Source organism: Chamaea fasciata, unplaced genomic scaffold (genome assembly GCF_029207755.1).
Source record: "Chamaea fasciata isolate MVZ Bird 193981 ecotype frontalis unplaced genomic scaffold, bChaFas1.0.hap1 SCAF_7, whole genome shotgun sequence".
In the NCBI taxonomy this organism is placed as follows: Eukaryota; Metazoa; Chordata; class Aves; order Passeriformes; family Sylviidae; genus Chamaea; species Chamaea fasciata.
In genome coordinates, this window is record NW_027094092.1 from 22145891 (window position 1) to 22216563 (window position 70673).

General features: G+C 49.0%; 1 protein-coding gene and 1 long non-coding RNA gene across 3 annotated transcripts; both read right to left on the minus strand.

The window, feature by feature from the left end:
* Positions 1–1302: 1302 nt before the first annotated feature.
* Positions 1303–46626, minus strand: ALX4 (ALX homeobox 4). Of its 2 annotated transcripts, XM_066187891.1 has the most exons (5): positions 46609–46626; positions 45091–45492; positions 16484–16794; positions 8873–9001; positions 1303–6803 (listed from the first exon to the last, which is right to left on the minus strand). In XM_066187891.1, exons 2-5 carry the CDS (start codon positions 45488–45490, stop codon positions 6480–6482), a joined length of 1164 nt encoding a protein of 387 aa, XP_066043988.1. In that variant the 5' UTR covers positions 45491–45492; positions 46609–46626; the 3' UTR covers positions 1303–6479. The 2 variants fall into 2 exon arrangements, with proteins under 2 accessions (XP_066043988.1, XP_066043989.1); XM_066187892.1 differs by lacking the exons at positions 45091–45492; positions 46609–46626 and adding an exon at positions 40086–40151.
* Positions 42099–43888, minus strand: LOC136292334 (uncharacterized). Its single transcript, XR_010721888.1, has 2 exons — positions 43673–43888; positions 42099–43303 (listed from the first exon to the last, which is right to left on the minus strand). It is a non-coding gene; the product is annotated as an uncharacterized lncRNA (long non-coding RNA).
* Positions 46627–70673: the final 24047 nt, after the last annotated feature.

Here is a 70673-nt window from a genome sequence, read left to right on the forward strand (position 1 = left end):
GAATTCTGCCAACATCTGGAGAATCTGGCTTTGAGTGCTTGAGGAGGGAAGGAATTTTTCTCCTACAAGTGAGAGGAATGGATAAGCTTGCAACAGCACCTGCATTATCCATTTCTTTGTTAGATAGAAAACAGCCATGCACCATCTGAAGAAAGCTGATGCTCCCAGACAACTGATGGAAAGGCCAGAGGGGCTCTGTCGGTCTTGGTGGGTTGCTGGCAGCTGCTGGGCACGTTCTCAGCTTTGCCTGAACAAGAAAAGCCTTTTCCAGTCCACCCAGCATCTGGGTACAGGGACTTGAGCTCTTACTGGTCCCAGTGCCTGTGGGTCCGTGCAGTCCGAAGGAAACAGGTTTGCAGCTGAGTTTATTGATGGAGTGCAAGCAACAGAAAGGGCCCTCGCAAAACCCAGATTTCCCCGCAGTGGGACAAAGAGCTGTGGCCCTGTGAACTGGTGGGACCCAGACAAACCCTTTCCTTTGTGTGGGGACAAGTGAAACTCAGAGGGGCTCAGTCTGCCCCACAGCCCACTGAGCAGCTTCTGGCAGGCACCGGCAGGCACCTCTGGGAAACCCTGCAGAGCCACAGAGGAGGAGAGGGTGGGTGAGTCCTGGATGGCTCTGCTGGAGTGGAGCTCGGAAAGGTGGGAGTGTGATGGCCTGTGGGAATACGGGAAACACTGGCAGCCCCAGGTGTCTTTTCCTAGGGCTCCTTGTGCTTGGTGCGCCGAGCACGACTGTGCTGTGTAAAAGGGGTGGTGCCACAGCACGGGGAGCTGGGGGTCCCCAGTTCCGTGGCCTCTTGTTGCCTAGTCAGCTTCTCCCCGTGTCAGCTATGATTACCGGCTGCCTCATTAAGGACTGCTTGAGAAGGGCTGGGAGACCCGCAGGAGCCCTGTAAGCTGTGCTGGCAGCAGCAACCCCGGAGCAGTAAGCAGAGGAGACCGTCGTGCTCTCTGCGCTGTGGCCGGGTGCCCGCTGTGCCGGCCGGCGCGGACGCCGAGCGGTGCCGAACGCGCTCCCGGAGGAGCGGGGCCTCGCCGCCCGGGAGGCGGCCGGCAGGGCGCTCCTGTGCCCGGCTGCTGGCCCGCATCTCTTTGTACGGGGAGAGGCAGCAGCCCGTGAGCTGCCACCTGTTGTTAATCTACCCCCGGCTAATCCGTTCTGGACTGCGTCAGCAGTTCAAAAGGGCGCTGTTAGTATTTTTTGCCAGCTTCAATTAACGTGAGATTTTGGAGGCCCCTCTGATCACATTTCATCTGTCGTGAGTCAGGAACAAACCAGCCGGATTGCAGTTGAGAGGAGAGAAGAGAAGGAGTTTATTGCAAACCAAAACAACAACAGTGTTTGTGCCCCCTTGGCCAGGGTGGCTGGGAAGCAGAGACCTTCCCAGTGATGCCACTCCTTTCAAAACCTGGAAAAAAAAAATTGGTGACTGGAAATTCCAGCCCTTCACCTCAAAAAAAAAAAAAAAAAAAAAAAAAAAAAAAAAAAAAAAAAAAAAAAAAAGCTGCAAGTGCAATAACTTACTTCAAAAATTTAAAAAGAATCAAGCTGCAAGACTGTTTGTTCTTTTTTAATATTCCACTGTAATGAACTGGTAATACATGGTTGCATAGGCAATAACATTTCATGGCACAAACCTCATGTGGCAATATTTTAAATGATTTTTTTATTCCTTTTTTTCCTGAACCTTTTTAAAACTTTTAAATTTTTTTATATGTTCTACCCCAGGCCCTTAAGCTAAAGAGAAAAGAAAAAAAGGTAGCATTTATACAAGGTTACAATATTTTACAACAAAAAACCAATAATATTGATTGAGGTTTGTTTTCTTTCTTTCTCCCAGTCTCTCTTTCAAGCACTGCACACCTAAACTGATATATTATTATACATTGAAAACTGTCCTTCAAAATCAGTAGTATAAAAGTCCTAGCTCTACCTACCTACCTAGCTATGTGGGGGGAGTGAGAACCATGTTACCAGCAAAGAGTTAAGAGGGTGTAAGGCTGCTCCCTCGCCTCCTCCCAGCTCCCTTTGGGAAACTGCAGAGGGCTGAATGACTTTCCATCCGATTCTAGCCCCTTCCCATTTGGGTTTAATTTCTCCCTCAGTCTGTTTGCTTTTTGCTGTGTCAGTCAGAGCAGCAAAATAAACACGGGGCTCTGCCTCTGCTTGATTATTTTTCAATCCTCTTCCAAGAAACTACCTTTTTGCCTCAGTTTGTTTAGAGAGTGTTTTACAATGTGCTGCCCGGTCTGAGTGTACTCTGAGAACCAGGGGAATGCGCCTCCCCACCCCAAAACACCTCCACTGCAGGAGGAAGCCAGCAGGCAGCCCTGCTCGGCAGCACACGGCGTACTCCTGGCCCGGGCTGGTGATGCGTCCCCTCGGCTGATGGGGCAGGTGAAGCCGTGTGTGCTGCAGCTCTGTCACCTCACATGTGACACATTGGCACTGTGTGTGGCCTTTCCCTAACACCCTGCCCATGATGATGGCTCAGGCCAAGCGTGGTCCAGCAAGGACGTGTCACCTGACAGGGATGTGCATTCCAGCAGGGATGGACACTCGCTCACACTCTGCCAAAGGCTTTACAGGAGAGGGAGGACGGTTCTCTTTTTATTTTGCTCTCTTGGTCTTCCTCCCTGTAGGCTCTACCCAGGCAGGTGCTGGGGCAGTGGGACCTGAACTGGGTAGCATATCCTGGAGGAGGCGGCCGGGGCCTGGCTGGAGAGCCTGATGGGAGTGCAGGTGGGTGGCACTGTTGGCAGTAGGTGATGTGCCAGGGTGCTGACCTGGCCCGTCTCCAGGAGCTCGTTGAGGCACAGCAGCCCTTAAAGTCTGGACCCCATAGGGCCCAGCAAACCCAAGCCTAGTTCCCCAGTGGTTTGCAAGGGCTACCAAAGCACTAACTACTGCTTGGAGGCAAGAAGTGCCCCCGAGTACTTGGCAGCGAGTGGTACCCAACCACTTTTAAGCCAGTGCCAGGACCCCATGCTGCTCTTGCTGTTTGCGTCCTCCTGGTCTCAAAGATCTAGAACATCTCTGGGGTTCCAAACCATGGGCAAAATAAGGCAGCCACCTTGTAAGATATCTGCTGCATAGCCAGGGCCAGGATTGCTTAGGAGAAGCATTTTGCTACCTCCATGAGGCTGGAGGGAGCATCTGGGTGAGCCCAGTTAGCTTGGATGCACCCACAGAAGATGCCACCATGGGCATGGCAGGTGTTGGGATGGCTGACACTTCTAAGACATTTTGGTGGTGGATGGGGACAAAGCTCGCAGCTTTGAAGGCAAGTCAAAGCCAGGGAACTGTAATTCAATGAATAGACAGGAGTAAAATACTAAATAAGAAATAAATAGAGAAGAAAGTCATAAATAGAGTTGAAAGGTATTAAAATAACAACAATAACAATAATTAAAAAAGGTATTATCATGGTAACGTGAGATTGCAAGAACAACACTGACCCTGTGACCCTTAAGAAATGCAGTAGCTGCAGGCTCGCTAGGTTAAGATACATATATATATATATATGTGTGTGTATATATATATATTTATACAGTTTTTCATGTTAATTTAACAGCTAGTTTTAAAAACCCTTTTAAATTAATTTTAAAAATGTGTGTAAGTACAGATGCATGTAGCTTAAAACTGCCAGAACAACTGCTTTTGAAGATTTAGGAGGGACGCCCCTTCCAGCATTACCCAGAAGTGTGGGTGCAAGGGACTGTGCTGGAATGGCAGCAGCACGTGGAGAGGTGAGGCAGAGCCCAGTGAGCAGTGGGGCTGTGTGCAGCTGGAGGTGGGAGGGGAGCCTTGCAGAAGGGGGTCCAGGGAACAACATTCCCCTTGCCTCATGGTGTTTTCAGGCAGGCTGAGGGCTGGGCATGCGCAGTGGTGTTTAAATTAGACTGAGTCCAACATGTGCTTTCCACATGAATTTTAAGGTGAGAGAAAGTGGAGGCCAAGCTTCTCTAAATGCCAAGTCTGCTGCCAGGAGACTCTCCTCTCTCTCTAACAAGACAGGGATACAGCACCTCATCCTCTGGGCTGTTAAATAGCTCAGATGAAATACTGGCCCTGTGGAAGTCTGTGAGGAAAAGCTACCCTTTAACTTCAGTAGGGAATGCAGCTAAGCTCTTGAATAGATACAGCCCTCCACTGGAGCTGCCTTCAGATCTTGCAGGCTGAGTAAGACCTGTCCCCATCTGCCTGCCTTCTCCTTAGCTCTGCTTGTTGCTAATTTGCTTTGTCAGCAGTGGTACTGGACTGTTCAGGCAGCAGCCCCCCCACTGATTGCCTGCTGACAGTGGGAAGCATCAAGATCCCCAGTATACCTGGGAAAAGGCTCTCAACGCTCGGCTCAGCTGCCTGCACAAATCTGATGGACAAATTGCCTCCTGCCACCGGTTCCTGGGTGGTTGGGAAGCTCAGTAGCTTCTAGGCTAGCCAGTGGGGATGTATATACTTCCAACAGGTCAGCATGATCCTGCCTGGTTCAGTGATCAGCATCACTTTCAGCATCTAAGCCACCATGCCTGAGGCCTCAGCTAAATGTTTAGGCTGGGATGTAAACCCTGGCTGCTTGTGATGGGAGAGGCCCTGGTTATGCAGATGGTGTGGTGAAATGCGTGCTGGCTCCCTGTGTGTAGCAGGGAAGGCATCTCTTAGCATTTCTGAGTAGAAAAAGCAACAGTACTACTGGTGTTTTTCTTATTCCAGTAAATGTATTACTTTTGACCTAGCAATAGTCTATCATTAAAGTAGTGTATTGACAGTCTAGGCACTATGGAAATACTGGTATGGCTCATTAACCTGAAGCCTGACATTTGGTTGTAGCTTATTTGTAACTTTTTCCAAGACCACTAGATATTCCTGGACCTTAAACTACAAGATACCCTAACACTGAGCATGAGGAAAGAGGGCAGGGTGACAAACCAGTTTTTATGGGAGTAGTATCCTATAATTCCCTTGTGAATCTCGGGGACGGCTACCCCAGCTCAAGCCCAGCTTGGAGAGTCACACTGTGTGTGTAGTAGTGCTCAGCTGACTTTCAGCTTCTCCTTGGTGGTATTTCAGTGGGGTAAAAGGAGGTTCCAAAATTATTCCATGCACTATGATCACTGAAAAACTTGTAAAGTGTTTAGTCTTGCAAAGGAGATCTTAGTTTACAGCTTTCTGCAGGTAAAAGCCCTGGGAGGGAAAAGCAGAGAGGCATGTTGGTTCACACAAACCAGAGAAGTTCTGGTCTCTTCTACTTCCTCTGCAAAGTGAAGAGGATCTGAGGTGGCTGGAGATAGGGCAACATTACCTTGTCCTCCCTTGAGCCCCTTCCCAGCCTGTTCCCTTTGCTGTCCCTGGTGCAGAGATGCCCACAGCTATTGTGTGCAACAGGGCACTGGGGTGGAAGACTGAGGTAGGGCCTGTCATGGCACATGTCTGACCCTAGGATGAGGTGTATGAGGAATTTGGTGGCCTTGTGCCACTGTGGCTGTGTGCTAGTGCTTGAGCTCTTTCTTAGAGCAGTCTTTTTGGGCACTTGCAGATTTACATAGCAATCATGCTTCCCTGCCAGAGCTGCTGTCTCTAAATTGAAGTTAATAATTCCTGACCCAGTGAAAGACAGAGGAAATCTTTTCCTGTATCACCAGGCTTGTGAGCCACAACATAGACCACAACCAGGGAGAGCAAAGCCCAGGCACTCCCTGGGGCACTGAGCCATGCTGGGAAGCTTTTGTTTGCTGGGGTGTATCTCCATCTGGGTCACCAGAGGGCTGGCAAAGACTCTCAGCATGATAACACCATACCCTGGTGGGTAGAGAGGCATCGCCTTCACAGGCCTCTACAACTCTGTTCTTCATCTCAGAGTACAAGATGGAGAGGGAGCAGCGTAGAAGGAGGTGGGCTAATGTTGCCCTTTTTCTAGCTTTGGTTATCTTCCTAGCCCTGTTCCCCAGTCAGCTGTGGGAAGTCGTAGCTCCTGCTAAAACGATGTTGGCAGTATGAGAGAGCCTCTTTGCTGGTGCCAGAGTCCCCATCTAGTCCCCTGCCCAGGGCAGAGTATGTGTGTGGGTGTGTGCGTGGGTGGGTAGTGGGATGGGAGAACCTGCTGAAAGGCCAGTGGGCTCTTGCTCTCTGGAAAGGCAGATCTGGTGTCAGAAAAAAGAGCGGGTAGAAAAAATGCCCAGGTTATTGGGGAGGTGGCAGTGAGAAGGGCTGCATCCCATCCCAGATCTTGATGGAAGAGGCGCTGCTCCACAGCCTCCCTCTCCCTGCCTGATCCCAGGAAGCCGGGAGCTGCCACGTTCATGCTGGAAACACTCCACTTACATTAACATATGTACTTTATATGCCTAGGGTAGCTAAAAGTGCTGCATTCAGATCCCCGAGGAGGCAACTGCTGTCTGGAGTCCGAGCGGATGGATTTACTGGGCTGTGTCCGTGTGCTCTCTCCGTGTCCCGCGGGCGCTGGGCTGCAGCCCTGTCATGTCGCCCAGGAGATCGCGGCGCTGTGCTCCTTTGCTTTCATCCTCAGGGCAGCGATGCTGGAGGTCTTGCGGTCCGGCTCGCTGTTCAGCTCGTAGCCATTGAGGCTGGGGCTCATGCCGGCTGCGCCGAAGAGGCCGCCCATGTGAGTCTGTCCCACGTGGCTGCCGGGCCCGGAGACTCCAAGGAACTCGGAGACACCGCCGGCCGTGTGAGGGTGGGCATGGGGAGACATGCAGGAGGGCACCGTCTCGCAGGGGACGACGCAGGCAGGCACAGGAGAGGCGGCTCCATTGTTGCCAATCCAGGACGGGTTCTGGATCTGGGGGTGGGAAAAGAAGCGTCAGGGCTGCCCCGTGCAGGATACGTTGGGCAGCTGGTCTGGGGGAGTGGAGTGTGTCCAGCCCTGGCGTGGCAGGGCAGCCTAGTGGAGGGGCAGCCAGTGAGATGGGCATGCAGTCTGCTGGCCCTTGCGGCACCCTCAGCCCTGCTGTGGCCAGCAAATCCGCTCCAAAACCTGTATGCCAGCCTGGACAGGGGCAGGGAGTGCAGCAGGATTAGTCACCGGGAGCAGGATCATGCTCCTTCTCTGCCACAGCATCTGTTTATTTATTCCTCTCCCAGACACTTCTCTTAGTTTTTTTGTACCATAAGCGCTTTTCTCAACACAGGAAACTGTGTTGTCCATGGTGTTTCTGTGGTTCTACTCATTACAGAGGGATCAGGCAGAAAGCAGTGCTGTGAGGCTGCTCATCCACCTTCCTTCTCCAGCTCAGGGCAGCTTTGCCTAGGGAAGGGCTGTTTTGTACCATACAGACATGCCTGTAGGAGCTGAGCTGCCCACAGCCCCCAGCACAGGCAGCTTCATTGGCCCTCTCCCCCAGCAGTGCCCATCGAAGCAGCATCACCCACCCTGCTGCGGAGCAGAGCCCTGCAGGGCCACCTTGAGAGACCATCTGGGATCCTGCAGTGTCACTCATAAAATGACATTGCAGAAGAAGAGAGAAGTGCTCAGTATTTGGCAGTGGGCATAGGTGTGCTGCAGCAGGGGGTATGTGGGCATTCAGGATGAAAGCAGGGAGGAGGTGAGCAGCTGGCTGGAACAAGAGAGCAAAAGGCCCTTCATCCCACTGCCCCTTCCCACTGCTTGCCCTTAGGCCCTCTCTGATCTCTTACCTCCTTCAAATCGCTTTTCAAATTTTTGATCTCTTGTGCTGGGAGAAGAGGGCATTATGGAGGGAGAGAGCAGTGTAAGTTACAAAGGCAAGAGAAGGACATGCTAAAAAGGCTGCTGAGAGTGTTCTCTGCTTGAAAAGCTGCTTTGGTATCTCAGCTGTTTCAAAAGACCTTCTTGTTCAGTTTATGGGAGATGCCAAGCAGGAGAGAGGTCAAACACTCCCAGCTTGGCTGCAGGGTAGCAGTGGTGCAGCACTGGCTGGGAAGGCAGCTGACAGACAGGGTGTCAGGGAGGGAGGACTTCCAGCAGATCTGTGAGGACAGTCAGGTTCAGAGCATCATGCATACAGAATTGCGCCCTTGAGCAAGTTCTGGGTGGTGGGAAGAGGAGTGGAGGATGGAGGGAGTGCCTTCTGGGACACAGCCTAGCCCTGGAGCTAGCAAACCCCAGTCTGCTTGGCATCATCTGAAGTGTTGTGAAACTGGGGCTGGCTCAATGTTTAGGAGGCTATTGTGCTGACAGGCTTTCCAAGACAGGAAGCTAAGGAGGGGAGGCAGCCCTGTGACTTGCTTCCAGGATCGGGGCAGGAATGGTTTCAATAGGACTCAAAAGCAGCCCCAGGTACCCTAACAAGGCTGCTCCCTCCTTTCCCTTGGAGCATAAATCTACAACTCCCTTGGGAAGCATCCCTAGATGTCACCAAGTGTGCTGTGTGTACCACAGCCCATCACTGGGAGACGGCTGTGGGAATTTGCCAGGGGAAAAATGCTTTTATCCAACCACTATGTCTAAGGGGCATGGAAACCAGACATGGTAACAGGAAGCCTCCCTGGGATCTGCTATTCTTTAGGCACGGATTAGCCTTTTGGATCTTTTTCAAACCAATGGAAAGTTAGTGGGCAGCAGCACATTTGATAGGATGTGCTGAGCAGGGTGACCTGTGCCCAAGGGTGCTGCTCTATGTCCTACAGTGCTGGGCTTGGTACCTGCTTTAAAGATGGCTGCTCTGGGCCAGGGCATGAGGCATCCAAGCCAGACACCTGACGAAAAAAACTGCCAGCCCTTCAGTGCTCAACAGCATAGACCCGGCGTCCTTGCAGCCTTGCCTAAGGGCGGGTGGATGTACCTGAGAAGTGAAGCATTTCTTGGGGAGGACTGGGACCAGAGGCAGCGTGTCCAGCAAGCACTGTGCCCACGTGGGGGAATGCACTCACCTGGGCGTAGTTCTCAGCACGGGTGAGCAGAGGCAGCTCGTAGGCAGTGGAGAAGTGGGTCCGGACCTGCTGCATCTGGCCGAACCGCTCCCGCTTGCGCCACTTTGCTCGTCGGTTCTGGAACCACACCTGGGGAGAGGCGACAGCAGGAGTGTGAACAAGGGGAGTCCGGCAGTGGCTGGGAGCCCGGCAGCCCTGAAGAGCCCACCAGAGGGCAGGGCCTCACCAGGCGGGTGGCTTTGTGTGGCACAGAGATGGGCACTGCTCCACACACAAGTTCTGCAGGGGAGAGACAGTCCTCCCCTGCTTCTCTTGAGGGTCTGGGGCCAGCCTGTACTTCTAGAAAGGGAGCACTCCAAGAAAAAAGGATGCCTGTCTTCTGGTGCACAGCCTCTCTGGGGACATTCTCAGTTCTTGCCTCCCGCAGCCTGATTTGCGCTGGGATAGCCCATCTTCATCTCACCCCTGAATCTGTGTTACTCGGGCTCTGCCTGCAGCTCTCCTGCTGTCAGGCAGCCTCAGATGAGAAGTGTGAATACATCCATGTGTGCTGCTGCCAGGCTGAAAACAGCAGTGTCGGGGCTTTCCCCAAGACTAATCCTGGCTATGATGATGCCATTGACTGCAGCTTGCATTTCTCACCAACTCTCTCTCTTAACCACAACAAGAAATACAAAGCTGAACACCCCTTCCCTCCTTAGCTGCAGGAAAGGACAGGTGCCCTTCTATAGCATCCTTTGTTTTACCCTGAGTTCTTTTCAGTGTTTGCTACTCTTCGCTTCACAGTGCTGCTCAGATCCCTTCAAGGCAAAGACCAAAACTCTGTTTCTGCTCTTATTTTTACTGGCTTGACATCAGTGTGGATTATTGCACTGTTGTCAGCACCATTGCTCCTGATTTGCATCAGCCTAAGAGAGATCAGAGCCTGGCCCAGTGTCTTCAAAGCCTCTTGAAGCTCGTGAGTCAGGGAAACACATCAATCAAGAGCTGCTTTGAAGGCACTGAGAGATGAGGGCGATCACCAGGGGCTGGGTTGTGCAGGTCACACCAGTGCATGAAAGGAGCACTCCTAGAGCCTCTCAGCTCTGCTTCAAGTTTTACACGGTGACTCGCTGGGGGGGGGAGGGGGGGGGCAGAGGGGGTTTTGCTGACAAGCAGCTTGGCCCTTCCCATGCCTGGCCGTGGGGCAGCTTCGCTGCTTGCCAGGCACCTGGGGAAAGCAGACACCAGGTAGGAAGCTCATGTCTTTGGAGGATAGCAGGACAAGCCAGGTGCTTGGCACAGGGTGGGCTGGCAGGACAATTTTTGCAGGGGCAGGAGAGCCGTGGCACCTGAAGCCTGAATCAGTGCATCCAGAAGCTGCTACGGGGAGGGATAAGGGGTTTGGGTTTCTGGTCTGAGCTGACCTTCCTGCCTGTGCAGGAAGAGTTGTTTCAGGCTCTCCTGCTTCAGTTTCTGCCCTCCACTGCATGGGTAGCATTGTGCTGGTCTCTCACAGCCAGGCCTGTGGTATGAGTAGGCAGCTGAGGGTCTGGCCATGCACTGTGGTCTTCTTGGGCAGGGAGCCGATAAGGCAGTTGCCAGGCATGTGCTCTGCATGTGAGATGTGAATAGCATAGGGTTTAGTGCCTGGCCCTATGGCCATGGCAGTGCCACTGGCATGGGCCATCCCCAAGCTGGCCAAAGCAGCAACCTGCTCTCAACCCCCTACCCCAAATCAAAACCCCTGTGTTTTCAGTAGGTGCAAAAAGCATCAGCTGAAACGCCCTAATGTTATCCCAGCTGAGCACACGCTGCACATGCAGAGCGTCCTACTGGAGCAGGTTTGATGCCTCAGGCATCTGTCTGTTTTTCTTCTACCTCTTCTTGGCACAGCCACTCCAGCCCAGCTGCAGGCCAGTCCCAGGGCTGGCCTGGATCATGCTGCTTTGATCTGCAGATTCAAAGTTAGCGGTGGTGACCCGGTTCCTCCTGAGGCAGAGGAGGCCCCGCTGTGCACAGAGGGGTGGAGAACAGGTAGGGAGTAGAGTGCTAGCTGTGCATGGGGCCAGGATGAACATATGCCAGGCATACGTGGCCATTCCCTGTGTGGTGAAGGCACCGGCTGCCTTGCACTCCTGAGCATCCCACCTGGGAGCAGGGCAGCTGAGCTCAGGCCCCCTCAGCAGCGTGAGGCTCTGCAGTATGACCTTGGAAGCTGTCAGTGCAGGGTCTGTGCTCTCTTCTTCCCAGGACAGCACAACAGCTGCCTTGACAGAGCAGAGTGAGGTCTTGGCCTCTGCTCTAACACATTTATGCATTGGATTGAACAGAGCAAAGCGATTTAAACTGGCAGTTCCCAAATTGCCGCGTGGCTGGTGGGCTGGGAGGATGTGGCAAGTCATTGCATTAGGCTGAAGAAGAACAGTGTCTTCAGTCCAAATGTTGGTGTCACAGGCACCAGAGACACTCTGAGAGCTGACAGTGAGCTCTGAAGCACTTGTGGCAAGGTTTGGACCACTTTTTAAAGTTCTCCTTTCTCCTCTGGTCGAAATCCTTATAGGCTTCTTGGTATCTTGCAGCTGGGTTTCACCAGTCCTCCACAGTGCTCCAGCAAGAGCAAGACAGGCATGGCAATGTATAATGTGAAAATGTCAGCAAAAACCCCCCGACTAATCCTCATTATTTCCACAGTCTTAGAAGACACCTGCTTTTAAAAAGCAAATCTAAACACAAACAGGAGTTCATTTTCCTTTCATTGCCTGTCACTCCTTGTCAAGAGCGGCTGTTGTGGGATGGGAATGTGACAGCGGAGGTTGCAGTGGCTGGTGCAGCATGTTCTCTGGGGTGAGGATGGACTACTTCATGCAGGGGCCAGCACTCGCTGTGGGCTGAATTTCAGTGTTAACAATTACAGTAGGAGTGTACAGTAATGTCATGTATCTGACTCCTGCAGACAAGGCTTTGATAAGCCCTGGTGTACCAATCAGCCTTGTAAAAATCTACAGAACAGAGAATGTTTCATGTCTCCATAAACATTCAGCCATATGCTGGTACCTAAATCCATATGCATACACAGCTGATGTGCCGTTGGGAGTGGAGAGGCCAGAAGTGGCCTGACACAAAGCAAGGAGGCTCCTGCTCACTCTTGCTGCCTCTACCCTCACAACCAGTGGGCACTCTCAATATGCCCCTGCCATCAAGCCCCATGTGCGCTGCACAGGGCACAGGTGAATGAGGCCACTGACCATGTCTGCAAACTGGGGGCTGCATTGCTGATTTGTCCTTCCTCCAAGTTAAAGAAAAATGTGTTTTCCCCTCTTTCCTACCCCCACCATGGCAGTGGTGGGTGAGGCTGGCCTCTGTACATGCGGCGGTGGGCTGGTGGCTGTGGTGGGGTTGTGCTCATGCCCTGTGCTCAACACCCCTCACTGCATCACTGCTCTGATGCAAGTAAGAGCTGTCCACCAAGTTCAAATCTCTTGTGCTTTTGCTTTCTTCTGGCAGCCTCACAGCATCCATTCTCCCCATTCCTGTTCTCTCACCCTGATACCCTCCTCTCTCTGCTCAGCCTCCATCTGTCTGTGTTCAGGACCCCATCCCTCTGTGAAAGGCCAGGCCATCTCCCCTCTTGCCAGAGATGGCCACCAGCCCTTTGCTTTTCAGACTGCAAGAACAGAGCCAGAATTCATCCCTGAGTGCTGAAACTGGACACCATTTTATCAGTGGCCTGGAATGGGAAATTGGAGCCTGGGATGAGAGAATTGAATAACTCGAGCTTGTTTTCATTTCATGTTTAATTTCCTGCAGGCTTAGCTCAGTCTTTCCGCTCCTTCCACCAGCCTCCCAGGGTTTTATGGGGGAAAAGGGATCAAGATATATTACTTCTTGCTTTGCTTTGCTTTTTTACTTTTCTTTTTTTTCCAAGGCGGTGATTTTGCTACAGCAGAGTTTGACATTTCCCTCTCACTTTCAAGCCCCCGCCGCATCACAGGGTCACCGCCAAAAACATTGCATTAATGGTCCTAGCGATCATAAAGCTGGCTCTGAGGGGGGCTGGCTGATGGGTAATATTCCCTGGCTGCAAAGCCTTCTCCCAGTCCCATCTCATTCTCCTCTCCCAGAGAGCAGTCCAGGAGGCAGATACTGATAACCTAGGAGAGATAAGGTGCCAGGGCCAGGCTAGCATGGGCTTGGGATGTGCCTGTGTGTGCTTCTATGCCAGGGGGAGGAGTACTGTGTGAATACACGTGTCTACCTTGTTTTTCTAGTGCCACTGCCTCAGACATCTGCTGCAGACCTGGATGGGCTGGAAGAGCCTCAAGCAGAAGCTACTTCTGGGGCTCTGCAGCCCCAGACATGGAAGAGAAGAAGAAAGAAATGGGATATATATGTTGTGTAGGACCTACATGAACACAGCACCCTGTGTGCACCTTTGCAGGTTTGTGTCTGAGCTGTAGCAACCTCTTCCTGGCTGTGCCTCTGCACAGGGCATATGCATGGCTCCCACTTTGGAAAACAGGGATGTGCAGTATCTTAATAGCACATGGAAACAAGTGGCACGGTTGTGAGGAGTAGACAGGAAAATGTTGCATTGCATTACAAGGGGAATTAGCCTTGACATTGTCAGACACCAGTACAGATGGGTGGAAACTGAGGCAGGCAGGGAAATGGAGCAGGAGAGGGGCCAGGCCATGGAGTGTCACTGCTTCACAGACAGCATGGTCCACTTCATGTATGATGCTGGCATGGGCTCTTCTCCAGCCACCAAGAACTCCAGCAGCTGCTTCTCAAATGAAGCATGAACTTGGGAAGGTGATGGAAAAATCAGAGCTGCAGAGCCTGTCTGGGCTCCACGTCTGCTCCTGCCTGCACTGAAGCTAGTTATGCGCCCCAGGAAGCCGAACCTGGCCAGAGGGGATGACCTCCAGCCAAAAGCTGTGGGAGGGAGCATCACACCTTAAACCTGTGCCTCACATTTCTGCCACTTTGCTTTGCCTAGTTCAGCTTTGTAGGCAGCTGAAGCTGACTTCCAAAACATCATGCCAGGGCAGGATTATCCCTTAGATGACCATATCTTCCTTTGGAGAGGGACTACTGTGCTTCCCTCAAACCCCATAGGGCTGCAGTAGGTGTGTGCCCAAACACCCCACAGCAGCCAGAGCCTCTCCCAGCATTGTGGAGAGCATCTGAGTACATAGCAGCACTTTGGCTTGCAGGAGAAAAGTAGTGATGGGCTTGTGGCTAATTTGTGATTTCCACCCTCTAGCCCTTGGTTCTTGGTCCTTGCAGTAGGCATTTGCTTCACCATCAGCCTCCTGAGCTGCAGCCCCAGGCTTGTACCCACTCTTGGGCTGTGAGCCCATTGATGCCACACTGCTGGTGTTGGAAGACCCCACAGACCAGAACTGCCCAGGGGGTGGGAGACCAAAGTCGGGCCTAAACAAGATACAGCACAACCCAGAAGTGGAGACAGGCACTAGGGTGAGTCACTAAGCCTTTGTCTCCAAAAACCTCCCTCACAGGAGGAGCAGCCCTGTGCCATCAGCGGAAGAGTCCTGTGCCACCTCAGACTGCACCTCCATGCCTCCTGGGGGCTGCCACTGCCATGCCAAGGCCAAGCAGCTCACTAGCCAGCAGCCTCAGCCCTGGGAACACATTTGAGATACCAGCACCTGGGCTGCCTCTGGGCCTGCCCAGCCAGCGCTGCACTGGGCACAAGCCTGCTGGTTCTCACTCTCCAGTGACAGGAGTCTGCACTGCTACTGACAGCACGGCTGTCCTTCATCACGAGGTGATGGCCTGGTGCCAGCCCATGGCCCAAGTAACCAGGTCCTTCCTGGCAGAGCTGGGGAATGACTGAAATGCAAGTGCTTACCCCTTTCACCATGGGGTAAGTGCTCGAGCAGCCAGGCCACTTAGACAAGCCCTTCAGCAGCTCTGTCACACAAGCCCTGTCATCGCCATCCCAAGTGAGAGGTGTGCACTGGCACTTGCAAGGGCAGGGAGGCTGTTCTTTGCTGCCTGTGGCAACAGGCTACTGGCACGCTTATCTCAGAGCAACTCCTCTTTGCCGAAAATACTCCTGGCGACCTAGGGAGCTCTTCTGCCCTCAGCTGAAGTGTGATCCAGTGGCAAAGTGGGGAAAAACCCCAAGATGAAGGGTCATATGTAAGGAACTTGTAGATTACATCTGCCTCACCTGCCCTGGCTCTGATGGCCAGCTCTTCACACTGCCTGGGATGACACAGTAGCTGCAAAGCCTGGCTCAGAAGCAAACAGAAGCAGGGGGAGCTTGCCACCCTCTAGCACCTCATTCTCATTCCTGAGCTAAAGGAATTTCATGCACTGTGCAGCCAGTAACCCGATGCTATGCCTGGCCTCCCAAGAGACCCCATTAGCACTTGTGGTGTGTTCTTGGGAAATCAAGAGCTACATCCAGTGGCACCAGTAAAGAGCTGATGTTTGTAGCGCTGCCTTGCTCTGCCCATCCTGTAGTGCTCAGCGTGCTACACCCAGGACCAGTGGGAATTGCACTGCTGCCTACTGCAACACAGCCATGTCCAGCCTGAAGAGAAACAGCTGTGGGGAAGAAGAGCACACCAACCCTGCAAACCGATTTAGGGAAGCAGACAAAAAAAAAAATCCTTCTTCTGGTTGAATCCAGAAGTGAATGTACAAACTAAAATGTACCCAAGCATGGATGTGGGCCTTATTTGCAACAACTACTTGTAAAGGTTAAAGCAGAGGCTGCCTGAGAGCTGGGAATATTCCTGGTATAAAAGAGAATCAGGTATCTCCATGGGCCAATTATTCTTGATGCTAATGCAGGTTCTGGGGGTGGTGAGCTGACAAATGCCTGCAGACAAGTTACAGGATTAGCTGTGCTGGAGAAGGAGCTGGCCACCAAGGTGTGAGCTGTGGATTTCCGCTCCATACAGTGGTGCTCCTTTTTGCACATGCTCCTGAGCCCTTGGCTCAGAGGAAAGAGCAGTAGTGAGAGAATCATTCCCTCCTCTGATGTGGATTTTGGGTATGCTGGCCCCCAAGGTTAGTTCAAGGGAGGTAGTTCATGAGAGCTGACACCTGTCAACAGAGTGGGGCAGTTTGACTCTCCTGCTCCTCCTAAGGTGGAGGGTGCCCCTTTTGCCTCCAGATCTCCAGCTTTCATGCAGTCTCAGTACCTGCCAAGCAGGAAACAAGAGCTGCCTCTCTTGTATCTCCTCATGTTCTCTGGTACTGAACTCCTTGTCACCTCTGCAGCCCCATCTTCCAGAAAGAAGCTTCCTGTGGAAAGCTTGCTCCCACTCAGACTAATGAACCTGTGTCCCCTGCAAGCCTCCTGAAGAGAGCGGGTTTTGTGCAAGCTTTGTTCAGGTTGAGGCTTACCCACCTTCTGTCCCATTAGCTCAAGGGCAAGTGGTGTTTCTGTGAATGCTGGATTGCAGGACACCAGACCAAAACAAGGAGCTGACACCAGTGTCAGACGTGGATGTACTTCCTTGTGCTTTCCCTGTACCGAGGCTCTGATTAGGGCTCGGCTTCCTGCAGCTTATGGTGGGGCTGCAAGGGAACCTCAGAGGTTTTTGCAGCTCCTCTCACCCTCACCCAGCCCCAGGATTTCCCCCATACCTGTACACGAGCCTCGGTGAGGTCTGTCCTCATGGCTAGCTGCTCCCTGGCATAAACATCAGGATAGTGGGTCTTCTGGAAGACCTTCTCCAGCTCCTCCAGCTGGTAGCTTGTGAAGGTGGTGCGGTTCCTCCGCTTTTTGCCCTTGTTGCTCTCCGAGTCAGCCTTGTCCATGGGGCTGGGCAGGTCTGTGCTGGCCCTGTCCTGGGGCACCTTCACGCCGGCCTCCTTCACGCTGAGGTAGCTGCTGTCCATTGCTGAAGGGTCAGAGCTTGGCTGCAAGTCAGGCTCTCCCAAGCTGCTTTCCTTACCTATTTCAGTGGGAGGTGGGGGAGGGAAGAGGAGGGCAGGTTTAGCCAGGGGTAGGAGGCAGGGAGAGAGAGAAAAGGAAACAGATGTAAATGTTTTGACCAATTTTGGGCAGCACGGATGGGCAAGAGGAGGTTGGAGCAAGCTCTCCAGCTCCTGTTCCCTCTGAGATCCAGGTGGGAGGATGAGCCCTGCTCACTCAGGTGCACACACTCCAGCAAGACCCTCCTTCAACCCCTCAACACCCACATCGGGGTTGAACATCATGGAGCACTACATTCCTTGATCCTGGCCACAGGAAAGGTCTCTGCCTCTCAGAGACCCATTTGCTCCTTGCACCATGCAGGTCCCTTGTCACCAGCCCACCTGTGCTCCAGTGTTGAATAACACAGAGTAGAAAACCAGGAGTACACAGTAGCCACATGTAGTGCTCGGTGGGGTCTGTTTTCTGCTCCTGCATCCTCAAACAATGGTGGTGTGTCAGCAGAGGTTCTCCTGACTGACACTCCCAGTTATCCCCACAGACTTGCACTGCTTTTGGCAAAGAGGCTGTGAATGAGGCTTAATGCCACAGAAAAGGACAGTATGAGACACCTGCAGAAACAGCACCCCCTGTGTGCAGGGCAGAGGGAAATGAGAGCAGTGTAACAGCAGTCTGGGGGGCTGTTCCTGCCTGGTTACCCTCAACCGTTAATAATTAATGAGACATGACATGAGAGCAGTATAGCAGTGCAGGAGAAAGAGGTTTCAACCACTGAACAGGTGAACTGGTTCCTTTCTAGGGCTTAGCAGCTACAGTAAAGCCACTTTTGAGCTTTGTAACAGGCTACATGCATCCTTGGGTGCAGGCATTATGTGTGTCCTCTCCTGCACACCTCCTGCCTCCACTGACAATGGTGTCCCCTTCATTAGCAAGAGTGATGCTACGTCAGCAGAACTCTGGTGGGGACCAATGGCTCTCCCTTATCTGATGCCACTGCTCTGCATGGTGGGCTGAACCCAGGGCAGAAAAAGAGGGATGTGTGTGAGTGACTGGCCACCTGGCATTTAGTGCACATCCAAGTGTCTCACCTGGCCACATTTCTGGCTGCAATCTTTGCAAAAAAACATGGTAGCCCTACTGCAGGTTTTAACCTTGAGCTGCTATGCTGAGTTCCTGAATGGAAGTGATACTGTGGTATTTTCTATCCATGCTATCCTTACCAAACCAAGAGCACATCAAGTGTCTTTCATATTTTTTTGAAATTTCACTTTAGTCTATTTTTAAAAGTTACCAGGCCAGGATCAGTCTTCCTGGAAAACAGTTCCACTATTCAGTGATGTTCCCACTGGGAGCTTTTCCCAGGCAATGTGGTAGCCAGGGTCATTAATGCCAGCTTAGGCACCATAGCCTGTGTCTTTGGCAATACTCATCTCTTGTTACAAAATCCTTTTGCTAATTCACTGTATATTTACAGTTTAGCCCTTCTGTGAACAGCTCTGTCACATCTTCACAGCCAGAAGCTCATGAAAAGTGTTGTGAGAAAGTGTACAGAGTACAAGTCCTTGCCTGTCTCTCACTCTCATGGCTGAAAGGCTGCACTGAGATGATAGGGATGAAACCAGGAAGATGAAACATGGCTGTCACCCTCAGGCATGAGAGCAAGGGTTGCCCAGGTTTAAGCCTAAGGGGATTAGCTATGAAAGGGATTTGAGAAGAAAATTGCCCAGGTGGTACAGAGGGCTTGTAGGCAGACCTTGGATGAAGGCAATGGAGTTACCTGCCACTTTCACCCCACTGTGATTTCAGATTTATTACCTTCTCTAAAATTGTTCCTTCAGACTTTTGAGGAGTTCCTTATAAAGCTTACCAAAGCTTGATGTCTATTTCAGCTCTCTTTGCTTTGATCCTTGGAAACATTTTGCCAAAATTTATGCTCCCTGCCTTCCAGGAGCAGTGTGTAGGTCAGTGACTGACACAGTGACTCCTCTTTGAATCTGCCTTCTACAACTGGCTGACCTCTCCCACTGCTCCTGGGGGATACAGGTGGACAGACCTGTCCAAAATGGGCTGGGACAGTGCCCTGCCCCACAGCCTTGGTAAATCATATGCTACCGACATGGTATTTATAATTTTTATGACTGAAAATAAGACAGTTCCAGAAAGTCAGCAGCAATGGACTACTACCTATGAAACTCAGTAGAGACAGAGTAATAAACGAAGTATTCCAAGAGGTTGGGGGGATTTTTTCCCTTTCTCTCTTTCTTTTATTATTTATGATGTCAGGAAGCTCAATACATTTTCCCCCACGGCTTTGTGTTGGCTGCCTCCCTAACTCCTAAGTCCCCTGCAGTTCTAGCAGCAGAAAACACAAGACCTGAAGCCTTTCTTTGGGAACTCCTCTGCTGCTTTTTATCTGCTTCAGGAGCTCAGTTAGGTGGGCAAGGGTCTGCACAAACACACACACACACACACACACACACACACACACACACACACACACAGAGAGATAAAGAAGCTCTGTGTCTGTTCTAATTTTCTTGACAGAATAGCTCAAACTGCAGCTGAGAGCTGGGCCCCAGGCTTTCAGCAGTGATAAGGTATCACCATCACAAACCACCAGCCCCAAGGAGCAAGGGCTGTCCCTGCTGCACGTACAGTGGGTGTTCCTCTGCCTGCTCTGCCAGTCCAGAGCACTCCTTTGAAGCTCAGCCATGCTGCTCTCATGCTCCTGCACTGCAGCAGGGTTGGGCTTCTTCACATCTAACTGCTGGGGCCCCTGGTAGGGATGAACTCTTTCCATGGGAAGGGCAGAACCTCTGGGATGGAGGGCAGGATGGCAGCATAGTGAGGGCATGGTGTGCATCCACCCTCGGCTGAGCATCCCAAGAAGTCACTCTCATTCCCTAGAAACAGGCTCCCTGACCTCAAAACAGTCACGCTATCTGCTGAAGTGAAACAAATTGCATACATCTGCATATGGATATGCCCAGACTTCCTGTAACTGGAGATGGCCTCAAAGTTTCAGTGCAAAGTTTGGGGTGTCTGTTTCTAATCAAAACTAGAGAGACCTTGAGTTACATATTGTGAAGATCTCTATGACAAGGAGTTAATGTGAGCACTGCTGCACCCTTACAAGCCCAATAGGACTGCTCAGTGCCTCCTTCACTGCTTGCCAATCCATCCTTGCTCTCATAGCAGTAGGAGGATATTTTCTGACTTCCCACAGTTATACCCTGCTCTCCCTGTGCCTTGGCTGCCAGCTAGACCATCAAAACTCTCAAGACCTTCCTTGAGTCACCCTGTGTCAGCTGCTAAAGGGCAGGGACAGTCCAGGATAACTGGGCATGTGGGCTCCAAGCATCTTACAGCTCCTTTTGGGGAGGAGGAATGCCTGTATTCCCACTTCTTCTGCAGAGGATATGCCCTTCAAATCTCACCACATCTGTCCTGGGAACCCTATGGAGGAGAAAGGGGATGCAGGAGACAAAAGACCATGTGCATCTGTGACCAAGTGGTAAGGCCCTGGGACAGCCAGGCATTGTGCTGCCTTGCTGACATGCTCCTGGAGGAAACAGTCATCTTTATTGTGCTGTCAGAATGTTTGGATTCACAGCTTGTATATGTTTTGTTCCTCAGGTATTTCGAGAGGGTGATCAAGTAAAATCTTCACTATGTACAATCTTATCCATGGTATTTAATGTAGAGCAAAGTCAGCTTGTTACATCCACAGGGATGGAGACTGGGACATTTCCAACATGCAGCTTTGGGTCCAACTTGAAATGGTAGGTCTGCTTAGCACAGCACATGCATGACAAGCCACAGCTCCTGCAGGATAGGCTTCTTCACAGAGATCCTGTGATGGCAGCCCCAGAGCCTGTAAGGCTGCAAGAGAGCTACATGGCCAACACAACCCAGGGACACAGCCAGCGCACGGCGGTTCCCCTGGGCTCCAGGCAAAAAAAGCCTGCTGGGTCTTGGCACTGCTAATGGACTGCTCTGGCAACATCTTGTCCAAGCTATTACTGTCTCAGCAAGGAGCTGATGCTATCCCAGTCCTGGAAGGGTTCAAGAATAGCCTGGAACAGCTACTGGCATGGGGCAGCTCACAGACATTGTCTGTGTGTGGACAACCCATGTCCGAAGACCATGGCACAGGTGGCCTGGGGCTGCACCAGCCTGCCCCTCTGCTCCCACACTAAATGACATTGGGGCTTTCTGCATTCCTGTCCAAGTGCAGGCACAGGAGTGTTCCCCCCTGCCCACCCCAAATTCTATGGCTTCCAGTGCTGGCCACTTGAGGGTGCTTCTCCTTGCCTGCACAGGCATGGTCTGACTCTTCATAGCAATGGTGCTTTGAAAAAAAAAACCAAATGCTCTTAAAGTCATTCTCTCAACTCTTGCTAAAGTACCAGTGCTAAAATTTTGCATAGAGAGAGTTTGGACAGTGTATTTTAACGTCTTACTGAGGCAGATTTGTCTCAGCCCAGCCAGCACTCAAAGACTTGGCTGACCATAGGAACCTTATCCAACTGCTGTGATCTTGCCTTAACACATGCTGAATCCAGTATACTTGTTTCTAAGCTGTCTGTTGCAGTCTTCTGCCTCCTATCTGTCATTAAAGTCTATAAGTCAGCACAAGACTATTATTTAAAAGACATCCACATTTTGGGTTATATAGGAAAAAACAAAGTGACTGAATTTTAGAGATGTAAAGAGCCAAATATTTAGGTTTGTTTCTGTTCAGGGAGTCAGTACTCTTGCAGTCTGCACTTGCAGAAAAGATTTTAACACATTTTTAGTTGTATGTGACGTCACTGATTTTATTAGCCCTGATCAGATGCATAATCATGCTTTCACTCTTGTGCCCAACTGAAGTGTAAAACTGGGCAGCATTCATCTCTTAAATGCAGGTGGTATAATTCTACATAGAACACAAACCATTGGCTTCATTCTGGAAGCTGCAGTTACCATTTGCTGCTAAGCAGAAACTGGTTGGAGCATCTCCATTTCAGCTCTGGATGAGGATGAATATATGGCCTGTCCATCCCTCCCAGACAGGGACCTCCTTTGGTTGATTCTGCAGAACCTGAAGGAGGGCTGAATATTGTCTGTGCTGTTCCTCTGTTCATGGTACAGCATTCACTGACTTCCCGTTGTGCTCAGGAGACCACTGCATGAATGTTCTCATCTGCATGGACACCATCCATGTCTGCTGAGCTTGTCAAAGCTGCTGGCACTGCTGCCTGCAGCCTCCTGAAACTCTACAGCAAAGGGGGGACACACTCAGTAGTTACTCACGGTGGAATTCACAGACTAAAAATAGCTGTGAAATACCTGATCACCTTGGGGAGCTAATTACAGACACGGCAAAGTCCTACAGAAAAGTCTACTTGTAGAAGAATGAAATGGAGAGTGAGTATTCCTCTCTACTGTGCTCCTCCTGACCACACCTAGGGCTCCCCTCTTTGAGAAGAGACTTATTTTTCTGATCAGAGCATACAGCAAGAACAATGCTAAGGCCTGGAGCAGAAAGGTCTAAAAACCTTCTGTTCCTGAAAAGCAGTCTGGAGACAGTGTCAAAGGTCCCACACAGTAAGTCCATGGGTGTTTTTTCGGTGGCCCGGAAGCAAGTGTATACCTTGAGTCACTGGCTCTACCTCCACTGTGTGCCTGGGACATGTTTCTGTGAGAGTCAAATTCACCTCAGCCCTGGCTGCACTTAAGCCCTCTTGTTCCTGGCTGGCTAATTCTTCTGGAGTAAATCACGGTATGAGTTTGGGGACAGACAGCTTGACAAACATTAACTCTAGTGCTGCTGAGAAATTTACATCATAGCAAGCCTGGGGAATATGCACTATTTACTTGGGATAGTTGCTGTTCCTCTCACTTCTATTCTGAACTAGCTTTTTTTTTTTTTTCCCCCAATACAAACATCTGGTTTTTAGGCCATGTGTTGCTTTATTGCCTGATTAGCCGGATTCACACACCCTGTGGCTACTTGGGGAGAGCTCATCGTTGTCTGTACAAATGCAACATGTGCTGCTTGCTCCTCTTTCATGTTTTTTAAAGGAAGCTAACAAAACTGGATTTTACATAAACAAATCAATTCTGAAAATGCTGCATAGAAGTTGTGGCTAGAGAAAAAGGCACAGCTCATTCCCCATGTCCTTTTTCATGTGGCACGTTCATCAGAAAAGCAGGAAAGTGTTGACTAGCAAATTTTGAAGGCACAAAAATGTTTCTAGCAACTTGCTGCAATTGCAGTTGACTTTCTGTCTCCCAGAACATGATATAAGGAAAGAGCAATAAAATGTACTGCCATTGCCTCCATGGAGAGAAAATGAAATTACTCCATTGTCTACCATGGCTTCCTCACTACTGAATATGAAGGGAGATTATTGCTTATGCCAATATTCTGGAGTTGGGCATCTCAGTTCTCTCTGATGAGCCCATTAATTTCCCAGTGACATTCCCACTTGGGCATCCCAGTCCTCTCTGACACCTGCAGGTCTTCAGTGTTGCAAGGGGTAGCACAGTATCTTGGGAATGTGCCAGGATCAGACACAAGATGACTTTTAAGTGACAGCAGATGGAAGTGACAGCCGCCTTGGTGGCATCAGAGTCTCATTAGATTGCACACAGGTATCCCCAGGCACAGGGCTGGGGCTGATCAGCTGCAAGTTTGCAGCACGTCAGGCTGTGTGCAAAGTTTGAAAGTGTTACAGACAAGATGGGTCAGCTACTGCATTTTAAAATGCCCCATTTCCCATTGTAGGCATGTCACAAACAGCTAGGAAAAAAGGGTGGATTTCTGCTCCATGCTACTTGTATCTCTGCCTAAAGCAGTGCATGTGAACCAAAAGCCATCTAGAACCTCTGACCTGATATATCCCCAGTGAGTAGCAGCCAAGGAAGATAGATGAGGCAGGCAAGGACGGGAAGGGGGCTTGAAATGGCTTTCAGTTTCCTCTTTTCTCTGGTTTTGATACCCTTTGGATATGTAGTCTCTTCCTTCCCAAACAGTCCTGCCGGCCTTGCCATGACAGTGATTGCCTGAGGGCCTTGGTTTTTCCTAAGTTCCTCAGAACCAGATGTAAGCACCTAACTGCTCTGAAGACTTGGCTCAATGCTGAATAAACAAAATACCTGATTTCTTTAAGAAAAAAAAATCAGCATTGCTAATACTGGACAAAGTATCGAATAGTATCATCTCAGTCACAGACTCATACCTACACACAGGCTAGTAACTGTTTATTGGGATTTCAGTCCAGAAGACTCCACAAATTCTCGGGCAAGTGAAAGACAGAACAGACAGGTCCTCAGTGCTGTTTGCTGAAGACTTATGATCTCCACAGACAGGCACTGTAGGGTTTTGCACACTTTGATGCTCTGTCCCAATGTGGGAACTCTGTTCTGCGGGAATCCTGTCTGAGCTGAGTTCTACTGGGACATCCTTACTGGCTGTCAGCATCTGGAGCAATGTCTGCCCAATACATCTGGTCTACCTTACTTTGGGATCATTCAATTATCCCTCTGTTGTGCTGTTTTAAGAAAAATCTTGATCCAGCAAGGTTGCTCCTCCTCTGCTTGGATGCTATCTCCAGCTAAGTTAGCAACGATAGCATCTAAGGCAGCCAGGATTCAACCACCCTCCCTGTGCTTCACAGGGGCCCTGTGAAGTCAAGCCCTGCACCTGGAGCAGGGAAAGGTAGTTGCTGTGGAGCTCTGGGGCTGACAGCAGGCAGTGCCACGCAGAGCCTGTAGTAGCACTGAGTGCTGCTCAGATGTGGGTAACAGATGAGGTTGGTGCAGGGCTTAGGGCTAAGCTCCCACTCTAAAAGGATGAGCATAAGTGTTCCCACCAGATGCAGATTTATGTACTCATCTTAACCTCACCCATGCTGTTTGGCCACTGCAAGGATCTGGAAAGATCCCTCACCTGAGCACTGCAAGAGAAAAGGGGGCTCTTCTCTGCAAGCTGTCATCTCCTCCAGAAGTTCCCTGGCAAACAGTCAGTGCCTCTCTCTTCTCCACAACATACCCTGGACATTTCCTCTACAGTTTCTGCTCAGGCTGTGTGCTGGGTGAGCAGAACCTCTGCTCTGTCAGGGTGAGAGGGGATGAGGGCGAGGCATGAGGCAGTGATGCAACCTTCCACATCGCGATGTGTGCGTTGACTTCCATGCTAACCACATGCCAAGGGAGGCATCACTGGCCATCATCTGTGACAGAAGGTATAAATCAGCCTTCTAGTTAAGAAGGGAGTGGGGGATTTTTCTTCCTGCTGGTGAGGAAGGCTGGTGAGACAAAGCTGCCTGAAGGGAGTTGATCCTTGCCCTGATCTCTGGCTATTGCACAGTTTAATTCCCTGCTGCCAGCTTGCAGAGTGATTCACCCCATCCTGTGGGTCGGTGCCTGCCTGGATGCTCTTCACGTCATCGGGTTGTTTGGTCTGTCTGCCTCTCTCTGCATTCTTCTCTCTGTCTGCTTTGCAAAAGCAACCTCTCTGCAGCAGAGACAGCAGTGCATTGCTGAAGTTTAGCTGCCTCCCACAGGTGACTTCTAGTTGTCAGTTTTGTGCTGCTGGTAGCAGGGCTGGGCCTGCAATCTGAAATTTCCAGCTGAGAAGAAGGCAGGAGGAGGGAGGTTAGGGACATTTTGTAATGGGCTGGGCAAGAGCTCAGCTGCATCTGCATTGTGAAGTCCTGGGTCAAATGTATGATAGACGAACTCCAATGGCTTGTGGGCCCCAGCCAGGGCCGTGTCTGAGCAGGCTCTGCCCAGCTGAAGCAGCCAGCCTGTGGCCCTAGTCCAGCAAAGCACTGCAGCATATGTGTGTCCCTGGACTACCCTTGCACTGAAGTGCAGCCTTATGTGCTTCAGATGGGCAGTCAGGCAAGCCCAAACAAATCTTCCAACACTGTTCCCATGGTGCTCCTTGTGCTTCTCAGTTTGGGCCCCCAGGTGCCCCCACGGAGAAGACCTATGGACTCCTGAGTCTGGATGAGGTGCTGTGGCAACCCCATTGGAACCCAATTACAGCACATCTCAGGGGGATTTGGGTGCTACCAGTTACACTAGGAAATTGGAAAGCAGGAGTGATAGAAGGCTGGAGAAAAAGCAGAAAACAACCAAAGTTGGCTGAACCTCACAGAACCACAGAAAGGGTTGAGTTTAAACATTGAGACAAAGTTTGGGCAAGATTTCTTAGTAAAGTAGTTCTGTTGTTCTTCAGTTTTATACAGCTGATTAGTAAAGAAAGGCCCAGATGAGGGAAGAAAAACATTCAGCCTTCCACAAACCTGCCTGTTCTTGGAAGAACATCTATAATTTATTTCCATTCCAACTGCACATTGCAAAACTCAAGGCTGGCCAGGTCTGGGAAAATTCCTACGAGCACTAGGCTTTTAGAAGCATTCCAGAAAGAAATTAGGCTTCTGGCTACCAAGCCCACTAATTCACAGTCACTGGGCCCGGCAACAGACTGGCATCAGCTTTTACTGGCAGAGAGTAATAGGGCAGCAAAATCGCAAACTGAAGCAAGAAGCATCACAAACAAACTGGGAACTTGCCAGCCAAGCAGCAAGACACAATAAACAACAGCAAGCCTGAGTGCAGCAGGTTGTTTCCCCTGACCTTTACACCCTCATCATGAGGTGGGGGCAGTGCTGCAGCCTCACAGGGGTTTCCTGCAGAGGAGATGCTGATGGCAATTGGGGTGGGAAAGCCCAGACTCCTGACAGGGTCTGGAGATGGTAGCAGCAATGCCTGGTACCAGGGACTCTCATCCCTGGTCTCCATAAGCCCACATGCAATGCAGGGGGTACAGCGACCTCAAGGTCTCTTTGAGCTTGAGATTTGTTTTGAGATATTGAGGAGACATGGCTGCACTGCATGGCCTGGTCATGCACCACAGTGTGTCTACGCTATAGCTGGGGAGAAAGGGCAAAGACAGAAAAATCCATCTAAGACTGGCTTGCTTGGAAACTCCAGTTGACCCTGACACAGTCTAAACAAATATTTTTTTAAATTACTCAGAATGCCCCAGTCTTCTTATATGTATCCCCAAAGACTGTCATAAAATGTCTACAGAAATGACTCAGTGAACCTCTGCTGCCCTGCTCTAGAGGCACATATTTCAGCTCCAGTCAAACTGAAGTTTAATAAACCCTTGGCCTCTGTAGGTTCCCTCCAGCCTCTGCAGCAAACAGTTCTCCCCTGCCTCAGTCTGGCTCTGGGTCTGGGTCCACCTCTGGTGTTTGCCATGAGCTGCCAACACCGCTGCAGCCTCTGATGGGAGACCACCATTAGTTGTGAGTGCTGCGCTCTTGCACCTCAAGTTTTTTTGTGCTGGGGCTGTAAGGAGTAGGAAAAGAGTGTTTGAAACTCTCCGTCATTTGTCATCAGCTCTGAGACATGTATACCAGCTTAGGACTCATCTGGAGCTTTAGCTCCACATCCTTCATATCCCAGAAGAGAGAAGGTATATGTTGACTATGGGAGCCAGGAAAATCTAAGTCTAAGAATGACACCAATAGCTGATACAAGCCACTCTTCTTCGTAAAAGACTGGGAAACCCTACTTGCGTCATGATTTAAGGGCAGTGTTTTCCTCATCCAAAAAAATACTTATGTGTTGTTCAATAATCCCCCTTTAATGAGGTTTTTCCAATTCATCAAGGAGTAAAAATGATACTCCATGAGTTGACCAATTACTCTCATGAAATACTTGTGCAAGAGCCCAAACACATGGTTCCCAAAGGGAAGGGATGAAAATGATTTACAGAAGCAGTGAGGCAAAGGTTTATTGATAATGAGGCACTAAGAGGAAATGGGATGAATGTGTCTAAGATTCCTCTAGTAAAGGAACAACAAATAGTATTCACAATCAGCAACTTGCAGTTTTAATTTTGAGTTGAGGATAGCAACATTCACAGACTCACAGATTATTCTGAGTTAGAGGGGACCCACAAGGATCATTGAGTCCAAGTCTGAAGTGAATGGCCCATATGGGGATTGAACCCAAGATGCAGGTCAAATGACAGTTATTAAGGAAAAAAATCCATTAGGTAGTACTGAGCAAGGAAAACATCCACATAAGTGTGCTCTTACTTGTGAGAGGGGAGTCATGAATTGCTCAAAGGGTAAACGGTGCTTGTCAAGTAATTCAGAGAGCTATGCACTCTGAGGTCAGAGAAAGGGTTTTCATTTCACTTGAGAACTACTTCACCTTGCAACATGTATAATTGTCACCAGAGGGAAAAAAGTTAAATTAAAAAACAAAAAACAAAGACAATAAAAAATACCCAGAAGTAGATTTGCATGAGCTAAGAGCATATGACCTTTATTTTCTGCTCCATATCTGTGTTTCAGTTCTTTTCCCAGACTGTGCCTGGTGAGCCACATTCCCACAGTGTCTGCCCATCCTGCGCATGCTCTCCAGCTGCCTGACCCTGATTGCCAAATTTACCAGAGTCTGGCCACTCGCTGTACTTGGTGGTGACCAAACCAGAACAAGATGTGGATCTCTGACCATCACCTGCACCACTGAATTCATTTATAAGGCCACTCTGGGACCAATTTTTCTAGGGAGAAGTTGTTGCCCCTGGTGGTGTTGTGGCTGCAGATGGTTACCTTGTGTGGAGCCTCTGCCAGCTGGAATGGTCCCTGGCTGCATGACACCACAGATAAACACAATGCCAGGACCAAACACGTCTGCTGGACCCAAGAGGATGAGCAGTGAGAGCACTGTCTGAAGGACTTTTGTGCCATTCCTCCTACTTTTTTTTCCTAAATACTTTCTGGTTCTCCAGATCACAGACACTGGACCCCTCTCTGTGGTGAACACTGCTCCGTGTTCTCGTCATCATCCAGTGTTTGAAGGTGATCATTATTTACTGCATGGCATCCACGCCCTATTCAGCAGTGTCCTCTGGGCTTCCCACAGCATCCACTGAGCTGTGCCAGGGGGTTGTGCAGAGATGTCTGAGTCACCGCGAGCCTGGTGAGGTGAGGCACTGCTATTTCTCATGTTGTGTGTGTGGCAGTGAGACAGAGCCACCAGGCACAAAACACACTCTCTATCTAAGCCTGAGTTTTAAAAAGTTTTAAAACTCAGGGTTAAGTTTTAAAACTTAACACTGTCTAATATTTTTGCAGCCTGGAGGTGAAGGTCCCCTGCCTCTCAGATGCCCTGAATCATGGAATACATTTGAATCTTGGCCAAGTAGATCCAAGCCCACATTCAATCCAACACATTCAGTCTTCAGAATAAGTTTCTGCCACATCAAAATTCCTTATCCCAGCATTTGCACCCCTTCTTTGCCTGGGCCCAAGCAAGGCTGGACCAACTACCGGGGTAAATGGCCACTGCAATAAGAGTAAGTTCAGACCTGGCTGAAAACACTCCTAAAACTGGGAAATCTGCAGTGTCTGTAGTAGTGAAAATCAAAGGTGTCACTACTGAGACAGTTCAAACTACAACTCCTTATGGGTAGTTGTTGGATAATCTTTCAGAGGAAAGACACAAAGCACACCTTTCCTACCCAAAGCCCAGCTCCACTGTAAATCTGATGATCTTGCTCCACAGCACAGTGCAGCAGAACTTATGAAAAAAGCCATCATCAGATTTTTTTCCTGACATGGAGAAAACAAAAATGTGCTTGGTTTTAGTTACATTCTTGGAAATGGCTTAATTGATTCAGAAGAACTTAAAAAAAAAAAAAAAAAGAAAGTATTTTAAAAACAGCCAGAGGCAAACAACTGCTGTGGGAGCTTTTAGGCAAGATTGTTAAGTTTTGATTAAGTTAGAAGAAACTGGATGCAGGATTGTGGAATGAAGTGTCAGGCAGTAGACACAAACAACAGTGACTCTGGTAACACATTTTCCTAACAGAAAACAATAAAATCATGGCTCTTGGAAGGAAAGGAACTCCTGGAGCACCACTAGTTCTCAACCAAACTGGATGATTATGTGAAATATAATGACCATGAAAATCAGTCTAAATTAAAAAGCTGAGTTCATGCCCACTTTTGTGTTTGCTTCCAGTTAACATTTCAGGATGGGATCATGTTGACATGAGTGACTACAAATGTGAAGTAAACATTAGCAAATATTTACAGAAATCATCTTTAGGGACTTGTGAAAAAGAATATTTGTCCCAGAAACCTGCTTCTGCCAGAGATGCTCATCCAGTCAGGGAAGAAGGACTCATCATTTGTGTCCACCATGTACCTACCTTCCACTCACCACCACAGATGTCCTTTCAGCTGTCTGCTCTTTGCATCAGTTCTCACTCACACAATCTGCTGACCAAAGATTACTCACAAACATCATCCCAAAAAGAATCCTGTGTCCCAGACAGGCCTCAAAAACTCATTCCTTGCTCATAATTTGCAAATAAAACACACGGGGCATTCATCCCTCCTGCTCCCTGTCTCCCACAATACTTCCTTAAAGGAGTCTTTAGTTTGGGAGATACCTGATCTCCATAAGGGTGGCTGTGTGCTGACATGGACCACAACTCAGAAAGTCTCTGCCTAGAGATATTGTGATGCCGGTGCCATAAGCAGAGCTTCAGTGTTTAAAAGCTGCTCTTTCTAGTACGGTGGCAGCAACAGGAGGCCTTAAAAGCAGGTGGAAAGAGTGACTGCAGGCAGGACAGCCTGGAGAGGAGAATAAAAGACACAATCAGAAAACATGGCCTGGAATCAACACACCTGGAAAGCAGCAGTTGGAAAGGTACGTGCTGTTTTAGTTTCCTAGATGAGAGCAAGCAAGACTCCTTTTCACCAGCTGTCTTCCCATTCTCTTCAGAAACAAGCCTGTCTGCAAGGGTCTGGAAAGTTTGAAATTTAGGAAGAACAGGCAAACACTTCAGTTTCCAATGTCTGAGGACTCCTGGAACCGATGCCTCCCACTAGGCACTGGCTGGCCTCTGTTTCCCCAAAGCATTTCCAGCTCATGGGCTCAGAGTTCTTGCAGAGAAAGATGCTGGGGACTGCTGTGGGTTGCTTTCTCTTTCCTTCTCATCTCAGACTAGGCTTCCCACACACTGCCTTCTCAGATTTACTATCTCACGGTACATTTGGGTCACGTTTTCTCAGACTTCATGAGAGGCAAACGTGCCTGTGTGGGAATGTGTGATTTCTTCTGCAATTCATTTGGTTTATAGGGCTCTCAGGAGAAAATATACAGTGGGATGTAAACAATAGGACTCCAAACTCAAAAACCCCTTCAGTGAACATGGTTATGAGAATGTAGCTTCCAAGAAACCGGGGCTTTAGAGCCAAGGTTTTAGTGCTAGAGGAAACTCTCCATCCCAAAGAACGGAGCACAGCCCTGGGCTGTGCCTGCTGGTAATGAGAGACTTGCCTGGAATCAGGGACCCTGTGAGTATTTGCTGCTTATGTCCTCTGTGTTCCAAAGCAAAGATTCAGGTCCTGAATTGGCTTAAACTACATTGTTCTTCCCACTGACACCTCCTACAGTTTATGAAGCTGAGGCTTGTAAACTGCCATACAGTCCAATTTGCTTCAAACTGTAGTACTCTGTGGACTGCATAGCATGACTTTGTAACTTTGTCAAGAACATGATCTGACAAACAGAAAAGAAAAGGTTACTTCGTCTCCTGTCATCTGATGGACTGTGGTGTTTGGATGCTACAGTAGGAACCTTCATAGATTATTACCAGGCAGGGAGAATCTGGAAGCCAGTGTGCCATCTTTTTGCTTAATGGTTTTTGCCCTAGGAGAAAGCTGGGCTAGGAGAGCTGAAGGCTGTGGAGCAGAACTGCCTGCCTGGAAAAGGGGTGGTCTGACATCCCTTTGGGCAGGATACAGCAGGGGGAGGAGCAGGTCACCTCAACCACGGTGCTACTCTGCTATCATTGTCATGCTGCCAGGTCCCCTGCTTTACCCTGCTGCCTGGGCCAGGCATGCTCTGGGATGTGCTTTGGGCATTCTTCAGTGCCCACACCACTGTGTTAATACTTCTGCCACAGGACTGAACAAAAGGGAACTGCTTTGCTCACCCCTGTCAGGCATCCATGAAAAAACATGCCCTGCTGGGCCTCCTTCCAGAGGAACCCAGACCCATGGACCTACCTCATGCCAGGCATACAGGGAGGAAGTGCCAGAGCAACAAGTGTAGCTATTTACACACTAATATCACATATTCCTGTTGAGATATTTTCATAGAGCTTGGATTGACTTTACTCCCAGTGCAATGCCACCACAGGCTTTCAGCTGCTGATCCTTTTTCTTTTGAAATTCTCCTGAGGAAGAGTTCTCAGCAAACTTATTGGTTTTAATGAAATCTGTGGGCTAAATGAGGCCATTCTCTGTTTTTCCCCAGTGGGGAACTAATTTCTGCCGGCCTCGACACCCTTAGCTGTATTCTTGGCATTCAGGACCCACTCAGTTACCCTCATAACTTCTCCTTGGCCAAGACCCACTGGCCTCTTACATGTTAATGCATGTACATGGTCAGTGCTACAGACCATGGTTTATCTGCTGCAGGCCCCTAATATCTCCATCTCTGTGGGATGTGCAATCAGCCAGGTTTCCACTCAAAAGTCTACATCAGAGAACATTCACATTGCCTGAGGCAATATTTGCATCAGATTTTCTCTAGAAAAACCTAGGCTGTTCTACTTGATTTTTGCAGAGTCCAGATAGGCTAGACTTACACAGTCCAGATTTATGAATTTTTCACAAGGACTGTGCTATGTTTCCTGGCTAATATCTGAAAAGGAGACCTGGGGTCAGACAGCACTTTCTCTTTACACTGAAAGTCATTAAAACCCAACAGAAGAGACAAAAGGACTGGGTCGGTCCTGGGCCTTTTGTCACTCCCTTGTGAAGTGTCTGGGGGGTGATTCAGTTGCGCACTCATGGGGTTTTGGTGCTGTGCAAAACACACTAATGTCTCTCAGTGTGGGGCAGGTACTTCAGCCTTGAGGAGCAGCACAGGGACAGCAGGAAGTATAAATAGAGGTATCTCAGGCCAGGTGACATGCAGTTGGCTCAATGCCTTCTCTCTGCACCAGCCAACCTTCTCCTCCCTATCATCTTTAGGATGCTGGATACCTCCTATTGCCTTTACTAGCATCTGACAAACCTGTTGAAATACTTTGGCATCAAGGCCTCTGCCCTGTTCCTCTTTGTGCTCCTTGTGTCTTGGTCCCCAAATATGGTGAAAAACTCAGCCCTTAGAAGCTTGGTTGCTATCACAGCCTCTCGGTTCCTTTTTGGGCAAACTTCAGGTCATTTTCTAAAGAAATCCATAGCTACCAACAAATATTGTCTGGCAGATTCTGTGTCAGGCAAAGGCCCAACAAGCTCAACAGCAATGAATTGCATTGAGGTCCCCAGGAGACACTGCTCAGTATGGGTTTCTCCCCATCTTTGGGGACCCACTTTAGAAATACAACACATGCAAGAAAAGCATCACACCTCCTTGTAAGTAATTTTCCATCATCTGTCTGCATTTTCTTCCAAACCAGTTCTCTCACGGCATGACTAAAGACTTTGCAACTTCAAGACATCATAGCAAAACATCAGAACCTCTTTTTTGAGTGTTTTGGTGATAATGGACTCTCATGAGTGCTTGTCACACATTGATTTATTTTCCCATCTCCTATACACCGTTTCATCTTTAAATTCCAAGCTTTCCCACCAAGACCAAAGGGCTTTTGCCTTCCTAGTCAGAAAAGAGTCAAAAAGCAGACAAGGTTGCCAAGTAAGGGTTTGGGTTTTTTAATCATACCTTGTTTGACAGCAGGAACCTTTTTGAGGAGCACTCCCTCTTAGTTCCATGAACCCTGCTCTTGCAAACTTACATTTATGGATGAAATAGGAGAGTTTTCATTCCTGCACACTGTGGAAGAAGGAGGTAAAAAAGGATGCAGTCTCAGTTTTTCCTTGCTGCCCTGCTGTGGGAGGTATCTGCACAAAAATATGCCTTTGAACAAGGCACTGGTAGAACTAGTCTTTGGTGATTGTGCTCTTGTGTCAGTGCTGTTCCAACCGCACAGGCACCCCCAGCTGTGTTCAATGGAAACTGCTTCAGCCCTGAAAATGCCTGGCTGCTCTCCTTTCACTGTCGGGGTAGCTTTCTCTTCTCACAAGGGCCATGTGGAGCTTTTGTTATCCTGGCAAGTCTGCAGCTGAGCCTCCAGGAGCAGGATCAGTGCCCTTCAAGGCCAGACAGGCTGACAGTTCTATGCTCCCCTTCCCTGACATTGGGAAAGCACTGCCCCTTTGCTCCTGGCTGAGTTTGCTCAGGGTGTGTGTTATGCGTCTCTTCAGCAGTTCACCTTGCCCTGGGTTCAATTCAGCTTGGCAGCCTGGAGCTCATGACAGCCTGTTTATAAAACATCATTAGTTCCTATTAAAGGGCTCACGCCACACCAGGGGACCTCAGATGTGCCACAGGGACTGGGGGGCTGCCTGTGCAGTACCTGCTGTCTTGGTCTCTTGAGGGAGGGCTGCTGCACACAGGGGATGGGAGAGCCACGCTACAGTATTTTATGGACTTGTGCTAACATGAAAGCCATTTTCACCTCCAGATATTCACTGTGGAAACCAAAATGAACCTAATAAGGCACATCCCAGATATTATCTAGTAACAGTAACACACAAGCACCCTCTGGTTAATGTATCACACAGCAAAGCTCTTCTACACCAGGCCTTCTTTTCTAACCAGGACACCTGATGAGGTCCAAAAATGGTATAGAAGCTCAAAGAGAAGCTCAGGGCCTGCCCACAGAAGCAGGTGCCACAAACAGATTGCCCAAACCTTTCTTTCACACGAGCCATGTTTTTGAAGGAAAACACTGGAGGCTGAAAGCCCTGGTGCTGACTGACCAGGTCCCAGCCCCAGTGATGTATATGCTCAGTGTCAGTTTGTCTCCCACCTTGGCTATGCCGAGCAATTTCCTGGACCCCAGCAGTCTGGTCTGCTGCATGCATTTTTTGCCAGCAAGGACACTTTCCTCAGTCCCTCCCTTCCCTTGGACCCTTGCAAGGGTGAGGGCTACATGTTGGACTGTCCCATCTTCTCCCTCTCTGGTTTCCGTGACCAACTGCAGTAGGGTTTCTCCCCATCTTTGGGGACCCACTTTAGAAATACAACACATGCAAGAAAAGCATCACACCTCCTTGTAAGTAATTTTCCATCATCTGTCTGCGTTTTCCTGCAAACCAGTTCTCTCATGGCATGACTAAAGACTTTGCAACTTCAAGACATAGTAAAACATCAGAATCTCTTTTTTGAGTGTTTTGGTGATAATGAACTCTAACGAGTACTTGTCACACATTATTTTATTTTCCCTTATCCTATACAACATTTCATCTTTAAATTCCACACCTGAATAGATACCTGTGATGACTGTAAATTACACAGGTGATAAACCCCTCTCCTGGTACTTGACTGTTCCCATTGCCCACCCTCTGATGTGGACTGCTGACAAAAGGAGAAAAAACGTTGTTCTATCAACTACTCCGATTTTTACCACCCAGGCTAAGGAAAAGGGGATTTCCAGGACAACCAGCCACAAAACCAAACTAATTAAAGGCTGCAAGGGAACTGCAGGGGTCTCTGGATACCAGCTTAATATCCAAGCCTAGGCACAAATAAGCTTTATGATAGCTTCAACTCTAACTTAAAACCAGCATCACCCAGCTTTACATGTGCAGCTACAGGTCCCTCTGTTTCCTGCAGTGACTTTGGGCCTTTCAGCAGAATTTTATGAGGCTCTGTCATGACCAGTCATGTATTTATGTACAACTTATGTACCATTTCTATTTACATATACCATTTATATTTATATATATTTATAACAACCCTCTCTGTGGATATTTCCCCTCCCCAACAGAGCCACAGTTAACTGAGTCGCTGCACTCATGTGTGATGTTGCAGCCAATACCCCATTGCTTTCTATCCTTCATAAGTCCCTTTTCCTAATAGCTTGAAGTGGTATGAACTGGATGGAAGTACTCATTTCTCTAGCACAAGGCCTCATACCTATATAAAGCAATCAGCTTCCCTCTCTTTCAGTAGCAGCTTTCCAACTTCTGTTCAAGAGCTGAAATGCAATTTTCAAGTTCTGCCATAAATCCCACAGCTCCATGGAGTGTTTCTGGCCTTCTGCACAATCTGTCTAACTGTTGAGCAATTGGTCCATCGGCTATTTACCTTGGAAGTCCTCACTGGAGATGTGAGAAACACAAAATGTCTGTGGGTCCTCTGCCAATTTAGGTAGGTTGTTCTTCCTCTTGCCTTCTAGCATTTGGCTATGCCCTGTCTAGCTCAGACTGATATCTGGCTCCAATCTGCTTACAAAGGTTCAGACCAAATCTTGATAAGCCAGGTTATGTCTACAGTGCAGTGCTTCTCAACTCTCAGCTATGGGTCCTTGCCACAGCTGTGTTCCTGACTCCAGGAAGAGGTCTGGGCATGCACCATCCCATGGAAGGCTGGAAAAGGACCGCACGGTGCTCCAGAAGGTCTCTCTGCCTCATGAACTGTAGACCAGCACTGTGGTCCAGGCTCTAGTAAATACCCTGCCCCACTGTTTGGCTTCAGGCTCTCCTCTGGGAACAAGCTCTGCAGAACCAGGATCTGCCCAGTTCCCTCTTCCAGCTGGCTGCACAGTGGGAATAGACATGCATCAGCCTCCCATGCAGTATTTCTTGAATGGCATTTTCTGGAGTGGGAAAAACCTGATGCTGTGGACTTGTGCACACACACAGTGGAAAGGAGCAGTCTCATGGGTGGCCCACCCCCACCTGGCAGACTCACCAGCCTGAGACCAGCTCCATGGCCAGCAGGCCGGTACCTGTGTGAGCCTGTGGTGTAATTTTTGAAATGCTTTTCTTTTCTTTCAGAAACCTTGCTGTGGCACAGGTCTTGTATTAAGTTTTGGGCTGAGCAGTGTTTTCCTGTTTCCCCTATTTTATAAAAAGCTTCCGGCCTGTGTCACACACATTCCTCAACACCTTGCAGAGTCATGGTCTTGTAGATGGGCCTTCAGATCTCTCTGAGCATTGTGCCAGAACAGAGTCATTCTCTGATGGCTTTTGACCCTCTCTGGGAAAATTCTCGAAATTGCACTCTTTCCTTGTGCATACTGTACAACTTTGGTTTGTTTTGATTTAATTCTGGTGTGAATTTCTTTCACTTCCCACTGCTTCTGAGTAGATTAGATATCTGCAAGCACTTTTGTTATCTCATCTTTCTTGCATCAAAAGAATGAATACAGTTCCCCATTTCCCTTTTTGGAAACAGCATCCTACCCTAAAACCGATGTTACAGCTCCCAAGTGAAGCGGTCAGTCAATATCCAAAGCCCCAAGGAGACTGCTTCCACTACAGGGAGGAACTGATGCAACATGAGATATTTCTTTTAGGCAGCAGTGCTTGTGCCTAGAGCCCAGATTGGGAACAACCGCAATCAGATAGGAGTTATACTGAGACCTTACAAATTTATTTTATTTCCCACTGACACTAGTCTTCCACAAAGCATTTGTTCTCTTCCTCAGTTTCCTCATTCCCCAAATAGCACTTCTCTAATGGGCCTTGATGCTGTTGACTCCTTGCCCTTTGGTTGTGTAGGGTTTTCAGGCTCCCACTGAATAAAGGCAGCTGTTGTCTGAAGTCCCACAGAGTTTGCACCCAGGCTCAGCATACAGCATACAGTCTGTTGGTGAGTAAACCAGCTTACCTTTCAGTCTTCACCACCAGCTCACCCACTGCCTTACAGCTAATAAACCCAATTCTTGCTAATAAAGAATATATTTAGAAATAATACTGATTCCACCATCTGTTTCCAATAAGCAAGAAATTATAAAATACGTAAGATGTAAAAATAATAAAAGATGTAAAAATAATAACATTTACACAGCATCTTCATTAAAAAAAACTTATTATATACAAACAGACAAATAGACATTTAATACTGCATTGGGTAATGCAACAGTCTTCAGTCAGTGCAGATGAGAGACCATGATATACCAACTTGTCATGACTAAGTCCTGCTGGGACCTGAAGACAGCAGCTACAAAATGTTGAATCACAGCTATTCTCAAGGGAGATATAAAGAATTTGATGCTGGTGGATTCATACTTAGATGGTTCATAAAATCAGCTGCAGACCACCTTCCATAATTATGCTGAGTCTGTCACTGCTTATTATGCATCCAGGATATCCCCTCTTCTTCCTCCCCTGCCTCTCCTCATTCATCTCTTCTCCTTCCTCTCTCCATCCTTTTACCCTATTTCTCACTGATTCCTCTCTTTGACCAAAAAAATGACCTTAGAATTATCATGGTGATTACAATTGCTTTTTCATATTCTGTCTACTTATGTGACAGTCAAAATATGAAGACATTTGCAAGCATGAATGAAAAATACAGCCAAACAGATTCTCCAGTATGTATAATAACATTGAATCATCTGAACTTACACAGAAAATAAAGTGGAGGTCATTTATTTATTATATGTAAGTAGCTTTCCTTCTTTACTTATGAACTTTCCTTTACAAGTTGAGGCTGCTGAGACACATGTAACTATGATAAATTGCTCTGACATTTTATTAATATGAAATATTCCTATCCATCTCTTAGTAAATGTTTCTCAAGTCCCAGGGGTCCTATATCAGCTGCATTACCACTCAGGCTTCTCCTAATCTAGAACTATCTCTTTTTTCCATTTGAAAATGTATCTAAATAAAGATAGTAGACTTGCGCTTTCCAACATGATTAACTATTGAGATGGGAATTTTTTTTTTTTTTCAGATGTGTAGGAGGAGTACCTCAGAAACATATGACTTTTGGAACAGGGATTGCTCAGCATTTTCTGTAAAGCACAACTCTTATCTTGTGTTGGCCAATATAGATTGCCTACGCTGATGAGTTGCTTTTAAAAGATTAGACCATTAACGTGAATTGGCAGGTTGAGCCTATTTTACATACCAAAAAACGCGAGGATATGAGAACACGCTGATTGCTTGCAGCTTTTTGCACAGAATAAGGATATGACTGTCAAGAAACCTAAGTTAAAGCTGCTACAAAATCACAGATGGGACCTCTGCTCTGTGAGTTTCTGACTCCAGCAGTGGCTCCTTCTCAAGCCGGCTGAGTGGCTCTTTCTGCCGGAGCCACGGCCCTGCGAAGGTCACACTGATGCCACTGAGTGGCCACAGCTTCACCTTGCACAAGCCACTCGGGCATTCCAAGTGTCAGTTTTTCCAACTGTAAAATGAGAATAACAGCCTCTTACCGCCCCGAGGCACATTCGCACTTTTTACCTGAGGATTGCTAAGCTACAGAAGTGCCCATAACAAATAATAAAGGATCTCAAGAACTCCAGGGAGCAAAACTGGCTAAAGGGCCGGGAACTAGGGTGACCGAATGGACAGGTCTGGAGATGTCCTTTAGCAGCAGACTTTGGCTCCTAGCCTTTCAGACACCACCTCCCTCTTACAAGGGAAAGTCATCACGGCTTTGGACGCAGGGCTCAGAAAATGAATAAATGCTCACGATCTGAGGGATCTAAGTCTGCACATTAGCTCCCCTTAAACCGTAGGTGCATTTAACTTGGGAGGTTGGAAACCACAGCCAAAGAAATCTCTTTTGATTCGCAACTTGTTTTGAGCAGTCACCCATAAAGCAGCCAGTGAATCACTCCAGCCAGTTAGTCATGCAACCACACTGAACGTACACTCAAAAGGCTGCACAAAATAAACAGCCTGCAGCTCCAGATAACACACACACAGCTCATTTGTGCTATCTGGCATCAGCAGAGATTGTTAATAGGACTCCTACACCAAACCCTTAGGAAAAGAACGCACTCAAATAAGCATCTCCAAATCTCACTCTCCATCAGTATTTTTCTCGTCTGCTTCGCTCTGTGTTGCTTTCAAAATAATTGAGACTAGTAAAAGTTTTAAGACTCTTTCTCTTTCCGCACCTTTTTGTCGCTGGTAACGTCCTGCTGGGTTTACAGGCGTGCGCTGCTGAAGTGTAGGGCTAAAGCGGAGTTAATTCCAATCAGCAGCGGACAAGTCGAAAATAAACAGCTCCAGTGCGAAAAGAAATCTTCCTGCAAGGAGGGAGCGGCAGGGATACGGGGGGAGGGAGTCTCCCGGTCCTTTGACACATGAGTGTTATAAACAGCTCGGGTCAGGAATCCTATAAAAGCCTCCAGCCAGATCTACCGTCCAATTCAAGAGAAGCGCAAAACACCTTTCGGAAAGAGCCGCGAATAAACCCTTCCTGCGCGGCCCTAGGGGTAAGGAACGTGAGCCCTACCTTCGCGTCTGGCTCCCTGAGGAAATCCCGCAGGTTTCCGCGGAGGAGATCCCGCACCTCCGAGTGTCTGTTCAAACAGAGGCTTAGCCAAACTCCTGGCGAGAGCTCCCTCCCCTCCCTGGGAGGGTGCCGGAACCCTTGAATGGCAGATCTGGTGGCCCTATTGTGGAAAAGAGAGGGCTATTGCCAGGGCGGCGTCAGCAGCACGCCGGGAGCCGGCTGCCGAGCCTCGCCGGGCAGCCGGTCCCACATCAGCGGGAGGGAAAGGCCGGCTCTGTCGCCCTGCTCCCTGAAGCTCCCCTCGCCTCCCCGCCCTCCTGGCTCCTCTTGCCGGCTCCTGCTCCCTGATGCCAGTTTGAATCACGTCCCTCCTTGTCCCCTTCCGCCGCTTCCCCAGTCGCGCCTGCCTCCCGCGCCCTTCTCCCCTTTATACTCCCTTGTTGCTCCCCGCGGGGATCGGGGCAGCAGCATCTCCCAACCCCGGCGGAGAGGTGCGAGGGAGGCCGCGCACCCCGCCTGCCTCCCCGCCTGCGCCCTCAGCCGCGGTGAAGGAGCCCGGGCAAGAGCCGGGAGCCGTGATCAAAGCCAACGGGAGAGGGAGGGGGCGGCAGGACCCAAGGGCCGCCGCAGCTAGGGACACCCATCCCCAAGCCCTCTGCGCCCCGGGCTCTCGGCGGGCGACCGCCATCCTCCTCCTGGCAGAGCCGTTCCTGCAGAGATCCTTTACAGGGCTGCCCGGACGTCGGTGAGGGGACGCGGCATCGCCCGAGGTGGGGGAGCCCTGCGGTAGCCCCAAGGGGAGCAGACGGCCCCCGTTACCCCGTTCCGCTCCGGGCGTGGGGCTGCGGCGGAAGCCGGGGGAAGGGGCAGACCCCGCCGGCCCTCCCCAGAGCAAGGCCAACTCCGCAGAGCCCTTGAACGTCGGCGGGGGCTCTGCGCGGCGCCGCGGGGAGTCCCCAGCGCCTGGCAGCGAGCGGTCTCTCGCGGGAGGCGGAGAGGGACCGCCAGCGAGCTCGTTCCTGCCGTGCCTGCAGCTTACATTACATCAGGGAAGGAGGAGGAGGAGGAGAAATCCATTAAAAGTGTCAATTTGAAAAGCACGCAGCGAGCCTCCGATTCCTACAGCAGTGGCTTTCTGTTCTTCTAATAATAACGCGCTTACGGCCGCACTTTTTATTTGCTAGCTAATTTTAAAAAATGGTCGTTATTTGCATAACGCGGTACTTTAAGAATTTCCCGTTAGAGAAAGCCGTTTCCTTCCTTCTGTTTCCTTTGAGCAAATATCCCCATCACAGTCGCCTTCACTCCCAAAAGGATTTTGTTCCAGCCGCTATTTCTAGACAGCAACACTCGTATACATTTCTGTGTGTATAGGGGTATTTGAATACATATGTTTCAAGAAATATAACATACTTTAGCTCCACGCAGTAGAAATAGCAAGTCAGATTACTACGGCACATAAATCATCAGAAAGCTTTTTCCCCTCCTAAGCCAAGATAAATAACCTGTTCTCAGGACTAGATGATCTTGAAGGTCTCTGCCAACCTTGAAGATTCACTGATTCTATGACTTTTATTTAAGAATTCGACTTTCAGTGCCCGTGCCGGTTTGCGGGATAACCCGTGCCCCTATTCGCGGCAGGGAACGCGGTGTAAAGAGTGCGAGGCTGCCGGCCCATCGCAGCGCAGGGGCAGCGGGCTGCGGGTAGGGACAGGAGGAGCCGTGCCGGAGACCCCATGGCAGCCGCCCCTGCGAGGGAGCCCGGCCGAGAGCCAGGGCCGCCCGATGCCGCTGTCCCTGCCAGAAGCCGGGCTGGAAGCGCTCTGACGCTTGCCGTCAGTGTCCTCCGTGTATTTACGACCGCAGCTCTCCCTGGCCTATATTTATCCGTACAATGCAGTGGAAGGTCTTAGATCTAGAAATAGAAGCCGAGAGCAATAGATGGCAGGCTCGGGCTTTTTATAACTCAAAAAGACTTGTTTATTAAAGAAATAAATGAAATTAAAGTACTAAAAAAAGGAGGGGACAGCTTGTCCCTCCGGCCCTCGGAGTGTGTGCCATGCCCGCCGTGCCCCGCCGGCCCGGCCCCCGCCGCAGCTCCCGGCCGCTCGGCTCCGGGCTGGCCCGGGCCTCCACAGCGACCAGGGAAAGGCGGAGGCGAAGGCTCGGAGGCCGCCGTGCGGGCAGCAGAACGCCCCAGGAGGGGATCGGGTCGGGCGGGGACCGGGCCGGGCGATGGGCCCGCCGCAACGACGGGCGCGGGGGAAGACGGCCGCCTGAATAAAGCGCGGCAGGAGAGCCAGCCTGCTGGTTGGCCTCGGTTTGTGTTTTGCTTGGTGGGGTTTTTTTGTTTGTTTGTTTTTCCTTTTGGTTTTTTTTTTCCTTCCCTCCTCATTTGGGGTTTTGTTGTTTTTAAAATTGAGGGGTTTACAGTCACGGCGTTCCACCACTCCAGCATCTTGCTCAGGCCCGGACAACAGGGGACGCGGGAAGCCAGTGGTCCCCGCCGCGCTCCTTCACCTCTGCACAAGGCGCACGGCAGCACCAGCACCGAAGCTGCGGCGGGGTGTCAGTGGAAGCAGTGGGACAGCCGCCTGTTTCCGGTATCCCCAAGCAAACCTCTCCGGGAAGCTCTCCTAGGCGGCCTTGAGTGCCCCGGGCGCGTTGGCTGACCGCGCCTGTGCCCACTGCAGGGAACGAGCGCGGCTTTCTCTTCCCCCGTGCTCACCCCCGCCGAGGGGATCTGCCCAGACCCGGAGGTTTCCCGGTCCCTTCAGCCCTAGTGGGGTTCGTCGGGCACAGCTCCTGAGCCCGACGCGGTGGTCCCGCGGTTTGGGAAAAGGCGGAGAGGCGCCTACGGATGTTGCAGTCGCTCCGCGAAACCCCGATCTGTATGTTATTAGCGAGTGTCTCTCTTCAACCGTTTAAGCACTATTATTATCACTATTGCTATTAATTATCCTTGCCGAACCATGTGTCTCTCATTACAGCCCACCGTACCCAGCCACATCACAGGGGGCTCACAACGAGCGCGGTCTGGGCCTGACCGGGCCACCCGCCACCGCCGCGGGGCTCTCACTGGAGGAGAGCCCCAAACCCCGCTTGAAAATAAATCAGGGGAGCCCCGGCGATGTTAGGAGGGCTATAAACTCGTGTGATTCCACTGGGGGGTTGTAATGTGTCATCACGGGCAATGCTGGCGCCCTGGGTTTTGCAACCTACAAAAACAAGAGAACCGGTTAAGAGAGAGAGGGTGTCAGGACGGCGGGGAAGGCACGCGGGGCTGCCCTGCGACCCCATTCCCGGAGGGAGCGGCGGCCGGTGACCTCCTGCACGGGCCGCATCCCCGCGGATCTCCCCGGTCCCACCGTGTGTCCTTTCCTGCGGAGCCCGAGCCGGCCCCAGACCTCCGCGGATGCGGAGCGGGCCTGGCGCTGGTGAGGGTTGTCCGCCCACGGGGGAAGGGCAGGGCATGAGAGAGAGCGTAGGAGAGGGTCAAAGCCCCAGTTCTGGCCAGAAAAAAGTGTGCAAGCAGCCCTCAAAGAGAGCCCTCATGCCACTCTCCGGCCCGGTGAGGAGATACCCACGGGAGGATGGTTGTGCCACCGGGTGTGGGAAGGACCCGTGCGGGTCCGGGCAGGAGCCCGTCCGGGCGCAGCGTAACTGGGCTATCCATGCCTGCGGCTCCCGGGCACGTCTGTATTGGGAGGTCTTAATCTCCTTTTCCTGTGAAGGGGAGTCACCTGTGCGTGGGGGAACTGGGGCTGTGGATCTGGATCCGGGGACACCTCAGCTGCAAGTAGGGGGCGAGGGACGGCGGCTGAAGGCCACCTGGCAAGCCGGGATTTGGGACGCAGGCAGAAGTAAGGCGCCTCTACCCTCTTCTAAGTCTAGAGATGGGGGGAAAGGGTGAAGAGGGCAAAAGGGCAAAGAGTGCTCAAATGACGGCGAGAGCCTAGAAGTGGGATTGCTGGCCTGACCCGGACCTCTTCCACCTCCTCTGTGCCTCCAGTCCGTAGTCACTGTCCGTCTTAGGGTCTCCCTGGAGACACGGTCCTATAGCTGTCCTTGCCTTTGGAATCAACGTATCGAAAATGGGACCCGTCAGCAGAGACGCGCTCTGAACCTAAGCCGGGGCAGCCTCTCTGCCCACAGAGAGGTCACCGGGAAGGAAAGGAAGAGCTTTCATTTCCACCTTCTCTAACTGGGAAAACTTAGGGGGGTTTATTTGTTTCATTGTTGAATTTTTCTGTTTGTTTTTAGGGGGTGGGGGGGAGGGGAGCTGTTTGTTTGTTTGTTTTGCTTTTCCCTAACTGCCCCGACACAGCGGAAACCTCCCGAAGAAGCCTTTTAAAGCCACGGTCGGAAACGACATGAGAAGCGCCCCCGTTCCCGGCTGTACTGTCGAGCAGCAGGGCGAGGGAGTGTCTTAATTGCTGCTAATGACCCACGGAGGGGATGCGAGGGGGTTATCTGCAGCCAGGCTGAAATCAATTAGGGGAGTGGCAATTAGGGGAGAAAGTGAGAGACAGGAGAGGCCGTTACCGCGAAAAGCGATGATTTCGGCAAAAATTTCCAGAAATTATTTCTGTGGAAAACGGTCCCCTCGGAGCCATTGCGCAGCCTGGCGCTCCGCTTTCTGTTTCTGTCCCAGTTTCCGCGGAGTTCCCCGGGCTACTCAAGAGCTAAGGCTTTGCGGGAGCGCATCGCCCGCATTCCAAAATTACGATTAAGATCGCGGCTAAGCGGGACACGGGGGAAGGGCGGCTTCCCGCGGGCATCGCGGGCTCCAGACCCGGCTGGGAATGAAGATATTCGCGGGGCACGGCGACCCCCGCTGCGGCGAGAGGGGGCTGCACGCCGGAGCCGGGCAAGGTCTCCTTGACCCCAGTAGGGTTTGTCCTGCCAGGCAGCCACCCCCCACGTTCCCGGGAGGCCCGTCCCAGGCCCGGGAGTCTCTCCGCTTTCACCTCCAGAGCTTCCCCGCCGCACGCCAAGGACTCACCGTAACAGGAGACCTGCAGGGCTCCGTTGTGGCCGCTGCTCTCTTGCAGCTTGATGTTGCTGTCCGGGGGTGTTTTGCAGGGGCCTCGCTGCATGTAGAGGTGCGGCGGCGGCTGCTGCTGCGGAGGGTATTTGTTAAAGGAGGCCGGAGACCCCGCAGAGCCGGGAGCCTGCACGCTGCCATCCAGGGACTGACATTCCTGCTGGCTGTAGCGGCTCCGGCACTTAGTGCTGCTGTCACCAAAGCCTTGTCCTTTGCTGGCCAGGAAAGTAGGGCTGAACTTGTCACTTGCTTGAAATGCCCTAAAAGGCGAGGAGCCTTCTGTGTCCTGGGAGGCTGCGTTGTAGTAGGAATCCATGGCAGCCGGATCACAATAAGAAACACAAGTATCAGCATTCATTCCTAAAATTAAAAGGCCCGAGTGTTCTTAATGCGCTTGGAGGGGCACCAGGAACCACTCTTTCTCTCTCCCTCTCGCATAGACACACACTCACAGCTGGGCCGGGGAGCTCTAAGAGGATTCAGATGTTCGTGAAAGCTGACCAGATCTCCAAACCCCCTTAAGTTCTCGCACAGTAAAAGGGGTCTTTTTCTTTCCCTCTCTCACATACGCTTGCCCTCCGTGTCTTCCTCCCAACTACACTCTAAAGAGGCTCTTCTCTGCACTTTCCCCCCCACCACATAGGAAAAAAAGAAAAAAAAAAAAGAGAGAGAGAGAGGGAGACCTCTCCCCCAATTAATATGTAGATGATGACAGTGGAGGGGAGGGGGCCCAGGAAGGGGTGTGTGTGTGTGTATGTGTGTATGTGTGTGCGTGTATAGGGGTGTGTGGAAGCAGAGGGAAGGTGGAGGTCGTATCTTTCGCGCTAAGAAAAATAAAAAATTAAACCAAACCAGAAAAACAAACTAGCCCCAAATTTTTTAAAAAATTAAAAACCAGAAAATCAAGCAGATGACACAGACGCCAAGAAGGGATGAGTGGGGGCTCCCGCGCCGGCGGAAGCGCCGGGGACTATTTAATGGTTGTGACACGCTCTGTTCACTCCGGCTCGCTCCTCTACTCACTACCCCAGCTCTGGAGACCCTCGCCTCTGCGACCCCCTCCTCTCTATTAAAGGCAATACGGATTTTCCCCGCAGCTATCTGCCTTCAAGCCTCTCGTTAACCCCTTCAGGGCCGACCGCTATCCCAGCGCTGCCGTGAGCTGTTTCCCTACAGTGGTGCGGCGGTGCCGCGGTCGCCCCGCACAGACCTGTCCGTAGAGTCTCGCCACAGGTTTATGATGGTCATTATTTATTTACCTCTAAAAACGTGCTCTCTTCAGGTGTAAAACTACTGGATCCAAACGGGAGGGCAGCAAGGACGGATTTTAACAGGGTCACCAAGCACACAGAATTGGACCAAGCTTCTGGAATTGCCAGAGGTGACTTGTAAAGGGACAGAGACTGGCAGGAACCCTTTTTGGTTCGAGGGGTCAATTACAACCCAGAAAGAGCTTAAAAATAAATCAATGCTCACCTTTCGTCGTCCTTCTCCCCCCCCCCTCCGCCCCATTCAACCTGATTCCCCTCCTCCCCCAGTTAACTCCTGCTACCCCTTACTCACTCTTACCCTGCCTTCCTCCCATCCCCACATCTGGTTTCTATTGCTCACTTACCTTGAAGTTTTCAGTAATAAAGATATTATGCAAACTAAATCAAGAAAAGAAAAGAAAAGAAAAGAAAAGAAAAGAAAAGAAAAGAAAAGAAAAGAAAAGAAAAGAAAAGAAAAGAAAAGAAAAATTAACGAAATAAAAGGAGAAAAGAGTGAGACAAGAAGAACCTTAACCCCTTCGGGAGCGCGGGTGGCGGCGGAGCCGGCTGCGGGCGGGGAGCGGGAGCACCGGCGGCTGCTCCGGGCTCCCAGCGGGCTCCCCGCGGGGCCCGGACCATGTGTCCTCCCTTCTCCCGCGTAGCTTCCCCCACCCCGTGCAGAGCGGGGGGGACTCGTGGCTTTCATCTGTGTGTGTATATCTGTGTGTGCGAGGGGAAGCGGGATGCGGCTCGAGGGGGAGCGGGACGGCAGAATGGGAATGCGACCCCCGAGACGACGGCTCGGGAGGGGCCCGTGGCCACCGCCACCCTTCAGGCCTTTGCTCCGTGAGCAAGACCGGCACCGCCGTTTTCATTAGCTCCTATCTGACAAGAATAGGCGCCTACCCCTCGCCCCCCAGATGCAGAAGGGATTTTTAGCGACGTCGTCATTAAAAACAGCCAGAGACGGATTCATTTACGAGATTTTAAAACATTTTGTGAGTTTCCCTCAGAGCAGGGCCAGGCTCGCTGAGTTTTCTAGTTCAAGAAACCTTTCAGTGGATTTGCCTTCCTTATGCTCTTTATTATTTATTATTTTCCCTTATTATTATATTCCTTATTATATTCCTTATTCTCTTTATTATTTATCTCTCTTCTTAATTCTTTTCTCGTCCTTTCTTTCTCCCCTCCCAAACTCACCCACCCCACTGCAGGCCCCTTTCTTTCCGTCGTCCACGACATAATAAAAACCAAACCAACTCAATGCATGAAAGCCTTTCTAAAATCCGCTTCGGGGCGGCCGAGGCAGCGTGGGCACTGCCGGTACCGGCAGCCTGCGAGCGGCTCCCAGAAGGGCAGCTGCCCTGGGTACCGCCAGCACCTCAGCTCCCGCATCCCCAGCGCCTCCGCAGCGGACTCGCAGCGTCGCTCACGGCGGAGGGGCGCTTTAAATACTTGTTTCCCAGTTCCTTTCCCCCGCGATTTTTTGGGGGGAACGAAAAAGAAACCTGAAAGAAATGGTGCGAGGGCAGTTCTCGATGCTACAGCTTGATACTCGGCCTCGAGATTTCTCTCCGGCAAAGTTAAAACAACAGCAAGAGCAAAAAAATAAAAGGAGATATTTGGGGATCGGGCAGGAGATTATAAACACACACACGTATGTGTGTGTAGATACATATATATATATACACACACATATATATATGTAAGATTTTTATTCAGAAACGCGGCAGTGCACTGGCTCGCAGAGGCAGCGCAGCATGGCCGACCCGAAGGAAGGTTGCCCAGGGTCCCTTCGGTCACAACGCTCGGCTAACCCCTCCTTGTATTAAATTATAACGAAAAATCCATTAATTTCAAATCAGAGCTAATATGCAGCCCTCGGAAAGGACAGCAATGGAACCCCCTGTCTAAGAGTCAATTTGCGTCCCTAGAAGCGGAAGGTTAATTCGGGAATCGTTGCCGGGGGAAAGGATGTGCGCAAATACCTGGCGATCTAGCGGGCGTGGGGGGAAATAACCGGGAAATCACTTTTCCTGACTGTTTTCGTTTAGCTGGACTAGCTTTGGCGTGCAGTTCTCTCAGCAAGTGTGACGGGGGATTCCCCTCAGCTCCCGTCAGCCGGGAGCGGAGCCTTGCGAGTACAAAAGCACACAGGGAGTCGGTCGGCCGTAGTTAAACTAGGCGATGGAGCTGCTTGTCGCGGAGCAGCCGGGACAGCCGTGTCCATGCGGCCGCGGGGTTCTGCCCGCCCGGTCTCCCCGCATTCTCGCCTGCGGGACCCAGGATCGGCAGAGCAAGGGCGCAAAGGGACGCGCACCATCTGAAACACGATTTCATCATTTTTCCTCCGAGTAACCCCAAAACTGCCCTGTCCCTGCACCAAATGCTTCTAAAAGGGAAGAAAGAGCGGCCGAAAGGTCTGCGCTCTGTAGCAACCGATTGCCAATTCCATGTGTACGTGGGCTTTATATCGGGAAAATTTTCAGGTACGGTCCCTGTTGATTTTGGAAAAGGTCACTCCCGAGGATTCCTTCTCCCCCAGAGCTGCGGGAGCCCATGTGAGAGCCAACCGGTTCCACCTTTATGGACGGCAGCTCTCGCCGACAGAGTGAGGAATCTCGTGAGGAATCTACAGTTCCGGCCGTTCCAGGTGTCGCCTGCCGGCGACACCCCAGGGAGAAAGGACAGCCCGGGGCAGCCCTGACTGGCTTGTTTCCGAGGAGCTGTTTCCTTTCCGCCGAGGCAAGGGCGGGCGTCACTCCCGGGTGAGGACCCGGAGCGAGGCGCAGGCGATGGCGGGCATATACTGCATTTGGATTTCTGGAAGAAAAATATATCTTTATTCCAGCGTGATTTAAGCACTCAGGCTTGTGTACAGTTCAGGGGAAAGGCAGAGATTTCCCCTGGTCCCTGCACACCGGGCACGGCGACGCAGGGCTGCGGGGAGAGAGCAGGCGGGACGGCCGCTGAGACGAGCCCGGCTCTCGCAGGAGGCCGGGGGAGGAGTGGGGAATGCTCTTCCCCACTTTCCCAGCCACCGCCGAGGGGAACCCGCGGTGTCCCCTCAAGCCTCCACCGTCCTCCCGGTATTCCCGATGGCTGAAGCAAGAGCAGCGGCGGGATGTCTGAGGAGAGTAATGGCAGGGCTCTGGTGTGCTGGATCCAGCACCCCGCGTCCTGCCCCTACCTCTGAGCCGTGGGATAGTAAATACATCGGTTCAGGGAGCGGGGTCATTTCACTGGAGAGGGGGAACGGAAAGAGGGGTGATCTTTTACACCGTTCCCCCCTGGCACTTTGGCAGAGCCCTGCTCTTGGAAACTGTTTCGAATTTGTTTCCCCAACAGATTGGTTTGTGTGGTCACTTCAGAGCTGCAGGCTCCTTTTGTACTGGACTGAGATCTGAGGGCGACCTATTTATAACACCACTGCAAGGGGGGAGTGAGGGAAAAAAGTACTCGTGCTAATCTCCCCCAACATTTTTTTTTTTTTTTTCCAACGGGGAGAAGGTTGCATCTTTATTTCGGGAGTGGAGCTTGCTTAGTGACCGTCCGGCCGGTACCTGCTGCCTTGCGCTCTGGCTTCTGCTTCCTGCCGGGCACCGGCTGGGGCCTGAGCTGTACGGTACGGGGGGAGCTTTGCTGTCCTGCCTTTTGAGCCTTTCCTAGGGAATAAATATCGAATGTTGTTAAAACACGTTCCCCGTGTAACGAAAGCGCTTGCAGAGAAGTGAAGCTGACCAGCTCCCCTCCTTTCCGGGAAAAAGGAAGGACCAGGCTCCGATGCTGGCCAGGCTAGCCGCTGCCTCTCTGAGCTTGTGCGGGCAAACCTTTTTCATCACCTCCTTAGATCACGCCTCGCTGCCTCTTACCGCCACCCCAGCAAGAGAGTTTCGCTTCCTGCAGGCTCTCAGCCCCCAGCCCTGCTGCTATTCGGCCGTGGTCCCGCAGCCGGGCTACCCGCGGCTCTCGGTCCCACTCCGCAGTGCGGCCCGTCCTGCTTCTCCGAGGGGCGGAGGGCTCCATGAGCATCCACATGGGCACCTGTGCCTGTGCGTCTGTATGTTGCCACCAAAGAGGGCACCTGCTTGGTGGCTGGGACGCTGGGTGAAGGCCCGCCGGAACCAGGCTGCCTCCGCTGCCGGTCCGCGGCCTGAGCAGCTCATGGTGGGGCCCCGGTGCCCGCTCGGGAGGAGGGGGCGAGGCGGGGGTCCCCAGCCCTCTCCGTGCGGGGCACAAGGGGAGGCGGCAGGAGGGGACCAGAGCCACCATGGCCTGCTCCACTCGCACGACGCCAGGGTCCCTAAGGTGCCTTAGGGGATTGCTCCGGGCCGCAAGGTCTTTCCAGATAAGAATTGTGTTCCCTTAGGTGGTTTTTTTTGTTGCTGTTTTTTTTTTTTTTTTTTTAAATTTTTAAATTTTCCTTTTCTTTTCCAGACAGCGTGGACCTCGCGCCCAGCTGCGGGCAGCGAAGGGCATTTATGTACCCGATCCTGCACGCAGACCCCGAAGCTGCCACGGCCGGAGAAGGGCGGCTGGGCCCACTCCGCGACGAGCTGTGCCCTTCGCTGTCAGGGTGGTCAGCGCAGCCCTCTATCCCGTTCTTCCCCCAGTGTTCCGAGGAAGCATGGAAAATCACCTATTTTGGCATCGCGGGGCCCCGGGTGACGCCAGTACGTGACAACCAATGGGAAGATGGAGCAGGGGTGGCCCCCGCGCCCCCCGCCCCCCGCTCCGCACCCCGCTCCGCACCCCACTCCACCTCACGTCCCGCCGGGCGCGGCGGAGCGCGCCCAGCTGACACCGTGTCCCGGACCGGGCTGAACCGGGTCTGAGGACCACAGACAAGCTTAGACGGTAGAGCCGGGCTAACTTAAAGCCGTGCTCACTTCGCCCCCCTTCAAAGCACCCCGGACAGACCTGGGAAAGGGGGGTGAGAGTGTCTATATTTAATATGTCATCCCTGGTGGCCGTCTGTAAATTCTTTAAGGCGGGAAAATATGCACTTGCTATTAATTTGCTCGATACTTTCCTTTTGCCTGTGACCTTGCCAGCACTGGCTCTGAAATCTGGGGCTATTTTTTGCTTAAGTCAGAAGTTCGGGGGCAGTGAAGGCAGGGCGACCCTGCCTTCGGGGGAAGCGGTGGTGCTCCGGGCGGTGACGCCGAGACAGCAGCCGAGCTTGCCCCACGGCTGCTGCCGAGGGCTCCGCGGCAGGGTGCACGGCAGCACCCACGGGAGCCGAGGAAGGCGGCGGCCCGGGAGGCTCGGCGGGGCAGCGGAGCGCTGGGGATGCGGCACCGCGCTCTGGGTACCACCCGCCTGTCCTGGGAATGCGCTACGGGACCGGGCGGACCCACCGCCGCAAGCGTCCCGGCTCTGGTCCCGGGAACAGGATAAGGACAGCCTCCGACACTGGTGACCTTTTGGGACCGGGGCCGCCATGCGCCGCGGGATAGGCATTTCCCCTTGGGGTGCGTCGGCCTGGGAATGTCCTCCTTGCCCTACGCTTGAAACAAAGAGGTCGGGGAGGAGTGAGCTCCGAGCCGAAGGCATCCAGTGGCAGCTGGTGCACCTGTCAGCGCGGCGAGAGCCGCTCCCCCTGACCTTTATGAGCAGGGCAGAGCTGGGACAGCCCGCGGCGGTGGGGGCGACGGAGAAGAGATGGGGACACGCTGGGACATCAGGGGAGGTTGAGCGAAAGGGAACTCGCCTCCGGTCCGTCACGCCTGGTGCTGAGACCTGGCCTCGCCGCCCGGGCGGCGGGGACGACACTGGCCCAGCCCGGAGACCCACCTCCAGCATCCCTCGGCGAACAGCAGCTGGTGCCTGCTGCCAAGCAGGAGGATGAGAAGCTCAGAGAAGCGTGGATACTTTTTAGTACAAATATGAGGCACTAAGGGCAAGGCGACTCGAGGTCTGGGAGAGGGGCGGCGGATCCGCGCCCGTTCCCGCACTCTGCAGTGCTCTGCTCGGCACCCCCGAACCTTCGGGCTGCCGCGATGGGGCGGCCGGCTTAGCCCCGTCCCCGGTCCTGCCTGGCCCTTGAATTTCGTTTGGTCCTCTCCTTGTCTTACTCTCCGGTAAATATTTCCCAGGTTGTTTGTATAAAATGCACCTTTCTCGTTGCAATCTCCAAACAGCTCCCTTAAACCATCTCTAAACCAAAGAAAATCTGATCTTCCCAAATAAAGCAACTCCTGACACAGTGCTAGGAATTATATCCGTGACGATTTTTTTTTTCCTGGTAACAGTAGCGTACCAATTACAGATACCACAGCACAGTGTTCGGCGGACAGTGCACCACGCACGAATGTATTTTCCTTGTGATTTGCAACAAAATCTGCTGTCCCAGCACGGTTTAAGTGCTCAGGGCGATGGCTCAACGCGCAGCGGAGGTCCTGAGCTCCTGGCCCGGGCGAGGAGTGCCCGCGCTGGGCTCCCACGCTTGCTCCGGGACCACGGCAGCGGCTTTCTCCCAATCCCGCTGCTCAGAGAGCTGCTTTCCAAGGCACTGTCGCCGGAGGAAACACCCCTTTTATCAGTAGGTTCATTCGAAAGGGGGGGGGGGGGGTGCAAGAAGGGGAGCATATGCTTTTGGGGGGGCTTAGGCAAGCCCTAGAAAAGTCCCTTTCCAGAACTGTCTCGAAGAGGAAGGGGAGCAGGACAAAGGGGATTTGCAGATAAAATGTTCGGCTTCTTCGCACCCTGTCTTCTCTCGAGACACTTCGCACCGGCCCTCGGCAGCCGCGGGCACACAGCACCGGGCCCGGGGGCTGCCCGGCCCCGCCGCGGCTCCCCGGGGCTCAATCTTCCTCCACCGCCGGGTCTGGCGGCCGCAGCGGAGGGATCCCGGAGTAGATGTGATTCCTAGCAGGGGCTTCATGCTGCTCTCCCAGTCTCCCGGACCATAGATATGACCCCTTTTTTCCTATTACTCGTTTGCTTGTTTATTTTTTCCAAGCCTTCCAGGAACGCTGCTATTCCCATTTTTTTTTTTTTTTTAACTTGCAAAAAATCCTATCAAGGTTTATTGTGTCAGTGCCATGTCTAATTAAGGGGGAGTCAGTTCACAAGGTTTGAAAATTTTCTCCACAGGATGGTCCAGGATTAGTCTTATAGAAAGCATTCAAGATATTTTGCAAGCAGTGGAGCAGGCTGAGGAGATGCCTGCGTGGACATCCCACGAGGATGTCACGTCCTTGCTTTAAAGTCTCACACTGAGGGAAGTACCCTTGATTTAAGGCAGAGAAAACGAATCTCAGTGATTGCCTGAACTCAGCCACAATATCTTCTGTCCACTGGAAGCTGGTAAAGAGCCCAGGAGTCCTGTGGGTCTCTGCCCATTCCCCCAGTGAGCAGTTCAGCAATAGCAACCACCTGCCCAGGTAAGCGGCTCAGCCAGCCTCTGAATTTCAGGCAAAATACCTTATCTACTGACAGACACAGGGACACAAGTGACTGGTATTTCTCTGGGTCCTGAGCTTCTTCAGCTTTCCCTGGAGCCTGAGAAAGCTGCAGCAGCTCACCCAGAAATCTGTACTAAGTTAGCAACCTTGGTGAAGTGCACCCAAGTCTCCAAATTGCATGCTAACAACCTTGCCCAGTCACAGCAGCAGACCTCTGCCCAGCTGCCATCCTCAGCTTTTAGGGGTCATCTCATCCACTCACGAAAACTTCTCATCAGGACAAACTGCTGCCAGGGCACAAGAGAAGGTCACTGAGAAAGTCTGTAAAGGAACAGTGTTTGAACGACATCATTAGGAAATTTGCTACCAAAGCAGGAGCAATGACTCAGTCTGACAGGTCATTTTTGGTGGCTTAGAAATCAGAATGATAAAAAGAGGGAGTAAACTCAACAGCAACAACAATAACAGCAAAAATCGTAGAATAGTTTGTGTTAGAAAAAAACCTTGAAGATCACCCAGTTCCAATCCCCCTGCCACGGGCAGGGATACCTTCCACTAGAGCAGGTTGCTGAAAGCCCTGTCCACCCTGGCCTGGAACACTTCCTGGCAGGGATGGGGCATAAACACCTTCTCTGTTCCAGTGCCTCACCATCCTCACAGTGAAGAATTTCTCCCTAAAATCTAATCTAAATTTACTCTCCTTCAGTTTAAAGCCATTTTCCCTTATCCTATCACTATGTCCTCTTGCAAAAAGTCACTCTCCCTCTTTCCACTTTAGGTACTGGAAGGCTGCTGTAATGAAGAAAAGGCAGAGCCTCCACAGCCATTGCAGTCTGTGATGGAGACAGCTTGTGGCTGTGTTGATGCTGGGATGGGGTGGGAGGACAGTCAGACAGACCTTCCCCAAGTTTAAAATGACAGTCCAGTCAGCTGAGCCCTGGGGCCACCTGTGTCCTCCCTGCTGCTCAGATTTATAGAGTGTAACATTTTAATAAAAAACACACACACCTCTCCACTTTGGTGCATTAAGAGATTTCTAGCAAAACACAGTAATGTTGCTATAAATTTCCCTCCCAGCACCCTCACAAGTAATAACTCAAGCCCCAGCATTTTGCATTTAATGTTTATTTTGATGGCTGCATTCCAGAAAGAAAAGGGGAAAAGAGGCAAAATCTACTCAACCACTCTCCCCATTGCTATTAGCCTGATGTTTTCAATAAAATTTAGTGCAAACTGGGAAACAAACACTTGGAAAAAGAGAGGAGGAAAACAAGCACACTTGGGCAAAATTCTCCTAGACATCTGCCAAGGCCTGGGTTCAAATCCTGGCTTAAATTACAGATGCCCTGCCATGGGTTCTCATTATGTTCCACTCCCTTGGCATGTTTGAACAGCACCCTAGGGAGCCATACCTGTGTTAGGCAAGGTTCAGTGGTGGGATGCTCTGAAGGACTGAGACATATGGAGACATAAGGTTGAAATGGCCAAGTCTGGAAGTTAAAGGCTGAGGCTTCTTGGCCAAATAATGCAGGGCAGAATACTAGGAGTGCTGCCAGTCATGTTTGAAGTATGTGGCAGAGCTATTTAAATCTTTCAGAGCACCTGCTTTTCTGTGAAGCCACCAGTCCTTCACGTGCACCAGCACTAAGCCCACATTTGCCACTGAAAAAGGACAAAACCATGCAGACAGATGGTGATACACCCAGACAAGCCATGGGCATTTGCTTGATGACTCCTGACTCTGCTGAGAGCAGCTTTAACCCTCATGCGATGGTGAATATTTAAGCAGATGCAGTTAAAGCTTTTGATTGCTTACCCAGAAGCAGTAACCCTCATTCAGGTGTGATTAACAAAAATGTGCTGAGAGCAGCAGCACTACATAACCAGGTTGCTTACTACTGTGAGGTGTGTCCCAGTACCACAGTGAGATGTGTGTGTGAAGTATGCATGGGCTAATTATGGAGAACTGCACATCCAGAGCATGTGAAACACATCTTTGTGCATCAGACCAGGAGAAGCCAATGGGTTTAAGGAATTACTAGATTAAAATGTCATAAAAGCTTTTGGGTTGCCTGTTCTCCAAGGCACACTTCACCTTGCATTCCCTGTCCAGTAGCTCAGACACATGCTGGCATGGCTGTGTCTCTGCCTGGTGCATGTATTAACCCAGTTGTGGCTAAACCTGAATTTTTCAGACTTCCTTCTCTCCTCAGATCATGCTAGACCCTAAGTAGATTCAGAGACTGACCATACTGTGATGTTTCACTGAACCACCAGTGCCTGTACACACTCCCTTGGAACAAATTCCATTTGTCCACGAAGGCAGCACCAGCTCAGCCAGCTCTCCCTTTTCCATGGAGTATCTCTGAGTACTTTTATATGGCATTCACTTCTCCCCATTTTTCAATGGTGAAATCAGAAAGATTCTCTGCCCTGGGTCAAGGGCACCAAATTCCACCAAACAGTTCTGCTATGGTGGCACAGAGTGACTTCAACCCCTTTTTGTGTTCAGGCCATATATCTCTTGAGTTCACATCCAACACTGGAGGTTTCTATGGACAAAATGACTGACTGTTGTTTGGCTTATGATATTAGATTCATTGGGCAAATGGTATATTATAAATTAAATATTGTCATCATGACTTCCATACATGGAAGAATCTGTTACCTCACACTACTTATATTTTGACACAAATGACCAATTTGTAGGTGTACGTAATACCCAGATTCTCCTAAAAGGGACTTCATGCTGTCTGTGACTCTGAAATTTCCATGCCATCTGAGTGAACCTCTGCATTGAATCCTGTCATCAAAGGCAAAAAACCACCAAATCATAGAGAGAAAAAATACATTACTCTTGTCCAAGGCATCTTGCAGTGTGCCTCTGTTTTTTTCAGTGGTATGAAATGAGCATCAAGACTTGGTCCTGAGCACACTGGTCAGAGTGAAGGTGTCAGTGCCTGTAAAGGTCAATAAGGTTTTTCATCTCCATCTTTGAGCTAATGTGATTATTTCTATTTGAATTATTCCTAGTGACACATGTCATGAGTGCATGAGGCATGCACATGATTGTGAACTCATGTCTGCTTTACTAGAAACAAAAGGCTCATGGCAGTGGTGAGCTGCCCACCAGCAAGCACTCTACTGACAGGAATGGGAACAACTCTCAGCTCCTTGCCAGTGATTGTCAAAAATATGTTTGCTGCCAGAACATGGCTAGAAAATGTCAGATTTTTTCTTACTTCAAGTTGTTAGTTTCCTTGGCTTCAGTGTGGTTTCACTGAGGTTAACACTAGTTTAACACCTAGAAGCTGGACCTTTGTTTTCTTTTCACTCTCCTTTAGAACAGAAACGTAATTAAACAGCCTACAGATCTGTGGGGCAAGTTTTAAATATGCTGGCAGAACAGTATTAACCAAACACTCCTTTGTTATTACCTGGAGAACGTCTGCTCAGTGAACAGTGTTTGTGACTTTTTGACTCCTTTTAAGAAACACATCAGTCTGTGACCCCATGGGTCTGAAATATGAACCTGCTGTTTCTAGAGGAGTTAAGACACATCTTTTTACCTCTTATATTTTCCCATCTTCCTTCCCAGCAGAACTGCTTACAGCAACGTTAGTGTACTGAATATCCAGGATGGTTTTCACCTCACAGAAATTGACATGGCTCTGATGGTATCATGACAATTTACACTAGGTAAGATTCTTCAATATTTGTCACAATAAATAAATAAAAAAACTCTATTTATGTTTTTTAAAAAATAATGCTGCTCAGAAGGAGGGCAGCTTGGGTTTGGGTTGATTGTATTTCAACAGTCAGAATCAGCAAAACTTCCTGCCAACCTGGACAAAAGGTGAGAGTTCAGTGGTGTCTCTATCTGATTTCATTTTTCACACAGCACACAGCACTGAAAAATATTGGAAGAGGTATAGTAGTTCCTCTTCAAGGCCTCAAGCAGCATGAGGAAAATATATTCACTAAAAACCTTAAATTGACCCACTCAGCTGATAGACAGTTCCAAGAAAGTCAGCATTTTAGTTTTTTTTTTCTTTTCTTTTTTTTTTTTCTTTTTTTCCTTTATACCCTGGTTAATATTATTTTTATAAGGAGAATGGGAATAAAAGTTCACTCTGGATGACTGGCATGATTTACTTCAACTGCATCAGCACTTTTCCAGGTCATATTTGAGGCAGATTTTTGGTGATATTTCTGGGAGGGCAATGGAATTGTGTGATGCCATTTAAACAAAACAGAAAGCTGAAATACGATTTTTAAAGGTTCCTTAAGGGACAAGAAGAGATTTGTTTTAAAAACCTTCAGTCACCTTAAATCCATAAATTTATTTTACCTTGGGACAAGCAGAAAGGATGAGATCACTGAACTGCACAGATGAACAGAGACCTCACAGATACCAAAGAAACATGAATCCGGTTTCTTCCATGGCTGAGGATAAAATGGAACTCCATCCTTTGCCTCGTGTCCAGTTCATCCTCTCCAGGGGCATGAATAATTTCTGTGATACCTTGGGTGCAAGCCTGGCAGGTGGAGTCAGTGCCCTGGCTTTGGCAACTACCCAGGAAACCTGGTGCAAGAGGCAGTGGAGATGATTTGGTAGTGTCTTCTTGCACACTTGACCCTGACCTGTTTCATACCTACATGTGATAAGCTACCAATCACTGTCTTGGTTTGCTATCAGAAGCTAGATGGGGTTTGCCAAGCTGATCCTTCTGGCCTACCGTCTGAAATCCCTGAATAACTATAGCAGGAAAAGAAAAATGGTGTGGTTATGACTGGCTCTGCAAGGTTATGTTCTTCTTTGAGTGATAAGTGTGGTTGTGGGGAACTGAATTTACCTGGAGATGAAACTAATCCCTTGGAGGGAAAGTCCTCCAGTAAAGTTTGGTGCAGTGATGTTGCTGTTTAGGTCTGCTGAGGATACACCTCTTGCATAGTGTCCTTACAGGAGCAGAGGCCAATTCAAGGCTGTTGCACTGATATTTCCATCCCCTGAGAGACTCCTCTGGAAAGAATACGAAGGATCACATACATACAACAGTGTGGACTCCCTGCATCTGTGGCTGCTCAAGGTGTTAAATCTGTAAAAAGATGTCTGACCTTGAAGAGTGCAAGAACATGCAACAGTCTGGAGAAGTGTTAAAAAAATCCATTTCTTCAACCCATCTTTACACAGAAACCACACCTACACATATGTTCTACTAGCACAGGTATGGAGACTATAAAGTTTGCTTCCCTATCAGCTGAAAAAAGAAATATGTATGTTTTTTGGAGGTGTCCAAGAAGAATACATCCACGTCTGTGACGGAAGTTGAGTTTTGGGAACTATCTCCTTCTCTTAGTGATATGAAACTCCAACATTTCAAGTATTTGGGTGGGTGTGTTTCCAAAGGGAAATCTCTCTAACCTCTTGGGACTGCATTATGTTGGCTCATACAATCTAGATAGCAACTTTTCCTAATTTTTCTGTGCCTGGGCCCAATCTGGCCTGTGCTAACGTCAATAAAATTTTTGCTGTTCAACTTCTTGGCAGCAGGATTAGGCTTTCTGTTTGTATTACTTCTTTATCTGTGATTTAGATTTTCTGCCAAGGCCTTTAACCATTGATGTCAATTGATGATAGGGAAAGCGAGAGGAGAGGGAGAGATGATTTCTTTTTTACTTGAGATACTATGCACTGAGCATTTAAGCATTTTACTAGTTGTGTACAAAACTTACAGTTCCTTATGCAAATGCCTGCCTTCCCAGATTACAATAACTTGGCAAAGTTACTCTGTATTTCACCTTTGCATAATGGTTCTTGAAGATACTTGTACATCTTATGCACTTAGAGTATTATGCAAATAATTTAAGAGACAAGAGCAGGAATATGCCCATGACTTGTTCTTCAAAAACTGGGTAAAGAAGAATCTAAAGTTAACTTCTTTCCTTTCTCTGTTTCTCACTGTCTCTGTCTTTGTCTGCCTCATATGGGCCATAAACCAATATCCTCTATTCTCCAGAAGCAGCAGGAACAGTGGCTAGTAGCACAAACATGCAGATATTAAAATTTAAGTCTATTCAACAACCATAATTGACCAAAAAGAAAATGAAGTGAAAACAAAAACTTAGTTACATAGCTAAGAAAAAAATAATGTATTTCCTGAACCCATAAGGGTACATTTCTCTCTCTCTGATTAGAAATCCTCAGGAGATTTGGGTTTCAAGTGGGGTTAAAAGCTTTATGATTTCTTTAGCCTACAGATGTAAACCCAAAGGCTATTTTTGGCCAGGAGCATATCCTTGGTGCCGGGAGCATTTGCAAACAGACAGGGATGCTGTCCCCTCTGTGCTGCTGCCCAGTTGGTGCATGAACATCCTTTGTGTGCCATGCTCGGAAGAAGCTGCTGGAAAGGCAGATTGGGGAGGGCATTTGTGGGAGTAAGGTTTCAGCACCTCATGGGCAAACACCAGGATGGCCAAGGGCTCTGGCAGGGACTGAAAGGACACCATGTCCTGGCGGGGGCAGCTGAGTTACACCCTGCTCTGCAAGCAGAGAAAGGAAGACTGGGTGCCTGAGGGTTGCCTCTGGCTCTCAGTCCTTCCTCCCTCCTGAGCAAGAAAACTTCATGTCCAGTTCCAGGGTGGAGCCTTAACACAGCCCAGCTCCCCAAAGCTTTGACAGACAGATGCTCTTATACAAAAAATCAAAGGACAAATGCAATTTTTCTCTAACATAGTAATAGACCTACAGGCAAAGGAATTTCTTGTGGGTTTGGATCATTGCTGCAAAATGTTACTGTGAAAGTATCCTCGCTATGTCCCTTCTCCAGCATGGATGGTTAGACAGAACTGCTCCCGAGTGCCCAGACTGGGCTCTCAGTTACACAGAGGTAAATCCAGGGCCAATCCACAAGACTTTGCGAATAAACATTGCCAAGCCTGGGACTGAAAGATGATTCAGAACTCTATAGACAGAGAAGTCTGGTATTGGTCATGGATTAAAAGTGCAATAGTTTTGGTAAGCAGCAAGGGCAAAAAGCCTTTTGCCAATACACCATTTCACAGGAATGGGTCTTGTGAGAGGAGCTGCTTGTCCTTTAGGAACAGGCATACAGTTTGCTTGGTAAAGTCAACTTACATTAAATCCATCTCCTCATATTTTTTGACGATGCCTCTCTTAATACTGCCAGATTAAAAACTTCTAGTATGTGGAATTAAGATGGAACTTTATAAATGGAAAGAAAATTTGTTCATGTATTTTAATGAAAATAATTCCAGTTGTGACATTGGTAGAAATGCATATTTGTGGGAGAAGAGCTTGTATGATATTTGGTAAGGTTGCTACTCAAATGTTGCACCCAGTTCTGCTCTCTGGCAGGACAAGTGCTGGAGAAAGTTGAAAAGATTTTTAACAAGGCAGTCTAATAAATTTCATAGAAGGAGGCTGTGTAGAACATAATCCATTCATTCTATTGGAGACAAAATGCTGGGAGATCACTGACAGTGTGCACTTGCAAACAGAAATATCCACCTATATGAGGCTTTTCCATCCTGCAAAAAAAAAAAAAAGCTTGATGCAGTGGCTGGGTTCTAGAGCCAAGCAAGTTCATCCTTGGAGCAAGGTATCATTTCATTGTCACAAAGTCACCTCTGCCTATCCTGGGCTCTGTCCTGTAGCTTCCTGGCACTTGGGAATTTTAAGCTTGAGCAGCTTTCGGAAAGACATGCTTTAAACCAGCTTGTGGGAAATATCTATTGCCTGTCTAATACATGAAGCAAACAAGTAATCCCCTCTGCTCTGGGAGCCTGAGAATAGAAGAGTGGAGGTGCTTTGCTTTTGCAGCGGCATGTGGTGATACGAAATCTTCTTGGTCATTTAAGAATTTCGGGGTCTTTATTTTATGGGCAGGGATAATGTCTAAATACACATTATTTTTTTAACACCACCACCCCCTCTTGTGCTTTGTAGAGTCCCAAGCTACAGTTGCAGAGCTGTGGTCAGGATAAAAGCCGACAGTCCAGCCATAAATCAGCCAGAACCGAGTTCCTTAACCTTTCATATTAACCTCTTGCATTGACTTGAGTTAGGTGCTATGCTCTGCTGCTATAAATTGTCCTGCAGTGAATTTATGAGCCTCAGCACAATAAAGGAGTTTTTCTTTGCCCCCCCTCCCTGCCCCTGTCCCCCACTTTTCTCTTAGTGCATTTTAGAAATTATGCAGGAAAGGCTTAATGACTGGGATCTGTGAATATTGCTGACTCTCCTTCCCCACCAAAGGGATCTGACAGGAAAATGTGGGGGTTGGGGGTGGGGGTACAGAAATTCTTAATTTCATATATTGGTGACATGATGAGGAAAGCCTATTCTAAAAATCCAAGAAAACTGTTAGCTGCCCCTCAGAATAAGGCAAAAATTTCTAGTAATTAAACCCATTTGAGGGTTAAAATGACAAACTATTCATGCAGTTGCAGCCATCACTCTGTTTCCCCTTCTCCTCAAATTATTTGGTGCATAAGGATGGTGGGATGCTTTGCCCCATGGACCCAGAGCACTCTGCTCAAGTCACCCCTGCACACTTTCCAGGGGCAGAAACTCTCTGTGCTCCTGAACAGCATGTGTAGGAGCCAGCGTGCAGCATGAGCAAAACCCTTGGAACTGCACTTTCTCCCCTGCATATCTCCAGTGAGGCTGTGGCACTGAAATGAGAGCCAGCAAAACCTCATGGCTGGCAGGAATGCAAATGTGCCTTTCTTCTCCCTGGCACTTGGGGGGAGACCCGGGGCTGGAGCTGCTGAGGATGGGCATGCAGGTGAGATGGCTTTGCAGTTCTTTGTTGCTGTTGGGAAGGGGGAGATATCTTTGCATAGACATCAAACGCCATGGATGCCTTTTGGTGTGTGTGGGGGCCTGCCAAATCCTTCCTTCCTTCCTGCCATTAATCTGTAATGCTGCAGTTCGCTATCTGCTGCCCTTCATCCCAGAGCTGGCTGCATTTCTCTGTTATTCAGAGGTTTGGAAGTATTTTGAGATATTTATACAGTGATAAAGTATGTGACTCACTTCTGCATCCTGGTGTCTTTGAGCCTGTCAATCTGCAGTATTTCCATGGTGCTGGTGACTGCAGCACCTGACCCAAGAGCTGTAAAGAGTTTGGTGTCACTACCACTGAGTTTGCTCCTACCCCTAGATGTGACCCTGCAGAGCAATTAATGCTGATGAACTTCACACTGTGTGGATGACCAAGACCAGCTTGGCCTTGCAAACCCAAGCTCTCTGACCCCATGGCTAAAGGAAAGACATTGTGCCCTCTGAAGCTTTTTGGGGTATTTGCACCCTGATATTTGATGGGTGATGCGACAGCTGCTCTCCCGTACATCAGTACTGCTGGGGCTGGGGTGTTGGGGTCAGCCTAGCTGTATGCAAAGCAGCACCTCTGGGCCCCACACCATGAGGTGGTGTGCATCAGAGGTACTCCAGTTAATTCAGACAGAGCGACCTTGGAGGCAAAGCATGAGCATCAGCCTGGCTTGACACCTTCCTGAATTATCTACTTTTCTGTGGAAAATCAGTGAAAAATGAGCCTTCTTCTGTCCTACCTGCGGTACACACCATTTCAGCAGCTCTTTTAAAGATAAAATGGCCATTTCAAGTAAACATAACTGCAGCTCCAGAAAGCCTTTTTTTTTTTTTTTTTTTTTTCCCCCAGGGTAGGTGTTTTTACTCCATTATCTGCATATATAAATATAGCTGGTTCTCCCTAAAACTAGAGTGACTTTGCTGAAATGCGGGGCTCCATCTGGGCTCTCCTGTCTGGGTGATGGTGGGGAGTAGTGGCTGCTCCCTGGAGTTGTGCATAATTTGGGGGATCAGTGTGACACTCCCAAAGGAGAGGTGCAATCCTGAGGACTCTGTTTCCCCACTGGCAGAGCAGCGCAGCTGTTCCATGCCCAATGGGGCAAGTGCAGCTATGTTAGGAAACCAAGCAAATATCCAGCAAGGAAAAAGTTAAAAAACCCCAGGTTTTCTGGTTATGTGTGAGGTGGGAGTGAGGACCTGCATATTTTTATATTGTTTTGTTTTTATTTTTTTTTTTTTTCACGTTGTGAGAAGAAAACTGAAGAGGGTTTAGTGAAAAATTTTTCTTGTGCGTTCTGTTTCTCCTGCCCTGGCCACCACTCTGTTGACTGTGTGAGAGCTTGTTGCTTCTCTCCTACCCCAGATTTCTCCAGAGCAATGTCAGTGCTGTCTGTCCTTGGGCCATGAAAACATGGCCAAGCCATGCCTGGGTCCCTCAGCCTGATGTGTTCCTCTGCCTGTGTGGGACTTATCAAGCTGCGGAGGACCCTGTTGAAGCCAGCAGTAGGGGAGGGACCACAGTCTGTGATGGTGAGCAAATGCTCCCATTACCCCACTATATGGTGGTCTCAGTTCATGTTATCCTCCTCAGTGCTGAGAAACATCTTGCATCTCAGAAGCTGTGGTGCACCAAGGGCAATCTTTGGTCCAGCGCTGGGCGCCTCTGCACGGGTGCTGCCAGCCTTTCCCAGCCGCTCTGGTGAGCCCCACAGGGCTGGGCTGCCTCCCCAGCCCCTGCTCTGCTCCCCGCAGAGCCCAGCCCGGGGGGCTCCTCCTCTGCCCCTGCCCCGGCGATGCGGGAAATGGCACCGAAAATAAAGGGAAAACAACAAAAGGCCGGGCCCCTCCAGTCGGATCATTCGCGGGTATATTTCTAGTTCCCTGTTTGTTTACCTTATAGAAAAGTTAATTGGCTCCTTTTGATCTTACAGTGAAAACCACAAAGGAAATTTTGTTAGAGTAGGAGCAAACTGAAGCCTGTGAGTTTCTCCGATATTCATTAAAGCAATTCTGTTTGAGACTTAATTTAAAGAAAACATTAAGGTTTTTTCTCCCTTGCTTATTATTAAGAGCCCGCTACATCCCTAGGCTAAAGCACTCGCTCCACAAATAACCTTCCCGACAGCTGCCAACTGCGTGGAGTTTATAACCTGCCTTTGGAATATATATATATATATATATGTGCATTTACCTGGTAATACAGAAAGAGCTGTGTTTATAGTGGTATTGTCTTTAAAATTTCCAAATAGGCAAGTCAAGATTATTAGAAAGTTTAACTGGCTAAAGGAAAATCACTATAAATTTAGAGAATGCTACTTTATTCTTTTTAAATATGAGCCTTCCCAGTGTACTGAAATTAAAACAATTTTTTTTATTCCAAGTTTGAGGCAATTAAACTGAAAATGTGATGAGAAAATCTTTCTTTTTTGAGGTTGATTTAATTTGCAGAGCTATGTTAGGAAAGCAAGTAATGCAATCTATTTATGGACAGATGTATCTCTACATAATAATAGACAATAAAAATAAATTAAAGAGAATCACAAGGCAAAAATAGCTGATGTTTTTCTCAAGTCTCTTCTAGTAATTTCTTAAGGGCAGTAGGTAGGACATCTCTGCTGCTTACATTTTTTTTTTTTCAAACAAAATTATTCCCTCATTCTTTTTATGAAATCTTCGTCTATTTTTTATGAAGATAGTTGAGAAAAAAAACAAGTCACCCAGCGGTCACCCTCCCACCCCTCACTTCATTTATAACAATTGTACAGCAGCAAAATGAATTTAGTGAAAATAGGGCTTGTGACAATTGATGACACAAAGTGAACAAACAAATAAGATCTGACCTCATGCTCTGAGGAAAAAAAAACCTCCACGTTTTAAGCAGATAAAAATCTAAAGGACAAACTCAGAGAAAACTTTTGTGCCAAACACACAAGCCCCAACTGTAAACCAGTACTGCTCAAAAGCAGGGAAATAATGGAGCGGGTTCCTGTAGGATTTTCTTCTTTTCATTGTAAAACTTCAGTATACCCACTGCCCATCCATCCGTGAGCGTACATACATGGGGACAGAGAGATATGTATTTTTAGCTCGTTGTCTGGACATGCTGCTGTACAAATACAAACTCTTCTGAGAACAGAAATATGTTGAAGACAAAAAAATGAATTGCCATGTAGGAAAGCTATTGCTGTGTGATTATCAGAGAAGAATAAAGCAGGGAGTCATTCTGGAAAGGGAACGAAAGCGCTGTGCATAATTACAACATCATGGTCAAGATATTTTATTTTCATTTTAAAAGGCTACATAAGTATTAGCCAAAATGTGACAAGTAAGCACTACTTAAATATGTAACATATTAAAGGGAGTTTTACAGCTTTCTTGTTATGGTTTTCATTGGTAAATTTTAAATCAACAAATGGCACATATCAGACATTCAAAAATAAATTTCAATATTTGTCCCCCTTGTTTTAACATGCATGTATAAGAAATATGATGCTGTCAAAATATAGTTTTAAATAATTAAAAGAATAAAAGTGGAACTTTTTTTTTTTTTTTTTTTTTTTTTTTTTTTTTTTTTTTTTTTTGTAGCAGAAACAGACTTTAGAAAACATCCTGGAAGATGTTACAATTCTTACAAAAATTCTTATGATGCTTTTGGCATTTCTAGTTGCCTTTTCCAAACCATGAACAGTTCTCTTCTTTATTCAATACAAAGATGCTCGCAAGCTATTATGTCAAGCAAAATAAAGGCAAGGAAATATTTTTGACTGGTAAAATGGGAAGGTATTTTTCAATATTTTTAGTGAAAAAAATCATAATAAGAACACATAAATGATGTCTAATAAGAAACAAAGCCTACTTGAAAAACAGTTGGAGCTCTTCAGATTTATCCTCTCCAAAATATTGTTCTAAACAGCATAATTTTCCCCATTCTCACCAGCAGAGAAAAGTTTGTAGAATTACTGGGAAATAATTTTTATTTTTTTTTTAACATTCGGAGGAATAAGGAAAATAAGAATTGCTGCATGTTGGTAACTAAAATAAGATAATCCTTAGAAGGGATGGAGAGAGGGAATGAAAGTGTTGAAAAGCACAATCAGGCAGCAAAATACAAGTGTCCCTCTTGCCAAATACAGCTCAATGTTAAAGCAAATAAGTTACACAGCAAAGAAAGAAAAGTTTGGACCCTACCTTTGTCAGCTGAAAAGTAATGGGGAACGTCTTCCAATACTGAGAATGACCTCCACTGCCTATAGGGTACTCCTTACCTTAAAATCTATACATTTCTAACCAAAACAGCTTGGAGCAATTCACATAAAGCAGACCCAAATGTTGCCCATTCCATGTAAAAGATCAGGTTTCTGTCTCAGCTCAGCCTGTGATATCAGACTTGGGCTTTTTTTTTCTTTTCTTTTTTTTTTTTTTTTTTTTTTTTTTTTTTTTTTTTTTTTTTTTTTTTTTTTAAATATGTATTCTTATGTTTCCAATCCTCCCAGACACTTTTTTCATCTTAGTAAAGTTAGCTTTTTGGAAAGGCTGCGTGGGAAGGATTTTCAACTTGTCAGGACTCTCTCTTTTCAGGACAATTAAGCTTTCACTTGATCATTTTGCAGGCCGGAATGATTTGCTCTGGTCACCGGCTCCTTATTATTAATATTGTTTCAGATACATAAAGTTTACTGCAAGCTGTAAATATGTCAGGTTTTGCCACGGGGTTTACTAATAAAGAACTCTTAGAGGGGGATTATTGATGGGAAAGATAATCTTTTCAATAAGGGTTCCAGCTTTTTCTGTTTCCCCGGGTGAGCGCAGTGCAGGGCACTCCCCGTGGGGGACGCCCCGATCTCCGTGCGTGTCCCTGCAGAAAGCACAAGGGTCTCGGGCAAGGCTCTCCTGCTCCTGTCTTCCTCTCAGCCTGACACATTTCTGTCTTTCTGCAGGATTTTAAACGACCTATTAAATTTTTTTAATACCTTCGGTGCTACAGTTTTTTAAGTGGGTTCGTGACCATAAGGAATTGATTGATTGTCAAGTGACACTTCCAAGTTATTTCTGTAGGTGTCACTTTGTGTTAGCATAGTGGTATTAAACATAGTGAATACTTCTGTTTCCTTCAAATAGGCCACACAGCTTAGCTAATTAGTAATTTTTTAAAACAAACAAACAAACAAACAAGAAAGAATCATATATGTTTGAATTTCTCTTCTGCCAGCATTTCTCTTTCTTCTTTTGAAACATCCTATTATTAAATATGTACATATTTGGTCAAGTCACAATAAATGTCTGTTCGATCATTCTTAATTCACTTTGGTATTTACTGTAATAATAATAATAAACAGTTTTAGGCTCATATGGTGTTAATGTGACTGTCATATGGCTGCCCAGAAAGCTTCTATGCACATTTACTATTAATTAAATGCATCATTATGGAAGAAGAGAAGAGAAGAGAAGAGAAGAGAAGAGAAGAGAAGAGAAGAGAAGAGAAGAGAAGAGAAGAGAAGAGAAGAGAAGAGAAGAGAAGAGAAGAGAAGAGAAGAGAAGAGAAGAGAAGAGACGAGACACATGGAATGCTGTCTGGTCAGAAGCCTAGTTAACTAACACTGTATGGGGAAAGAGGGGAGATTAATGGTGAGATAAGGCTGTATTGCTTCAGCTGTCACTTCAAATCCAAAGTTTAATTTTTCCTGTCAACTATATAAAATTTGCCCAGCACAACCATCTCTAGATTCTGCAAGTCTGTTTGGAGAATTTCTTTATTCTTATACAAGATAACGTCAGACATTATGGGATGAGGGCAGCACTGATTTTACTTGACACCCTTCCTCTGTTTCCATGCAGTTGATTTGTAGGGAGGTGGGGGAATTTTTAAGCTCACAGGGAAGGTGGAAACCAATTGCCTTTTCCCAAGAATGAGGAACAAGATAGAAAATAGTCTGCCTTAGTGTAGGAAGGACCCTAGGGCCCTAGATGGGTGTATTTAGGGCTCACTGCCTGTTGAGCAGGACAGGCTGGGGAGGCAGTGGGAGCCCTTGCTCTCTGCTAGTGGGTCAGGAGGTGATATGAGGGCACGGGGTGATGCAGGGGACTCTGGTGCACCTGCACCTTGTGCTCAGGGGGTTGTAGCTGCAGGCATGTGGCCATTCGTGACTCCCAGGCATCCCCACCAGAATGGAGACATCTGAGCAGGCAGTGCTGCAGGAGGAGTCAGCTGCAGGAGCAGGAGGTGTGATGGAGCTTGCTGAGTGGGATGAACTGGCAGGGGCAGGCGTGCAATGGGGATGGCATGGCTGAGCTTGCCATGATGGAGAGGAGAGTGGGGGAATTGAGCTCAGCAGCCAAAAAACCCCAAACCTCAGCTGTCAGCAGGATAAAATAATGAATGTCTGAAAACCAGGCTTGGTAAAGCAAGCATGTTCAGGAAAGCCTGTAACCTCATGCTTGCTTTTAAGCCCCACTGGTATCAAATCAGTGTTGTCCTGAGGAATGGTAGATTTAAGCATGTACTTAAGAGTTTCCTGGATTCGTGGCTCAGGGTGGAGGTGGCTGGTCAGAGCAGCTGCAAGCTGCGAGCATGGATTTTCTTCCCATGGTTGTGACTGCAGAGGAGCAGAGCTGAGCCTGCTCAGAGTCAGCTCTGAGTTTTGATATATAATTGCAAGCAATTCTCATCCAGGCTCAGGAAAGCTGAACAGGGGCCTTGTTTACTTTACCCTTCTTATTTTTTCCCCTGAAGGCAAGCAGCCAGGGTTAGGTTTCGGCCTGGTGGTTGCTTGGGCCAATGACGCAAAGGAACAAGGTCTCGTTTTCCCTGTGATGGTCTCTGGGTACTACAGCCTGACTAGTAATGTTAATGAAGTCCCTTAACATAAACACTGCTTTTCTAACACACTCCTCGGGGACATGGAAAAATCCCTCAGCTTCAGCTCAGGAAAAGGCTGGGACAAACAGAGACACAGAGTGGGTATAACGTACTGGAGAAAAAAGAACTGGTTATTTACAACAGGTATAGGCAGTTGTTTAAACGTGATCTTTGCCTTGCCTGGTGCCATCCTTGCAGGCAGCAGTGAATTAAACTGATTCAACATTTTAGCTTCTTTGCATTGCCCTCTTAGTCCTGATGGGGTTGCCAGTTGCCTTGGTGCTGTCCTGGCTCAATGATTTCATAAAGGTATGGGGTCAGATGTGTCTTACACCAGAAGGGTATCCTGCTTTTCTAAAAACCAGGAATTGTTTGACAAAGAGAGATTGTCTGCCATTGTCTCAGGTAAAATGTCATGTGCTGTTTTTAGTGGGGAGAAGCTGGAAAGATGGTAAATCATAAAGATGGTAAAGGGTCCTATGTTTAATAGGGCTTTATGATTTTTTTTGTTAACAACAGTAGGAAACATTTTAGAAGTGTAAAACTAATGCAGTTTAACAAAAACAAAACAAAATAAAACAAAAACACAAGGCAAAAATAAAAGTGAGAGAAAAAAATTAAATAGTTTCCAATCACTTTGAGTTGGAGGAAGCATTTGGTGCTGGAACAAAACAAAAGACAAGCATTTTTTCCATTGTTCCCTCAAAACTTAAAATTTTAGCTTGATGCCAAGCCATCAATTCAAACGTAGCACAAATTTCATCTTGGCATCTGAATTTAAAAAAAAAAGAAAACAACCTCACTAGTGCATTGTTAGTACTGAGCTAAATTATCTTCCCTGACTTACTCAGACCTAGAATTCACCTCAGACCTAGAATTCTCTCTAAATAAAATTCTTCCTGATGTTTTACCATCTGAAACTTACTCCTCATGCTAGTGAATAATCGTTCTCCCCTGATCAGGTGCTGGCATCTGTCAGAACTTCCTACTTTGACCTCTTCTGCACACTGACCACAGTGGGGCAAGACCTAATGTCCTTGTTCCACACATGGAAATGGGGCACGGGGGTGTAACTACAGTGTTCCGGCATGATGGAAAGCACTAATATTTCCCAACAGAGAGGACAAAGTTTTAAATGTGAAAGTCCCATGATTTCCCTGGTCTCGAAC

Coding starts and splice junctions, on each gene's coding strand:
- ALX4 (XM_066187891.1), bottom strand. CDS start 45,490: ATGAATGCTGATACTTGTGTTTCTTATTGTGATCCGGCTGCCATGGAT. Junction 16,795..45,090: donor CCTGCAGGTCTCCTGTTACG/GTGAGTCCTTGG, acceptor CCACTGAAATAG/GTAAGGAAAGCAGCTTGGGA. Junction 6,804..8,872: donor GTGCTGAGAACTACGCCCAG/GTGAGTGCATTC, acceptor TCCCACCCCCAG/ATCCAGAACCCGTCCTGGAT.